General features: G+C 40.7%; 1 protein-coding gene across 1 annotated transcript in view; it reads left to right on the top strand.

The window, feature by feature from the left end:
- Window positions 1-835, top strand: part of LOC149536162 (protein SRC2-like) — a 1,033-nt gene extending 198 nt beyond the window's left edge. The window contains exon 1 of the mRNA XM_089805251.1: window positions 1-835. This exon is cut by the window's left edge and continues 198 nt beyond it. Within this exon, the coding sequence (XP_089661377.1) occupies window positions 88-633 (546 nt within the window). The 5' untranslated portion in view covers window positions 1-87 and the 3' untranslated portion in view covers window positions 634-835.
- Window positions 836-72,089: the final 71,254 nt, after the last annotated feature.

Here is a 72,089-nt window from a genome sequence, read left to right as displayed (position 1 = left end):
AACGATTCTGGTTACTAAATAAATCCAGAACACAATCGACTTAAATTTTTAAAACCCTCGACCTCCGTTGCAGAAATCTCATCTTCAATGGAGAAGAAGCGATTGGAGGTGAATATAATCTCAGCGCAGGACTTAAAAAAACCCTTTCTGCGGCGTTATGGAAGAATGAAAACCTATGCCGTGGCATGGATCGGTCGAAACGAAAAAATGTCTACGCGGATCGACAGAAAGGGCGGTACATTTCCTAACTGGAACGATAAACTCATTTTGAGCTTGGAAGATCGGTTCTTGCAAAGCCAGACCTGTGCCCTAACAGTCGATATTTATCGCCAGGGTTTCTTCAGGGATTCGCTCGTCGGAAGCGTGAGGATTCTCATGTCCGCTCTGGTTAAGGACGGCGTGAATTTTTCTGTGGCTCAGGTGCGCCGGCCTTCAGGGCGTCCTCACGGGATCCTCAATCTGGCTTCTGTGATTTTGCATGGGAAAAGTAAGGGTTTCGAAGATAAATTTGAGGGGGATTTTGAAAAGATTTCCAAGCAAGAAATTGAGGTTGAACGGAAAGTCGATACAACGAATTGTGGTGATTTTTCTGAAAGATTAGGCGTTCGATCCAACGAATCACGGGAACGGTGATATGAACTTGTTTGTATTGATTCTCTGGTGTCTGTGATGTGATTTCTTCGTTTGAAGAAATTCTCTGTTCGCCTGTTTATTTATTTTTTGGGCAGTGTTTGCTCGTTCTTCTTCGCTTTGAAGATTTGGGGGTTTCTGGTGAAATGTTGATCAATCTGATTCGAATATAAGGGCGAGTATAAAAAGAGCAAGTTTAATTTTATCAGCCTTTGATTCGAAAATAGTCCGTGGTTGTTGATATTTATTTTGGGACCGTTTTTCATATCACTCTATTCAACTTTTATTTTTTTCTATATATTTAATTTAATTAGATATTAATTACATTGTTAACTCTTGTTCTTTCTTATTTATTCAACTTCAAACTTTTATTTGTAAAATAATAATTATAAGATATTTCATATATTTTTAAAATATTTTTATTTATTTAGTTTAATTAGCTATTATCTCTATTTTTGTTTTTCAATTTATTTATTTAACTTAATTAGTTATTATTGATTGTTTATTTAAAATATTTTAAAATACATTATTTTATTTAAATTATCTATAATTTAATTTATTCACATAAGATTTTATTTACTTTATAGACTTTAATTTATTTTCGTATTAACTCATACTTTTTTCTTACTTATTTAAAAAATTAACTAGTTGCTCCACTTTTAAATTATTTAAATTAAGTTTTTTTAATTGTTTAGTTTCTAAAGTTTTTTTTTTTTTTTTTTTGAAGAAAATTGATTTAAACAAATACAAATAAATGATTACAATTAAGAATATACAAAGCAAATTGATAGTGATGAACAAACAAAACTGTAACCAGCCAAAAGACTTTGAAATAGCCGACCTGTTGAGATAAATAATCAGCGGAAAGGCCTAAGAACTAGATGCTGACAAGCTGTCACATAAAGCAAGTAGCAACAATTACAAAAATTCAATTAGACTTTCATACTAAGAAGTTGTTGAAGCTGCCTGGAGCATTTTATTTCACCTCCCTACAACTGCAAAAACTGATACTTGATCTCGTCCAACTGTCTCTAATATCTTGCTCCATCTTTACGCTTAATCTTCAACTGCAAACATAGATATTTAAATTGGGAATCCAAAGCGGAGGCTCAGTTTAAATATTGATTTTTTGTTTAGTCAATAAGATAATATTGGACATTTTTTTAAGTACTATTTTTTTCATGTTGTTAGACTTTAAATTAGTTTAGTTTTTTTAGTTTTTATAATTATATTAATTTAGTTTTTGCTCCACTTTATACTTGTTATTTTTTAATGTTATTTTTTATAATACTTGTTTTAATTGAAATATTTTTTTAAAGATAATTTATTAGTATATGATAATTTAAATAAATAAATAATATTTAATCATTAAACCATTACAAACCACTTTACAATGTTCATGTTTAACCATTGTAGTAGAAATTCTTGGAAGCACCGAGTGGACCTAACAAGTTTGTAAAATATTATATGGTAATATTGATTAGTGATGTTTGCAAGTCTTTTAAATCAAGCCATTCTTTTTTGTCAAGGACAGGGAGTGATAAGGTCTAGCTGATCTTATGGTGAAATCCTCTAACAAGGTCACTTTAACAAGTGTTTGTAACCTCAAACAATGTTTTCTCTTAGTAGAGCTCACTTTAGAAGAGTATTCTTGGGTTGCCGGTCCCATGTGGTTTTTCCCTTAACAGGGTTTCCAAGTTAAAAATCTTGGTGTCAAATTGTGTGAATGTTATGTGTTGCAAGTATTTTATATGTTTTACATCCTACTAGAACTCGGTAATAACTAAATCATAACTAGGTTATAATTGGAACAATTTAGTGATATTCAGTAATGCAAGAACAATAAGTTATAAGTTTGTGATAAATTGGTTGAAGGAAGTAATTATTGATCCTACCAAATGGTTAAATTTGAAGTTTATGAATATTATTTGGTATTAAAATTGTTTGAACATATTGTATGACAACTTCAAACATAATTGATTCATGCCCCTCACCCTAATTATCTAACAAGTTTTTTAAAAATAATAGTAAACACCTATCGGCTCATCGTTGCAAGCACAAAAACTTGCGACTACTAGTTTTTAAAATAGTTTTTAATTAGATTGTGCAATTAAGAAGGTTATTTATCAATTAATATAAGTTGAAATTCTAGAGCCAAAAGCCATTTTTCTCAAAGGCAATTTGAAGTACAATCTAAGAGGGGTTCTTGCATTTTACAAGATTTCATTTTATTCTAAGCAGGTTCATGTCAGAACAAAGACACATTAGCAAAAAATTTTTTTAACCAAGTTGTTGTGTAAGGTAGACTAAAGACACATTGGGGTATGTGCAAGATCATGGTGTGCCAAAAAGTGGCGATGTGAAAAAAAGAGAGTTTGAAGACGTTTAAAAGCGCTTCAAAATTTGCTCTGACTTTTTTCCACCTATCCAGGTACCAAACCTGGAAGGTAAGGTCGAGTCTTATCGAATATCCGATTTAATATCAAATATTCGAATGCATATCGAATATCCGATAGCTGACGTAATAGACAAATATAATATTATTATTATATCATAATAATATAAAAATATTATATTATAATAGTATAATATAATACATTATAATCTAATATTGTTATAATATAATATTATAATAATAATATAATAATAATATATATTTATTATACTATAATATAATATAATATAATATATAATAATATTATTATATTATTATTATATTATTATTATAATATTATATTATAACAATATTATATTATAATAATATAATATAATATTTAATATTATAATATATAGTAATGTAATATTATATATATATATATAATATAATATAATAATAAAAAAGTAATATATTATAATATAATATTTTATATTATAATATATATTAATGTAATATAATATATATATAATATATTTAAAAAAATATAAAATATAATATGATATAAAATATAATAATAATAAAGTAATATATTATTATATAATATATAATAAAAAAAGTAATATATAATATAATATATAAATTATAATAATATAATATAATACATTATAATAATATAATATAATAATATTATTATTATATAATAATAATAATATTATTATATTATAATAATATAATATTATTATATTATAATAATATAATATAATATTTTATATTATAATATATATTAATGTAATATAATATATATAAATATTAAAAAATATATAAAATATAATATAATATAAAATATAATAATAATAAAGTAATATATTATAAAATAATATATAATAATATAATATAATATAATATAATGTAATATGTTATATATAATATGTCGCTACGTATTGGATATTCGATATAATATCAGATATCCGATATTGAATCAGATATCCAATATCTGTTGCATACATTAAAAAAAAACACAGACCCGCGGGCGTTATTTTTTGGTATTTCGAGGGGCCACTTTGCAAGGGCAACTAGATATTAGATACAATATCGAATATCGGATATCCAAGTAGGTTTTTTTTTTTTCCACTCATTTTTAATCTAAATTCAATAGATTTTTGCATAATTTTGTTTGTTTTAGTTGAATCTAGGTTTTTTTGGAAAAAAATGGTTAAAATTTAAGGTTTTTTTTAATATATATTACATTTTGCAATTCAATAGGAATGGCTGATCAGAATGATGACACTGAGGTAGGAAATAATATTTCTCGTAACCCCCCACCAAATGATCCAGTACCCCCACAAAACTGTCCACCAAATGATCCTCTACCCCCTCAAAACCCTCCTCAAATTGAGGATTTGATAAATGAAAACCTCACCGAGTTGAGAGGTTTGCATAAGACATATAATAATGTACCCGCATTGGCTCCAATGTTATCCACATTAAACACCATAGTGGATAACATTGAAACCCTTACAAACCAACAAAATGCCACTCTTCGTTGGCGTGATGAAATGCACACAATGTTTGATGATGGTTTGGACTATGATGAGGTTGCGGCCCTCAACATAACCAAAGAAGATTTGGCTAGCTTTTTTGCGAACCTGAAAAACGGGTTTAGGAGTCAACCCAAAAAAATCCAAACTATCCATTAAATGGTGCACAAATGATGCCATATGTGCAAACTTTTGGGATAGTTGGTGGATGGTCTTTGATATCCCTCTACATGGCAATTTAGACATACCATTTTATTTCCTTAGAAAATTATATGCAGAATTTGTGTTGAAACTTAAAGTGAACTATTGGAGCATGAAGCCCAACATGGGCTTAGGACTAGGAGCTCCTCAGGATAGACCCTCTTCCCAGTGGAAGAAAGCTAGCACTTTTGTCCCCCCCACTGATATCTCCCCTCCTCCTCGAGTGCACCATCCAGATATTATGACAAAGGCTAGCTCTTAGACCATCAGAGCCATTCATAGGCTGAGTAGCCTCATGATATCTCAGGCTAGGTTAGTCATGCCTCCTCATGTTGATGATGTTGGTGCTAGTTCATCATCAGCTAGCTCATCACATGTTTGTGTGCCTCGCACTTGCATTACATGCAAGAATATTTGCTTGGGTCCCATAGGTGATCTTCCTGAGTATCATTTTGTATTAGACGAGGATACACCAGATGCACGTGCAGAGGCTACAGACCCTGATGCAAGAGAGGAGGGGAATGCAAAGCCATGGACTCCTTCGGTGTCGTACGTGTATACATTTTTTTGTTATGACATATGTGATTTAAAGTTAATTTTTATAATAGAGTAATTTTAATTTTTAAGCCATATTGACTTTTATATGTATGTGATCTTCATTCATGTTTAGTTGATGAATGAGGAGGAGCTCAAACAGATTGATGATGCCACGCTCTCAGCCATTTCATTTGGCCTTGAGACATCTACGGTACATTATGTTGTGTTCGCTTTTTTTTTTCTATTTGATATTGTAGCATATATGGTTGCTAAACTTTCTTTTATCTTGCAGGTAGCAACTGTCCCGGGGGGACAAAGTGCGGAGGGTGAGCCAGCGCACATTGACAAATGAAAGGTAATTAGGTGCTTTCTATTTGATTAAATATCAATGCATTCTTGTAACATGTTTGTGGTAATCCCATTTAATTATGGGTATGTGCAGGATCATGGTGTGCCAAAAAGTGGCGATGTGAAAAAAAAAGAGTTTGAAGACGCCTAAAAGCGCTTGAAAATCCGCTCTGACTTTTTTTCACCTATCTAGGAACCAAACCTGGAAGGTAAGGCCGAGCCTTATCGGATATCTGATATAATATCGGATATCCGATTTGACATCGAATATCCAATAATATCGGATATCCAATTTTAAATCAAATAACCGACATGTGAAACTATTATTATGCCACTATTATTATTATTATTATTTAATATTATTATTATTTAATATAATATTATTATTAAATAATAATAAGATATAATAATAATATTATATTAAATAATAATAATATCATATTAAATATTATTATTAAATAATATATCATATTAAATAATAATAATAATAATAATATTATTAAATAATATATCATACTATTATATTATAATAATAATATTATTATTATAATAATTATTATACTATAATATAATAATAATATTATTATTATATTATAATCGTATAATATTATACTATAATAATAATATTAAAATGTATTATATTATAATAATATAATATAATATTTAATATATTATAATATATAGTAATGTAATATTATATATATATAAGATATAATATAATAATAAAAAGTAATAGCTTATAATATAATATATAATAAAAAAGCATAATATATTATAAATTATAATAATATAATATTATAATAATATTATTATATAATATAATATTTTATATTATAATATATAGTAAATTAATATAATATATAAAAAATATAATAAAAAATATATAAAATGTAACATAATGTAATATATATCATATGTTATATGTTTGGGCCATATCAGATATCCGATGTTATATCGGATATCCGATACAATATCGGATATTTGATACCTGCGCATTGGATAAATAAAATCGCAAACCTGCGAGCCCTCATTTTACGCAAATTTGGGGCCAGTATTACCACTGTGGATCAGATATCGGATATGAGATCAGATATCAGATATTTGGGTATGTTTTTTTTTCCCTCAACTCATTTTTAACCTAAATTTAATAGATTTTAGGATGATTTTATTTGTTTTAGTTGAATGTAGGGTTTTTTTGACAAAAATGGTTAATTTTTTTTTTTTTTAATATATATTACGTTTTGCAATTCAATAGGAATGGCTGATCAAAATGATGACACTGAGGCAGGGAATAATATTTCTCGTAACCCACCACCAAACGATCCAGTATCCCCACAAAACCATCCACCAAATGATCCTCTACCTCCTCAAAACCCTCCTTGAATCGAGGATTTGATAAATGAAAATCTCATCGAGTTGAGAGGTTTGCATAGAACATATAATAATGTACCTGCACTGGCTCCTATGTTATCCATGTTAAACACCATAGTGGATAACATTGAAACCCTTATGAACCAACAAAATGTCGCTCTTCGTTGGCATGATGAAATGCACTAGATGTTTGATGATGGTTTGGATTATGATGAGGTCGCGGCCCTCAACATAACCAAAGATGCTTTGGCTAGCCTTTTTGCTAACCCAAAAATGAGTATACCAGTTGACCCAAAAAAAAAATTAAACTATCAATTAAATGGTGCACAAATGACGCCATACGTAAAAATTTTTGGGATCGTTGGTGGATGGTCTTTGATATCCCTCCACATGGCAATTTAGACATACCATTTTATTTCCTTAGAAAATTATATGCAGAATTTGTGTTGAAACTTAAAGTGAACTATTGGAGCATGACGCCCAACATGGGCTTAGGACTAGGAGCTCCTCAGGATAGACCCTCTTCCCAGCGGAAGAAACTTGGCACTTTTGTCCCCCCCGATATCTCCTCCCCTCCTCGAGTGCAGCTTCTAGATATTATGGCAGAGGCTAGCTCTCAGACCATTAGAGCCATTCATAGGCTGAGTAGCCTAATGATATCTCAGGCTAGGTCAGTCCTGCCTCCTCATGTTGGTGATGTTGGTGCCAATTCATCATCGACTAGCTCATCACACGTTTGTGTGCCTCACACTTGCATTACATGCAAGAATATTTGCTTGGGTCCCATAGGTGATCTTCTTGAGTATCATTTTGTATTAGACGAGGATACACCAGATGCACGTGCAGAGGCTACAGACCCTGATGCGAGAGAGGAGGGGAATGCAAAGGCATGGACTCCTTCGGTGTCAATACGTGTATACTTTTTTTTGTTATGACATATGCGATTTAAAGTTATTTTTTATAATAGAGTAATTTTAATTTTTAAGCCATACTGACTTTTACATGTATGTGATCTTCATTCATGTTTAGTTGATGACCGAAGAGGAGCTCAGACAGATAGACGATGCTACACTCTCGACCATTTCATTTGGCCTTGAGACATCTACAGTACATTATGTTGTGTTCGCATTTTTTTTTCTATTTGATATTGTAGCATATATGGTTGCTAATCTTTCTTTTATCTTGCAGATACCACCTGCCCCGGGGGGACAAAGTGCAGGGGTTGTGCTAGCATGCACTGACAAAGGAAAGGTAATTAGATGTTTTCTAATTGATTAAATATCGATGCATTCTTGTAAAATGTTTGTGGTAATCTCATTTAATTACATTCTTTATTGTATATAGTGTGTGGCTACTGGTGATGACCCTGTACAGATTCGGCGTCCTAGATCATCAAGGATTTGCATTCGCACAGAGAGCCCCATTGTATGTATAAGTATCATTTATTTTTTATTTTTCTTATTGATGCAGAGGAAAGTATGATTGTTGTTCCGTACAATTTTTTTGATTTTTTCTGTACCAATAATGATTCATGTCTTGCATATGTTCATTACAACTTAAATAGACTTATATGCACATGTCCAACCGACCAAGTTGGTTACAAAGGTTTATTTAATCAAACAAATACCAAATTACTACTTTCCCTCCAAAACTAATATGATCGTTTGAATTTGAAATTCAAATTTCAAACTATAGTTTTTATGCATTCCCTAACTTTCTAAACTATTCCATTGACTCAAAATTGGTCATATGGATTTATTAAATGCAACTAAGTATGAAACTATCCTAAGACTACCCCATATGGCTTTTGGCCATTTTACATCATGTTGCCCTTAGGTCCTTACTAGGACTTTTATGACTTTTGTCTTTCAAAGTACATTGTTTATTACATAATTCCATTATTGGTTTTAATACATCCCAATTAACAATCAATGATGTCTTTGATCCTCTATCTTCATCTGGTACCAAGGCTCTCTTAGATGATTTAATAGGTGCCCCTGCACCAAACACCCCACCTTCAAAGCAACTCTTGTCCCAAGAGTTAAGGGGTACTATCTTCTTTCCTCCCATCCTTCTAGAGGGATGTTTGCAACTTTGCACCTGTAATGTATTACCCTGCACACCTGCATACAAATCATTAGAAACAAAAAGCATTGGATCCTTGTTACCAGTCATGGTAACCTTACTGCCTGCTGATTGTGAACAGTCATGTTTTATCCTTGACAAAGGCTGAATAACTTGTTGTCTGAGGTCATGCTGACCCTGTCTCTTATCCTCCATGGATATGTTCACTTCTTTGTTCACTCTCATCACCAAAGGACACCATACTATTCCTATCATCACTCCTTTTGTTGTCATTGTCTGCTTGTAAGTAGAATTCTGAGTTTTGTCTTGAACAATCTCATCCTTCATAACCAAAAGAGATGGCTTCAGCGGCAGATCTGTCATATCTTGTTTACTCTCCCTCTGCTCCTACAAGTCCACAAACTCTTTCTTGCAAAACAAATAACTCTTTCCTCATCATGACTAGTGAAAGGATTTAGCTTAAACTTCACACCATCTTTGTGTACTATATAAACATTTGATGAGCCAAAATGAATAATGTTCCTTGAGGCTTGCCAAGGCCTTCCAAGGATTACATGGCAGCATGTCATTAGAATGACATCACATATAACTTGATCTTTATATTCTCCTATAGAGAAATCCAGTATTGCTTGTTCCCTTACAACAATATTTTGTGCATTACTGACCGAAGATGCCCTATATGGTCTATCAATAGGATACTTCTTCAATCCTAGTTTAGTTACCATTTCATAAGACACTAACTCATCAAAGGAACCAGAGTCTATTATCATCTTACAAATCTTACCACGGCTCATGCAATTTTTCCTGAAAATGGATGGTATGGTCTCCTTTTGCTGCTGCATTTGTGGTCCTCTTCTCACCATCAAAGATTCTCCTTCAAGTTCAGGGTCTGCATTATTGTACTTCTTTTCTTCCTCTTCTCCTTGGGTCAAGGTGACTCTCTTCTCCTCCTTCCTAAAATCCACACCTTTCTCAGGGCACTTGTAGGATTGATTGCCTACTCCTCCACATGTGAAGCATTTACCTGTGAAAACACTATTACCTCTTCCACTTCCAAATCTTCCTCCCCTGAAACTTCCTCTTGTCTCAGATGTAATCTATTTTCCTTTATCTTTGTCTTGATTGTTTTAAGTGTCAAACTAACTTCTCACACCTCTTCCTCTCATTGTTCCACCTCCTCTCTGATTTGCTTGCCTCTCATTCTTTCTTTTCAACTTCTCATTTGCTCAAATTGCCAACTAAAAACATTCTCCAAGTGTCCTTGGTACATTCAATCCTATTTCATCTTGAATATTGTACTTGAGGCCATTAATGTATCTAGCCACCTTATCATCTTCATCTTCCAGTCCTCCCCTAATACTCAGGGTATGGAATTGTTCAGTATAGGACATGCCATCCATATCCCTCAGTTTCAAATTGTTCCTTCTTATCTTTATTTGGATTGCTAAATCAGATGGCAAGAATTGATTTCTCACCATGGTATTCATTCTCTCCCAATCTGAAATCTTATTCAATCCCCTTTTGATGCAGAGTCTGTAGCAACTACCTTCCACAAGCTAATAAATGGCTATCACAATCCAACTTAGGATTCTAGGACTTCTAACAAGTCCTCTTACCCACTCCGGGTATACTCAACCTCCAAGAAAAACAAGGAAATCCCACTTCAAAAGCCTCACCAACTGTCACCAGAAATGGAGACAATCATGGACATATTGTTCCAACCCAAAATCATCAATTTGTTTGGTTCCACCAAACTCTCAACACACCTTTGCACTTCTAGGCCTACAAACCTTGTAGCCTTCCAATTAGCTTCTTTGCACTTTTCTCCCAGTATCCCTTAATAGCATAGGGACTTCTCTATAGGTCCAAACACCCTTCTTGGCACCTACTAAGAATCCAAAAGCTTTTGGGCTGATCTTGCTCTAGCACCCTCCAAACTGCTTCTTGGTACCTAGGCCTAGTTGATCAAGTTAGGCTAGGGCTTCAAGGAAGAATGGGCAAGGTGGGTTCCCAAGACCCAAAACACTTAAGGAAATCTCCAACATAGTCAATGCATCCAAATCTAGCACTCAAACTAATCAGAAGTGCCTGCAACCATGACTGTCACCAATTACCTTGCAAAAACCGATCAAGCACATGGGCTTGCTTGACCTAGGGCTGACTTGGAAAAATAGTTGCCTTCTCTCCAGGCCTCCAACCTCTAGCATTATGTTGCCTAGTCTCCTATCTTGCATATCTCTCAGTTTTAGAGGGTGCCACCGGTGGGAATGCAAGTTAGGGATGCATTTGTGGAAGGGTCTAGGAAACAAGGCTTTTTAGACCACCTTCTACTAAAATGCAGATAACTTTTAAACCCCAACTCCTTTTTGAGTTAAACCAAAACCAAAAGTTTCCTAACTCACGCCTGCAACTATTTCATACACTTAGCAATCATAAAAGTTTTGTACAGTGTAACAACCGAGTGATTACCAGTAAATTGCCAGAAAATTGAAGTTTTTATTGTTTTTTCTCCAAACCACCATACACTCTGATCTCCCCCTTTCAACTGAGATCACATATGACATATATAAAGGTCTACATGACCGTTGGAACAACCATATATGCGTTCCCAACCATAAAACAAACAAACAACCACTTTTTGCTAATACTGTTTAGACTCTAAATACCCTATTCTAAGGCCTTTTGGTCACATGGAGTCACTTGGTTTATAACCACACCAAAATTCTTGTGGGCCTTACATGTGCCTTTATTATAAAACATAGAAAAACTTGTAAAATATGGACCAAACCTTTATTCCAACCTCCTAATCTACTTGAATCCTCACTTTCATGGAGTGGCAAGGTGTCTAGCAACATAGATACTTGTTCCCCCCTGCCACATAGGTTAGGTGCCCTGCACCACCTTTCCTCTCTCTCATTCTGAACACTAGTCCACCAAGTGAGTGTTGTTCCTCTCAGTCTTGCTTTTGCTACTTTTACCTTCTTATCTGCCTCTATGTCTTCAAGATCAAAGTAGTTCTCAAGGGCCTCTATCCACCCTAGAACTTCTTCACTATCCATTTTACCCTGGTATATTGGAAAATCAATATGGTTCTTCCCACCATTACCTTGTACTGCCTTAATGATTCTCATAAATCTCCTTTCTTTAGGATCATATGTTGTCTCATGCTCTTGCCTTGCATTACCAACCTCTTCTTCTTCATGGTTCTCTCCATGATTTCTTCCTCTAACCTCTTCTCCTCTAGGTTCTTGCCTTTCCTTTTCTAAGGATTCTATCCTTGCAATAAGATTCAGCCTCTCTCTTCTCATCTATCTTTCTTCCCTCACTCTAGATGCTTCAAGTTCTCTCCTCTCTCTTTTCTCTCTTGCCAACTCTTCTCTCAATTCTTCAAGTTCTCTAGCCATTTGATTTTTAGGAAGCATTTTCACAACAAGTTTTCTTCCTTCCCAAGGGCCAACTCACTGATTCTCTTTCTTTCCTCACCAAGAAATCTCTAGACACCACTTATGTACCTTTCAAATCTAGGACACACAAAGAGGAATTAGACACACCAAGGCTTCAACAAAGGGACCAGAACACTAAGGATGACAAAGACTCCTATGATGATGAAACCTACAACTTATCCACTCCCAAAAGACCTTGTTGATGCTCTGATACCATTTGATGTAAAGGATGGAGGATCTAACTAGAAACTTGCAAATTCAAGCACAATATGGACCCAACCCCTATGTTTCAATGGTGTTCCCAAATGCACACAATGCCACCAAAGACTCCAAACTTGGATTTACATTCACCAAGTGTTCCCTCCACCTCTACACACCTTAAAAAACTTCAACCAAAATTTTTGTAAGGTTTCCAAACCCACAAATCTTTAGTAGATACAAAAGAGACCAGTTTTGCCCTTTACTAGGCTATTCTCTTCTTTGGATCAGCAGACCCTATTTTCTTAATTTTTCTCCCAAACTTTCAAAAACACCAAGAAAATAAACTAGCTTTTCAGATACCCTTTTTTGAGTTTTATAACATATCCAAAAATCAGATATCACTCCTTTGAAAAGATTGTACAGAACAGGGCAATTTGTCTCAGAATTAGGCCTAATTAGACCACTTTTACAAAGCAAGTACCCTTCAAACTTGCAATCTGACTTAATCCTTTTTCATAGTCTCTATTAATGATCTAAATAAAAGGATTTTCAAAATTATAGGTCTTGGTCACACTCCTAAACACCCAAACTTCAAAACCCTCCTTAAAATGGCTTAAAAACCAGGGCCTGCTTGTTCAAACCCCAAAACTCAATTCTAGAACTTCTCCTTCAGAATTCACCATGAATTTACATATATAAGATGATATTACCACTCATTCCAATATCATAAATCACTTACAAAACAAAGGATTCTTCAAGTTGCTCTTGAAAACCAAGCACTTTCATTCAATTTTCTGAGACAATCCATACAAATTTGACCCTCCAGGCCGTACAATCACAATTTATAAGTTTAAAAGGATGGTTAGTAACCCCCTCAACCACCTCCAATCGGTTTCATTTGTTAACTCTTCATAAAATTTAAATTATGGAGTTTCCCTCCAAAAAACACATAATCGTTACTATTCAAATTTCTAACTATTAAACTATGCTTTTAATGGGCTTATTGAACGTTTTGACTTGTCTAATGACAAGATATGATCATGAAAACCTAAATGAACCTATCAAATGACTCATCTACCATATGAAATCCTAAAATCCTATCTCATGCCCAATTACAACTTTTTTCCACATATGAGTCCAACATTATAACTTTGCATGCTTCCATGAGCCATAATTGGTGCAAGGATTTCCCAATTGACATCAAGAGATGCTCCATGACCTCTGTAATGCCTTAGATCTTCAATGTTCCCCTGATGAGCATGGGATGCTCCTGCATCACTTATCTTCATAAATAAATTCAAAACTAATTTCCGTGATATTAACAACTACTATTTTGTATCTCATAGGAGAATCCTAGTGCACATGAGGTCTGACGGGAAAGTTATGTAGATTTGATGACGTGGCCACTCACTCCTGAGGAGGAGCCTACAATAGTAAGTTGTAGTTTGAATTCATGATTAAATATGTTATGAATTTAGCATGCTATGAATTATAATGTTATAGTTTAAATTGTAGATTAATCTGACAAAGGTATTTGAACATATACAGCCCACAATCAGAGAGGTACCAGCATTACCGAGGGCATACGAGAGGACTCTTGACCGGTGCAGGAGGTCGACGAGAGAGGTATTTATTAAGAAATTTTGATAGTATTAATGTCCATTATGGAAAAGATCATTATGCATTTGAGTAATTCAATGTTAGATACGTAGAATCATATAAATTTAGTAGTCTAACTTTGGGTTTTCCTTTTTTGTTTATGTAGGAGACATCTGATCCACCTAGTGCAGCGAAGAGGCTGCATTTTGATCATCCACCAGCACCCTAGGATAGTATAGTTTTTGTAGGATGCATCATGAGACATTTTGAGGTGGCATATGCCACATTGTATATAGAAACATTGATATTATACACATTCTGATGGCATGATCAGCCACATTTTGTATATGGATCTATGTATTTTGATATATATTTGAGTACTTTGTCTATGGATACATGATCTTTGATATATATTTGTGTAAATTTTTTTTCTATGGATACATATATTTTGATATATATTTGTCATTTATGTGCACAATGATATACATATTAATTTAGTATCTAGTATTGTTCAATTTATCATGGATCATGTGTCATGCCCTAAATTTTACTAGTAAAAACACAACAATTTTTTATTTTTTTTGTAGCTTATGAAGTCGCATAAGAAATTACATATTGTAAAACAAGGTTATCATTGAATAGGAGTTCAAGACTCATGTGGATAGTGTCATCCGATTGTAACATTTTAGTCACGAGTGGTTTTCAAATAGATTGGATGACAGTCTAGTTCAAGTTAGCGTCACGAATCAAATGAGCAAGTTCAAGATACAACACTCATAAATTAGTGAGGTAATTCATATCCTAACAAGCCTCTGATACTAATATTCTATTAGGGTCTGTCGGTTGTATCATATGGACTAGGTCGTGATTCTAGCATGTAAGGGAAGGGGATCAGAATTACTTATTATCCTCATTACCAATGTACACACATTCATTAATCATTACAATATATATTAATGTGAAAATTACTATATGGTGTGGAAGTGTAGTATATCTTAATCAATTAAACACACGTATCTAGAGAATTTAGATTTAGTACTCATCACATGAGCACCCTTAGTCAAATAAGAAAATGTGCACTTATCTACCACACTATATCGGATCTAACCATTGGAAATTAGAAAAGATATGCCCCAAAGGTAGCTTCGAAGTCTGCATGATGGAGAAGGGGCCACTTGCATTGATAGTATCCATCATTCAACACATTAGTTACACAACTTATGGAATAAATAATTTGTTTTATGTGCCAAACATGTATCATGTGTTTGCATCCATATCTTACTGGTTACAGGTCCTCTCGAAGATTGGACTAATACTGAGTCATTTTCTCCCTCTTTACTCTATTTAGTCATCCTTGTGCATTCTATCAACATTGCTTCCTCACCAAACTAGCACTCACTACAGTTTCCTAAACACAAAAATTACTATTTCAATACATAAATTAAACTCACTCTAACAAAAGACAATTACTAACTATCTAGCTCATCAACTACTAACTAATCTAGCTGCATTGCCATGCTTTTACATTTACTATTTTAATTACTATAATTACTATACTATTACATTTACTTTTTACAATATTACATCTAATTATTCACCATAAGCTCACTTTCTCACTATCAATATTATTATTATCAAAGCATGTTAAGATTCAAAGTAGTTTCATAGTACGAATTAGTAAGCACATAAAATGAGGAACTCTTAGTAAGTCTAAGGGCCAATTCAAAGTACTTAACTCAATAATAATTCGTGATCTATATTTAAACACATCCTACTACACCATCGTATTGAGTGTGTCAATTTAAATTTGTTAGATGAATTTTTTATGCAAGGATTAGGTGCAAGCGTATGAATAAGGTTTGTATATAACATAGCTTGTCATTCTGACATATATGTATTCATCATTTCATGCAACTAACGTAGTAAAATGTGGTGTACATGAATCATATTATCATTAATTATACATAGGATACATGAGCTAACGAGCTACCTCTAATGACATGCCTATTGACCCTTATTACATACTAGCTAACTAATGCTTTATTCCTACACTACATTTTCAAATTGGTATTTATATTCTATCGACTTTGATATCCTACTAATATCTTCAATCGAATCCACAACATTCATTATCTAACTAACATTCCCTCAAGCCAAATATAAAATTCACTTGACATTAAATCCAACATCTACACAGGTTTGTCATGCATTCAATTCTATCTAGTAACTCTTATCTATCAATGTGCTTTATTGACTAGATAAAACTAGATTTGAGTTATTATTTTAATCCATCATCCATCCTTATCCTTGATTCTCCAATCCCATCATTCTGACAACTTACTTCATATTAACCCTATTATATGTACATCCAACTATCCTAATTTACAATCTTAACACTAATTTAATTAAACCCTCCATACTTAACATCATGTTCAATTATATATGCATTCTTGTAAACTTATTTATTTCATTTAATTTATTTTCCTATATTGAGCTTTTCCATTACCATATGGTTTAATTGTTACATGTTTCTAAATGAGCCCCTTGATATAAACATTACCCTTAAACTAAGCTCAAATACACTAAGTGTCATTATCCTCTATTCAAGACTTGAAATGATTAAATAATTATCTGATAAAAATAAAAACAAATCTAAAGGGTGAATCTCCTATCTATCTTAAATCATCATTATTCCCTAACCCTTTCTCCTATGCACCCAAGTATATTAATGGGGATGAAACCCCTTTTCAAGGAGGCAAGCTCAAGGATAAAATTTTTGACATGACATGTCAGAATGAATGTCAGATTTAACAATACGCCTTGGGGAGTGGAGAAAATTTTTTGCATTATGATGGCTTAGGAAATGTTGGGGGCTACTCTAGAAGGGTGGTCAAGATCAATCTTGGCTTTTTTTTTTTTTTTTGTTTTGAGTTAAATATTTAAATTTTTCATATTCTCTAACATGCACACTAATATGCCTTTATTTATTTAATTACTAATTCATTGTTTGAGTGTTGGATGTGACTTAGAGGTCACAAGATTGTAATGTGTACCATTCTATCACTTAGGAAATATATTAGTCTAGGACACTCATTAGTCTCTATATGCTATTATTATTTTTATTTTTATTGGATAGCACTCTAGAATCTGGGAATATTCTTTAATATTTTATTGCTCTGTATTAAGGAAGGGATTTATTTGCCTTTACCATACATTTTCCAAAGAGGAAAATGCATGCCTACAGCAATGTATCTCATAGATTTTATTATGTCTTCTCTTACAACAAACTTCATTTTTTTATATCATGAAATTAATTTGATGATTTCCTTGCTTAGAATTGCATTAAGCTTGGTAATTAAAATCAATGTTATCCATGCATGTGATATGAACATAAAATTTTCCTTCCAAATTATTGAGTGCACAACAAGATTGTAAGCAATCTACTAAGTTTTAAATTTATACAATCAATGGTATCACATAACATCTATGGATTGTTATTATCAACTAGTCATTTACAATACCACAAGGAGAAAACTTTCTTTCATGTTTTCAAATGATAGCAATGATGTCAAAACAAATCTTTGACTCATACCAATGCTTTCATAACAATATAAACTCCAAATGAAACATGCATATACAACCTTATCAATTATTTCCTCTACACGTACATTAGGTAACAATGATACAATCTCCTTCCATCACAATGAGGCAACATAAGGGACTTTTCAAAATCATAAGGAACATGAACATTGAAAGATATGGACAATGAGTCAACAAAAAGAAATGGAAAAGAAGCAAGTTTGAGATACCAACCTTGGTCCAAGCTAGGGTAAGGATAGTTATAGTAGAGCTCCCCTAATCTCCCTCCAGAACCTAATTGTCTCTAAAATTAGAGAGTGGGCAAACACCCCACTAGTTTGGCCAAGACCCTCTAATAAAGCCTTCCCACTAACTTATTTTAGCAAAAACACTAATCCACTCCATCCTTACAAACTTGTATCCTCTAACAGTTCATTGATAGCCCTCATGAGCTCTAAGTTATGACCCTCAAAGGATCAACCTCAAAATGCACTTAGAGCACCTTGGAGACTCCTCGGTACGAGGTGGCCGCAAATGATGGATGGTCTTCGTGGCTAGAACAAGGGTGTGACTAGGGTTCACCTGCCCATCTGGAGCTAATGGAACTGACAATTTGATGCCAAGATCAACGGTTTCAAAGTTATGTTGTGGTGCACCTATGAACTGAGGCACACTGTGAGTTTTTGCATCGAGCGAGATCAATGTGCTGAATCCAAACGGAATGTGATCTTTTGAAAATGAGATAGGTTATTTTAGGCCTCAATATCACCATCCTGTAGCATTTGATAGTTCATCGATAGCCCTCACGAGCTCTAAGTTATGACCCTTGAAAGATTGACCTCAAAATGCACTTAGAGAACCTTGGGGACTCCTCGGTACGGGGTGGCCGCAAATGATGGATGGTCTTCGTGGCCAGAACAAGGGTGTGACTAGGGTTCAGCCGCCCATCCAGAGCTAATGGCACTGACAATTCGATGCCAAGATCAGTGGTTTCAAAGTTATGCTATGGTGCACCCATGAACTGAGGCACACTGCAAGTTTTGGCATCGAGCGAGATCGATGTACCGAATCCAAACAGAATGTGATCTCTCAAAAATGAGATAGGTTATTTTAGGCCTCAACATTAGCGTCCTGTAGTATTTGATAGTTTATCGATAGCCCTCACGAGCTTTGAGTTATGACCCTCAGAAGATCGACCTCAAAATGCACTTAGAGAACCTTGGGGACTCCTCGGTACGAGGTGGCCACAGATGATAGAGGGTCTCCATGGTTGGAAAAAGGGTGTCACTACGGTTCACCCACCCACTCAGAGCTAATGACATTGACTTGTAGCCGTTAGGAGTTAGATTTTGAAAAGTTTTCAAGAAAGGTTGACCCCTTTGACTTGTATCATGAAAGGTTGCTTTGTGCCTTGCTTGATTGTTTGAAGACTACTCCATGTGTCAGTATCTTTCTTGGAAAAAAAATTGCTTTTGAACATCAAGCTTGCAATATTATCAATTATTGTCAAACTTTTTCAACCAAGTCAAAACGTCAAGTGCAAATATTTGTTTGCATTTTTTGCTAAGGGGAGTTTCATAAATTGACTTTGATTTTCTATGTCTCTAGTTCTTGAACATGCTTAAAATGGCTCTTTGATCTTAGAGCTATTGGTATTTTCTAACTTCATGGTCTATGATATGCATACTAAGAATTTATTTCACTAAATGGTTTCCTTGATCCATTGACTACACTTAAATTTGTTCACTTGTCATCTGTCTTTCTTTATCTACATTGCTATTTGGGATTTTTTTGTAGCTCTTGACTTGAGTCACTAGTGTTGTAACCTGCTTGGACAATTTGTTTGACAAGTCACTCATTCATTTCTACCTCTCTTTGACATGTGAACACTCTACCTCTCTAGTTTGGACATCAAGTTATCTTGTGTCACCTTATTAGCTTCCTCTAGTCTCCTTCATGCTTTATTATCTATCTACCACTATGGTATTCAAACCTTGTGCTACCAAACCTCAACCAAATCTAGATGATCATGATATCCTCCATGCCACTAAAGAGTTTCAAGATCTATATGTTCAATACAAAGAGCTAGAAGAGACAAATAATCTTTCTTACCTTCATCTCTCTAAGCACATGATAGAAATCAATTCTAAACTTGAGAAAAGGTTAGAGGAGAATATTGCATTCTTAAATTAATCTCCCTTAAGACCTTTATATACACACAGGTCATCTTCTTCAAGGTCTACATATTCTATGCCAAGACATCAAATATCTTCATCTTCTAGATCTAAAGACCTCTTTAGAGAACAAGCAAGTGATGTGATACCTCCTTTGAGCCTATGCCAAACTTTCATTATGGACCTATCTTTGACCAAGATAGTGATGAAGACATGGATGCATTCTATTCACTTAAGAAACAACAAAATTATCATGGAGAAATTTTTGAGAGAACTTTTACTCCATTGGAAGATTCTCATGATAACATCTTGTAAACACTTCTTGATAATGAATCCATCACATTACTAGACAACTCTAGACCTTATGAACCCGAAATCAAACCTCCATGGTGGAGAAATTATCATTATTTCCACTTCCATAGAAAAAAATTTCATAAAACTAAAGATTCCATAGTGTTGAAACATAAAATCGAAGATCTCATTTATGATGGGATTGTTGATACCTCTAATGACTCATGTGTCACAAGATCATGTTGATGAACCTATGTCAAGTGATGATTTCCTTGACACCTTCACTTCTTATAACACTAATGAACCTCCTAACGTGCCAAAGCTTTCGAAAATGCCTCCACCAAACAAAGAACCTAATTCTTTCCATATAGACCATGCGTACCCTCAAGGGCTACAACTAAAAGAAAATCAAGCTAACCTTCACTTGTTTGCAAACCTTTTCCATGCTACTAAGACTAAAGATCCTCAACATTCATGCAATACTATGATTACTATGCCCACTTTAGCTAATCCTGCATTATTGCTTTAAGATTCTATCATGCACACCTCACATTTTCCCTTGTCCTTAGAAGGTGCTCCATATCAAGATGACTCTCAAAAGGAAAAATATATAAATAAAGATCAAGATCAAACACCTTTTCATCTCATCCAAAATTTCACCTTTCTATATCCTATGTGTTACCCACCTCCTACATATGATGAGGATACCATTTCCACTACTTCCATTAAGCTTACTGAAACTTATGGGAAAAGTGATCTTTCTATGCTATATAAAGAAAGATGTCAAGATCAAAGTGTCCCCTCATGTTCTACTTCTCCATATCCACTTCAAAACTATGCTCAAGATTCAAACACTCCTATCAAAGGTCTTTCTCCTATAAAAGGTACTCATGAGTCTATTGATGACTTTGGTCATGCTACTCACTCTAAAGATGTTGAAATCCCTAGTCACTATCCCTTTGCATTTCTTAATTCTATCCTTGGTCCTTATCCATCTAATCTAAAGTCTTCAAACCTTCTCCTACACTTTCTACTTCTAGCTCTCCAAAGTCTCTCTTGAAAGACTTTAATATTGAACATAAATCTAAGTTGACATTCAATATTCCAAAGGCTTCTACTCCATTTTCTTCCAAACATCTTTCTCAAAAGCTTACAAATATTCCACTCAATCTTCTTGTAACATTGTCCTACCAGCTCATACATCTAAACCTTGATCCATTTCCTCCATGATTCTTCCATCATTCAGAAACCCTCCAAGGTGTGTGTAAATGTTGATCTTCCCCACTTTTTCACCTACCCTTATGCAATGTTTTCAAAGCTACACTTACCTACTGTCCATACTCATACAATCCTTCCAAGGAATGAACTCTTATCCTACTATCATCTCACTTCCTTCACCCTATCAACATCATTGAGCATACTTATCTATGGTCTTGTCTTATCATAACTTATCTTTCCTTTAGGAACACTATCTAACTTGAAAATAGTTGACCTATTTCTAAAAAAATTTTAAAAAATAGAAAAGAAGATAAAAAATGTGCCTTGGTGAAAACCATTATCTTATCCATGAGATTCCTTAATTTACTTTCTCATTCACTCATAGCCTTCATATCCAACTTAATATCATGTCATTATGCATGTGCTATCTTACTTATTAGCTTTAATTGTGTATCCTACATGCTATCTTCTTTCATGGATTTCATGGCTTATCCCAAATGTGCTTCATACAAATTTTCAATATGAAAGTCTTTCAAAACATTATACAATATTATGACTCGTTATGCTTTCAAATGCTATGATTTGTTGCAAAATGGAAGAAATCAAGTATTCTAAGTGTTCATCCATACTTTCAAGATTTTTCTTATTTGATTAGTTTGATAAAAATAGTTTTAATAATCATAATGTCAGCTTTATGTCAAATAAGGAAAAAACCAAATTTGTAATAAGATATCCGCATGCAATTATCTTTCATATAGTTATAAATGCTCTTAAGATTTTCCTTATAGCCTTGTATCACATGCAAATATGATTTACAAGAACTTGTTCAATATCTTCCTCTTATAATCTCTTACAAGGAACCTACCAAAATACAAAAACCATATACAAAAAAAGTACACATTTAACATCATAATACATCATAAATTTTAGAAATTCTCCCCAATACCACCCCCCTCCAACTCTTCATGATGTACCTACATTCTAATATCATAAAAAAATTAGTAACTTATTGTATTAAACAAGATAATCATCAATTCATTAAATCATTATGAAGAAAATAACATAAGAAGTATATATACCTAGTAGAGTATTCCAATAGGGTCCTCTCTCTATTTTAGGGTCTCCAACAGGGCTTCATGATCAGCATTAGCAATAGTAAAAAGTTATTTTACTTTTGGTCTTCTTTGATGCTTCAATAACTTTACATTTGTTGCTATAATAAGATGCGAATATATGAGAATTACTTTGTGCTTCTAATAGTCTTTGAATGTAGGAATTTCGTTCCTTCTAAGCATGTATGTCCGCAGCCATGTTCCAGCAACAACCACTGAACCAATAGGATATGTGAATCCATCATCATCTGTGATCAGTTGTGCAAGTTTTTGTTTGCCTCTTACACAACGTGCTAACCAATAATCAAATTTCTCATCATTCCCCTGTGGTGCAACCAATGCAAAGACATGTCCTGACTGAAGTAGATCTGATATATGGTTATGCTCAAGTGAACTTTCCATGTCATCATTTTTGATAGAGGGTATGATAGACAATGGAGTAAGATAATGTGGAGCCCATGTGTCCACCCACTCACTTTACTCACAGTGATCCCAATCACACTGAAAAAAAGTACGAGAAAAACAAGCTAGTTGTCGTGTCCAAATGGTCCATGTACTAGAATCAAAGCTCCGAAATGAATGCATTTTTGATGAGTCTCTCATTGTAGCACAATCTGATCTATCGCCTATGGACCCTTCCTCAACCAACCAAAAGAACCTACATACCACTGAATCAAGAGTCCCCCCCATGATAATGCTAAACTACACCAATCAACAATGCTATGAGCATCAAGAAGCTCTGTTGTTGAAATCTTCAGTTGCTCCTTAACTAGAGCTCTCTTCACACATGCCCCTGCTCCATCATGTTCCCCTTTTCCATGGCCGAACTCAAAAAAACTCCAAACATGAGGCACCCCTCTCTCTATGTGCATCCTACACAACCAATAAAACATGCGAGCATTTTTGAATTGACCTATACAGTTATCTGACCAAATGATATGTCTATCCATAGCAATTGCATGCTCATGTAAGAAATCAAAAAAATTCTCAAAACAATGTTGCACAAACTCGTGAGAGTGAGATCTATCATCACTCATAAAAAAATGATACTCTCTAATAATCTTTCGATTATCTTCCGCACTATCAAGGGCATGTCTATATGTTATGCGAACAAAAATTGCAATCTGAATGGAGTTGTAATACTGAGATTGTGTCTCATTTTGAGGTTGCAATGTGTAGTTCTCATCAAAATCAACAACTGATATAATAGTGCCAATGAGAAAAGTCTCCTTACACGTTCTCAATTGTTGATCCAACCACTGAGACCTATGACTATGTCTTGCATACTTGTAAAAAATATTTTCCTTGAAATTTGAAATAAAATTAGCCACATTGATATCTTTTCCAACCAATTCAAATCTAGAGCTCTCACTCCCACTCTTCAATGTGTATTTCACCGTTTCATATACCCTTTTTTCAGTATTGTCTTTCCAAGATCTTGTTCGCACCCCTCATGGAAACATGTGTCAAACTTGGATAAGCCACCACATTCTGAACACTTCTCATTTAAGCAAGCATTTCTATAAAAGGAACAACCATCAACTCTACGACATAAGAGTTGATCTAGCAAGTCTCTTGATTATTTTGGAAGCCCACTAGCCCCACAATCCTCCAACATTTCTTTACTATGCAAAGTATAATGGATGGACTGTAATAGTTCATGGTGCATAGAAAACTTAACATGATATTTGCAACAACATGTATTTTGAATTTTGAGTGGCACACAATAAAATGGCTTCAAAGATTCAAAAGCCCTTTGTGATATATGAAGACTTGGATGACTCTCTCTAAATTGTTTGAACAACATAGTTTGACTTAACTCTAAATGGTGTTTAGGATGTGGTGTGCGGTCTCTGATGCCAATGCTCAACTTTAAGACATCTTTAGCATTGGGTGATACTCGTGAGTTAGAGTGCCAAAATTGTGTAATTTCTTCATTCACATCGTCGGATAGCTTCTTATCAAAACATGGAAGTCTCCCACCAAATGCCCATGTTTCATTTTGAAGAGGATCATCAATTTTCTCTCATCGACTAAGTGCTCTTCTCAAAGTAGTATGATTTAGATTCAAATCAATACAAGTTTGTCTCATATATCTACCCTTTCTCAAATGATGACTTACCAAAGAGGTTGTAATGACCATTCGAGCGGCTCTATTATCCTTCTCTCTGCTATTTTTTCCAATGCTATTGAGAGCACTGAAAAGATTCTTCACGATAATGGCATTTCTTTCCAACTTTTTATTGACACGAATCTTCAATTTGAAAAGCATAGGTCTCATCTTTTTCATCTTTAATAAGTGCATGAAAAGCTAACATTGCTCTACCACTATCTTGTTGCCGAAAAAATCTGATATAGTCTTGAAGCCCATAACCGAATGGTTCTTTCTAACTTTTTTCCTTCCAAGCTAGTAATAATCATTTCATCTATTTCAGTTATCCATTTTGGTGTTTCAGAACCTCATGTCGATTATAATTAGGAGATATGTAAGGTTCTTGTACATTAGGTTCCTGTGCATGGTCATCTTCGACATGGTCAATTATGCAATTTGGATTATGACTTGGTGGCATTTCTTCTTCAAAATTTTCATTCTCCAAATCTTCAATTTCGACATTATCATTTTCAATAGGTACATTTTTATTCCCCAACTGTACATATTCATTATCTGAGTCTATGATTTCACCTTCGATTAATTCATAATCAACTTGACTGATATTTAGCATACCTTGTCTTTTTCTTTGGTGTTCAATTTTGTCCCTTTCCCTATATGCCGCAATGTCTTCATTAGATATCTTCCTTTTGCATTTATCCTTTCGACGACTGTTGCTCCCCATTCAAATGACAAATTTGAACACCTAAGGTTATATTTTTGAAATTTTTTTGATTAGTTGGGCCCCAAAACGCGAATTTTTCCAAAACTCGTGAAAATAGAAGTGAAAAAGTGATGTTGTTAGGTCCGCAGGAATAGGGAATTATTGGGAATTGGTATCAGTAAAATCGGATATCTGATTTCTAATCAGATATACGATCCAGGATCGGATATCCGATTATGTAAAATGAATTTTTGGGGAGAAACTTGCTACAATTTCCCTCCTTTGCCACAATTATATTAATATTATGAAAATCATTGGAGGAAAACCGACTTTGGTTTATTACTAAGCCAATAGTATAGTAATATTAATATATAATAGTATCGATAGTATAATAGTATTAATATATAATAGTATTAATATATAGAAATACTAATATATAGTATTAATATATAGAAATATTAATATATAGTATTAATATAGCTATAGTATCAATATTATTATTATACACATAATAGTATTAATATTATTACTATAGATATAATAGTGTAAATATTTAGTGTTTATTTATATTATTATTATTATGCTACAACATAGTATTAATATATATATTATTATTATAGCTATAATAGTATTATTATTATTACTATAGATATAATAATATTAATATTTAATATTTATTTATATTATTATTATTATTATTATTATCATAAAATAGTATAAATAGTATATATACATCCTTTCATTTTTTAACACATATACATACGAACGATTCAAATATGTCCCTAAGGGTCCTGGGACCCTTAGGGACATATGTTGTCGTTTAATGGGTCAAAGGAGGTCATAGGTCACCCTATGACCCCCTTTAACCCATATGAACGATTCAAACATGTCCCTAAGGGTTCTAGGACCCCTAGGGGCATATGTAATCGTTTAATGGGTCAAAGGGGGTCATAGGTCACCCTATGACCCCCTTTGACCCATAGGAATGATTCGAATATGTCCCTAGGGGTCCTAAGATCCCTAGGGACATATGTTAACGTTTAATGGGTCAAAGGCCATTTGACCCATAGCAACGATTCGAATACATCCATATGGGTCCTAGGATCCCTACGGACATATGTCATCGTTTAATGGGTCAATGGGCGTCATAAGTCACCCTATGACCCCCTTTGACCCATATGGCCCATTCGAATATGTCCCTAGGGGTCCTAGGACCCCTAGGGACATATGTCATCGACTAATAGGTCAAAGACCTATGACCCCTTTTGACCCATATGAACGAATCAAATATGTCCCTAGGGGTCCTAGGACCCCTAAGGACATAAGTCATCATTTAATGGGTCAAAGGAGGTCATAGGTCACCATATGACCCCCTTTGACCCATAGGAATGATTCGAATATGACCCTAGGGGTCCTAGGACCCCTAGGGACATATGTCATCATTTAATGGGTCAAAGAGGGTCATAGGTCACCCTATCACCCCCTTTGACCCATAAAAAAAATTTGAATATGTTCCTATGGGTCCTATGACCCCTGGGGACATATGTCATCGTTTAATGAGTCAAAGGGGGTCATAGGTCACACTATGACCCCCTTTGATCCATATGATCGATTCGAATATGTACCTAAGGTTCCTAGGACCCCTGGGGAAATATGTCGTCATTTAATGGGTCAAAAGGGGACAAAGGTCAACCTATGACCCCCTTTGACCCATATGAACGATTCAAATATGTCCCTAGGGGTCCTAAGACCCCTAGGGACATATGTCATCATTTAATGTGTCAAAGGGGCTCATAGGTCACCCTATGACCCCATTTGACCCATATGAACGATCTGAATATGTCCCTATGGGTCTTAGGACCTCCAGGGACATATGTCATTGTTTAATGGGTCAAAGGTGGTCATAGGTCACCCTATGACCCCCTTTGACCCATATGAACGATTCAAATATGTCCTTATGGGTCCTAGGACCCCTAAGGACATATGTCATCGTTTAATGGGTCAAAGGGGGTCATAGGTCACCCTATGACCCCCTTTGACCCATATGAACGATTCGAATATGTCCCTATGGGTCCTAGGACCCCCAGGGACATATGTCGTGGTTTAATGGGTCAAAGGGGGTTATAGGTCACCCTATGACCCCATTTGACCCATATGAACGATTTGAATATGTCCCTATGGGTCTTAGGACCCATAGGGACATACGTCGTGGTTTAATGGGTCAAAGGGGGTCATAGGTCACCCTATGACCCCCTTTGACCCATATGAATGATTCGAATATGTCCCTATGGGTCCTAGGACCCCTAGGGACATATGTCGTGGTTTAATGGGTCAAAGGGGCTCATAAGTCACCCTATGACCCCCTTTCACCCATATGAACGATTCGAATATGTCCCTAGGGGTCCTAGGAACCCTAGAGACATATGTCGTCGTTCAATTGGTCAAAAGGAGTCAAAGGTTAGCCTATGACCCCCTTTGACCCATATGAACGATTCAATTATGTCTCTACGGGCGTTTAATGGGTCAAAGGGGTTCATAGGTCACCCTATGACCCCAATTGACCCATAGCAAAGATTCGAATATGTCCCTATGGGTCTTAGGACCCCTAGGGACATATGTCATTGTTCAATGGGTCAAAGAGGGTCATAGGTCACCTTATGACCCCCTTTGACCGATATGAACAATTTGAACATGTCCTTATGGGTCCTAGGACCCTTAGGGATATATGTTGTCGTTTAATGGGTCAAAGGGGGTGATAGGTCACCCTATGACCCCCTTTGAACCACAGGAACAATTCAAATATGTCTCTAGGGGTCCTACGACCCCTAGGGACATATGTCATCATTTAATGGGTCAAAGGGTGTGATAGGTCACCCTATGACCCCCTTTGACCCATATCAACGATTTAAATATGTCATTATGGGTCCTAGGAGCCCTAGGGACATATGTCATCGTTTAATGGGTCAAAGGGGGTCATAGGTCACCCTATGACGCCTTTTGACCCATATGAACGATTCGAATATGTCCCTAGGGGTTCTAGGACCCCTAGGGACATATGTCATAGTTTAATGGGTCCTTATGACCCCCTTTGACCAACTTGAACAATTTGAATATGTCCTTAGGTGTCCTATGACCCCTAGGGACATATGTCATCATTTAATGGGTCAAAGGGGGTCATAGGTCACCCTATGACCCCCTTTGACACATATGAACGATTCGAATATGTCCCTAGGGGTCCTAAGACCCCCAGGGACATATGTCCTCATTCAATGGGTCAAAGGGGGTCATAGGTCACCCTATGACCCCCTTTGACCCATATGAACAATTTGAATATGTCCCTATGGTTCCTACGACCCCTAGGAACATATGTTATCGTTTAATGGGTCAACGGGGGTGATAGGTAACCCTATGACCCCTTTTGACCCATAGGAACATTACGAATATGTCCCTAGGGTTCCTAGGACCCCTAGGGACATATGTCATCATTTAGTGGGTCGAAGGGGGTGATAGGTCACCCTATGACCCCCTTTGATCCATATGAACGATTCAAAATATGTCCCTATGGGTCCTAGGATCCCTAGGGACATATGTCGTTGTTTAATAGGTCAAAGGAGGTCATAGGTCACCCTATGACCCCCTTTGACACATATGAACGATTTGAATATGTCCCTAGGGGTCCTAGGACACCTAGGAACATATGTCGTCGTTTAATGGGTCAAAGGGGGTCGTAAGTCACCCTATGACCCCGTTTGACCAATTTGAATAATTCGAATATGTCCTTAGGGGTCCTATGACCCCTAGGGACATATGTCATCGTTTAATGGGTCAAAGGGGGTCATAGGTCACCCTATGACCCCCTTTGACCCATATGAACGATTCCAATATGTCCCTAGAGATCATAGGACCCCCAAAGACATATGTCAACGTTTAATGGGTCAAAGGAGGTCATAGGTCACCCTATGACCCACTTTAAACCATAGGAACGATTCAAATATGTCCTTACGCATCCTAGGACCCCTAGGGACATATGTCATCGTTTAATGGGTGAAAGGGGGTCATAGGTCACCCTATGACCCCCTTTGACCCATCGGAACGATTCAATTATGTCCCTATGTGTCCTAGGACCCCTAGGGACATATGTCATCATTTAATGAGTCAAAGGGGGTCATAGGTCACCTTATGAACCCCTTTCACCTATATGAATGATTCGAATATGTCCTTAAAGGTTCTAGGACCCCCAGGGACATATGTCATCATTTAATGGGTCAAAGGGGGTCATAGGTCACCCTATGGGTCCCCCTTTGACGCATAGGAACGATTCAAATATTTCCCTATGGGTCCTAGGACCCCCAGGGATATATGTCGTCGTTTAGTGGGACTTTGATCCATATGAACGATTCGAATATGTCCCTATGGGTCCTAGGACCCCCACAAACATATGTCATCATTTAATGGGCCAAAGGGGGTCATAGGTCACCGTATGACCCCCTTGACCCATATGAAGGATTCGAATATGTTCCTATGAGTCCTAAGACCCCTAGGGACATATGTCTTTGTTTAATGGGTCAAAGGGGGTCATATTTCACCCTATGACCCCCTTTGACCCATATGAACGATTCAAATATGTCCCTATGGGTCCTAGGACCCCCAGAGACATATGTCGTCGTTTAATGGGTCAAAAGGCGTCATAGGTCACCCTATGACCCCCTTAGACCCATATGAATGATTTGAATATGTCCCTATGGGTTCTAGGACCCCAAAGGACATATGTCGTCATTTAATAAGTCAAACGGGGTCATAGGTCACCCTATGAACCCCTTTGACCCATATGAATGATTCGAGTATGTCCCTATGGGTCCTAGGAACCCCAAGGACATATTTCATTGTTTAATGGGTCAAAGGGGGTCGTAGGTCACCCTATGACCCCATTTGACCCATATGAACGATTTGAATATGTCCCTAGGGGTCCAAGGACCCCTAGGGACATATCTCGTCGTTTAAAGGGTCAAAGAGGGACATAGGTCACCCTATGACCCCCTTTGACCCATATGAACGATTCAAATATGTCCCTAGGGGTCATAGGACCCCTAGATACATATGTTATTGTTTAATGGGTCAAAGGGGGTCATAGGTCACCCTATGACCCGCTTTGACCCATATGAACGATTTGAATATGTCCCTAGGAGTCCTAGGACCCCTAGGGACATATGTCATCGTTTAAAGGGTCAAAGGGGGACATAGGTCACCCTATGACCCCCTTTGACCAATATAAATGATTCGAATATGTCCTTATGGGTCCTAGGACCCCTAGGGACATATCTCATCGTTTAATGGGTCAAAGGGGGACATAGGTCACCCGATGACCCCCTTTGACCCATATTAACGATTTGAATATGTCCTTAGGCGTCCAAGGACCCCTAGGGACATACGTCGTCATTTAATGGGTCAAAGAGGGTCATAGGTCACCTTATGACCCCCTTTGACTCATAAGAATGATTCGAATATGTCCCTAGGGATCCTAGGACCCCTAAGGACATATGTCATCATTTAATTGGTCAAAGGTGGTCATAAGTCACCCTATGATCGCCTTTGACACATAAGAACGATTTGAATATGTCCCTGAGGGTCCTAGGACCCCTAAGGACATATGTCATCGTTTAATGGGTCAAAGGGGGTGATAGGTCACCTTATGACTCCCTTTTCACCCATAGAAACGATTCGAATATGTCGCTATGGGTCCTAGGACCCCTAGGGACATATATCGTCATTTAATGGGTCAAAGGGGTTGATAGGTCACCCTATGACCCCTTTTGACTGATGTGAATGACTCAAATATGTCCCTACGAGTCCTAGGACACATAGGGACATATGTCATCGTTTAATGGGTCAAAAATGGTCATAGGTCACCTTATGACACCCCTTGACCCATATGAACAATTCGAATATGTCCCTAGGGGTCCTAGGACCCCTAAAGACATATGTCATCATTTAATTGGTCAAAAGGGGTCGTAAGTCACCCTATGAACCCCTTTGCCAAATTTGAACAATTCAAATATGTCCTTAGGGGTCCTATGACCCCTATGAACATATGTCATCATTTAATGGGTCAAAGGGGTTCATAGGTCAGCCTATGACCTCCTTTCACCCATATGAACGATTCGAATATGTCCCTAGGGGTCTTAGGACCCCCAGGGACATATGTCATCGTTTAATGAGTCAAAAGGGGTCAGAGGTCACCCTATGACCCCCTTTGACCCATATGAACTATTCGAATATGTCCCTAAGGGTCCTAAGACCCTTAGGGACATATGTCATCGTTTAATGGGTCAAAGGGGGTCATACGTCACCCTATGACGCCCTTTGACCCATATGAACGATTCGAATATGTCCCTATGGGTCCGAGGACCCCCAGGGACATATGTTGTGGTTTAATAGGTCAAAGGGGGTCATAGGTCACCCTATGACCCATTTGACCTATATGAATGATTCGAATATATACCTAGGTGTAATAGGACCCCCAGGGACATATGTCATTGTTTAATTGATCAAAAGGGGTCATAAGTCAGCCTATGAACCCCTTTGACCCATATGAACGATTCGAATATGTCCCAAGGGGCGTTTAATAGGTCAAATGGAGTCATAGGTCACCCTATGACCCCCTTTGACCCATAAGAATGATTCGAATATGTCCCTATGGGTCTTAGGACCCCTAGGGACATATGTCGTCATTTAATGGGTCAAAGAGGGTCATAGGTCACCTTATGAACCCCTCTGACCCATATGAACGATTTGAATATGTCCCTATGCATTCGAGGACCCCTAAGGACATATGTCATCATTTAATGGGTTAAAGGGGGTGATAGGTCACCCTATGACCTCCTTTGAACCATACGAATGATCCAAATATATCCCTAGGGGTCCGAGGACCCCTAGGGACATATGTCGCCATTTAATGGGTCAAAGGGGGTGATATGTCACCCTATGACCTCGTTTGACCTATATGAATGATTTAAATATGTCCCTATAGGTCTTAGGACCCTTAGGGACATATGTCGTCATTTAATGGGTCACTTATGACCCCCTTTGACCCATATGAACGATTCGAATATGTCCTTAGGGGTCCTAGAACCACTAGGGACATATGTCATCGTTTAATGGGTCAAAGAGGGTCATAAGTCACCCTATGACCCCCTTTGACCAATTTGAACAATTTGAATATGTCCTTAGGCGTCCTATGATCCCTAGAGAGATATGTCATCGTTTAATGGGTCAAAGGGGGTGATAAGTCACCCTATGACCCCATTTGACCCATATGAACGATTCAAATATGTCCCTATAGGTCCTAGGACCCATAGGGACATATGTCGTCGTTTAATGGGTCAAAGAAGGTCATAGGTCACCCTATGACCCCCTTTGACCCATATGAATGATTCAAATATGTCCTTAACATATGTCATCGTTTAATTGGTCAAAGCGGGTCATAAGTCACCCTATGACCCCCTTTGACCAATTTGAACAATTTGAAAATGTCCTTAGGCGTCCTCTGACCCCTAAGGACATATGTCATCGTTTAATGGGTCAAAAGAGGTCATAGCTCACCCTATGACCCACTTTGACCCATATGAACGATTCCAATATGTCCCTCGGGATCATAGGACCCCCAAGGACATATGTCAATGTTTAATGGGTCAAAGGGGGTCATAGGGTGACCTATGACCCCTTTTAAACCATAGTAACGATTCGAATATATCCCATAGGGTGACTTATGACCCATTTGACCCATCAGAACGATTCAAATATGTCCCTATGGGTCCTAGGACCCCTAGGGACATATGTCATCGTTTAATGAGTCAAATGGGCTCATGGGTCACCTTATGAACCCCTTTCACCAATATGAACGATTTAAATATGTCCTTATAGGTCCTAGGACCCCTAGGGACATATGTCGTCGTTTAATGGGTCAAAGAGAACCTATGACCCCCTTTGACCCATATGAACGATTCAAATATGTCCCTAACAAATGTCATCGTTTAATGGGTCAAAGAGGGTCATAAGTCACCCTATGACCCCCTTTGACCAATTTGAACAATTTGAAAATGTCCTTAGGCGTCCTCTGACCCCTAAGGACATATGTCGTCGTTTAATGGGTCAAAGGGGGTCATAGGTCACCCTATAACCCCCTTTTACTTATATGAACGATTCGAATATGTCCTTGGAGGTCCTAAGATGCCTAGGGGCATATGTCGTCGTTCAATGGGTCAAATGGGGTCATAGGTCACCCTATGACCCCTTTTGACCGATATGAACGATTGAAATATGTCCCTATGGGTCTTAAGACCCATAGGGACATATGTTGTCATTTAATGGGTCAACAGTGGTGATAGGTAAACCCTATGGCCCCCTTTGACCCACAGGAACGATTCGAATATGTCCTTAGGGGTCGTAGGACCCCTAGGGACATATGTCATCGTTTAAAGGGTTAAAGGGAGTGATAGGTCACCCTATGACCCCCTTTGACCCATATGAACAATTCAAATATGTCCCTATGGGACCTAGGATCTCTAAGGACATATGTCGTCATTTAATGGGTCAAAGGTGGTCATAGGTCACCCTATGACCCCCTTTGAGACATATGAACGATTTGAATATGTCCCTAAGGGTCCTGGACCCCTAGGGACATATATCATCGATAAATGGGTCAAAGGGGGTCATAAGTCACCCTATGACCCCCTTTGACCAATTTGAACAATTTGAATACGTCCTTAGGGGTCCTATGACCCCTAGGGACATATGTCATTGTTTAATTGGTAAAAGGGGGTCGTAGGTCACCCTATGACCCCCTTTCACCCTTATGTACGATTCCAATATGTCCGTCGGGATCCTAGGACCCCCAGGGACATATGTCAACGTTTAGTGGGTCGAAAGGGGTCATAGGTCACCCTATGACTCCCTTTAAACCATAGGAACGATTCGAATATATCCCTAGGGGTCCTAGTACCCCTAGGGACATATGTCATCGTTTAATGGGTCAAAGAGGGTCATAAGTCACCCTATGACCCCCTTTGACCAATTTAAATAATTTAAAAATGTCCTTAGGCATCCAATGACCCCTAGGGATATATGTCGTCGTTTAATGGGTCAAAGGGGGTCATAGGTCACCCTATGACCTCCTTTGACCCATATGAACGATTCAAATACGTCTCTAGGGGTCCTAAGATCCCAAGGGGCATATGTCATCGTCCAATGGGTCAAAGGGGGTCATCGGTCACCCTATGACCCCCTTTGACCCATATGAACTATTCAAATATGTCCCTATGGGTCCTAGGACCCATAGGGACATATGTTGTCGTTTAATGGGTCAACGGTGGTGATAGGTAACCCTATGGCCCCCTTTGACCAATATGAACGATTCAAATATGTCCTTATGGGTCCCAGGACCCTCATGGTCATATGTCATCGTTTAATGGGTCAAAGGGGGTCATAAGTCATCCTATGGATTCCCCTTTGACCCATAGAAATGATTCAAATATGTCCCTATGGGTCCTAGGACCCCAAGGGACATATGTCGTCGTTTAATGGGACAAAGGGGGTCATAGGTCACCCTATGACCCCTTTTGACCCATATGAACGATTCGAATATTTCTCTATCGGTCCTAGGACTCCCAGAGACATATGTCATCGTTTAATGGGTCAAAGGGGGTCATAGGTTACCCTATGACCCCCTTTGACCCATATGAAGGATTTGAATATGTCCCTATGGGTCCTAGGACCGCTAGGGACATATGTCATCGTTTAATGGGTCAAAGGGGGTCATATTTCACCCTATGACCCCCTTTGACCCATATGAACGATTCGAATATGTCCTTATGGTTCCTAGGGCCGCTAGGGATTTATGTCATCGTTTAACGGGTCAAAGGGCATCATAGGTCACCCTATGACCCCCTTTGACCCATATGAACTATTCAAATATGTCCCTATGGGTCCTAGGACCCATAGGGACATATGTTGTCGTTTAATGGGTCAACGGTGGTGATACGTAACCCTATGGCCCCCTTTGACCAATATGAACGATTCGAATATGTCCTTATGGGTCCTAGGACCCTCATGGTCATATGTCATCATTTAATGGGTCAAAGGGGGTCATAAGTCACCCTATGGATTTCTTTTTGACCCATAGGAATGATTCAAATATGTCCCTATGGGTCGTAGGACCCTAAGGGACATATGTCGTCGTTTAATGGGACAAAAGGGGTCATAGGTCACCCTATGACCCCCTTTGACCCATATGAATGATTCGAATATTTCTCTATCGGTCCTAGGACCCCCAGAGACATATGTCATCGTTTAATGGGTCAAAGGGGATCATAGGTTACCCTATGACCCCCTTTGACCCATATGAAGGATTCGAATATGTCCCTATGGGTCCTAGGACCACCAAGGACATATGTCATCGTTTAATGGGTCAAAGGGGGTCATATTTCACCCTATGACCCCCTTTGACCCATATGAACGATTCAAATATTTCCTTATGGTTCCTAGGGCCGTTAGAGATATATGTCATCGTTTAACGGGTCAAAGAGCATCATAGGTCACCCTATGACCCCCTTTGACCCATATGAACGATTCAAATATGTCCCTATGGGTTCTAGGACCTCCAAGGACATATGTCGTCGATCAATAGGTCAAAGGGGGTCATAGGTCACCCTATTACCCCCTTTGACCCATATGAATGATTCGAATATGTCCCTATCGGTCCTAGGACCCCTAAGGACATATGTCGTTGTTTAATGAGTCAAAGGGGGTCATAGGTCACCCTATGACCCCCTTTGACCCATATGAATTATTTGATTATGTCCCTATGGGTCCTAGGACCCCTAGGGACATATGTTGTCAATTAAAGAGTCAAAGGGGGACATAGGTCACCCTATGGCCCCCTTTGACCCATATGAACGATTCGAATATGTCCCTAGGGGTCATAGGACCTGTAAGGACATATGTCGTTGTTTAATGGGTCAAAGGGGGTCATAGGTCAACCTATGACCTGCTTTGACCCATATGAATGATTTGAATATGTCCCTAAGAGTCCTAGGACCCCTAGGGACATATGTCCTCGTTTAATGGGTCAAAGGGATTAATAGGTCACCCTATGACCCCCTTTGACCCATATGAACAATTCGAATATGTCCCTACGAGTACTAGGACCCATAAGGACATATGTCACTGTTTAATGGGCCAAAGGGTGTCATAGGGCACCCTATAACCACCTTTGACCTATATGAACGATTCGAATATGTCCCTATGGGTTCTAGGACTCCTAGGGACATGTCATTGTTTAATTGGTCAAAGGGGGACATAGGTTACCCTATGAGCCCCTTTGACCCGTATTAACGATTTGAATATGTTGTTGAGGGTCTGAGAACCCCTAGGGACATATGTCATCGTTTAATCGGTCAAAGGGTGTCATAGGTCACCCTATGACCCCCTTTGATCCATTGGAACGATTCAAATATGTTCTTAGGGATCCTAGGACCCCTAGGGACATATATCATCGTTTAATGGGTCAAAGGTGGTCATAGGTCCCCCCATGACCCCCTTTGACCCATAGGAACGATTCGAATATGTCCCTAAGTGTCCTAGGATACCTAGGGACATACGTCGTCGTTTAATGGGCCAAAGGGGGGTCATAACTCACCCTATGACCGCCTTCGACCCATATGGCCCATTCGAATATGTCCCTAAGGGTCCTAGGACCCCTAGGGACATGTGTAGTCGATTAATGGGTCAAAGGGGGTCATAGGTCACCCTATGACTCCCTTTGACCCATAGGAACGATTCGAATATGTCTGTAGGGGTCTTAGGACCCCTAGGGACATATCATCATTTAATAGGTCAAAAGGGGTCATAGGTCACTCTGTGACCCCCTTTGACCCATATGAACAATTCGAATATGTCCCTATCAGTCTTAGGACCCCTAGGGACATATGTCATCGTTTAATGGGTCAACAGGGGTGATAAGTTACCTTATGAGCCCCTTTGACCATTAGGAACATTTTGATTATGTTCCCAGGGGTATTAGGACCCCTAGGGACATATGTTGTCATTTAGTGTGTCAAAGGGGGTGATAGGTCATCCTACGACCCCCTTTGACCCATATGAACGATTCAAATATGTCCCTATGGGTCCTAGGACCCCTAAGAATATATGTCATTGTTTAATGGGTCAAAGGGGGTCATAGGTCACCCTATGACCCCCTTTGACCCATATGAATGATTCGAATATGTCCCTAGGGGTCCTAAAACCCCTAGGAACATATGTAACTGTTTAATGGGTCAAAGGGGGTCATAAGTCATCCTATGACCCCGGTTGACCCCCTTTGACCCATATGAACAATTCGAATATGTCTCTATGGGTTTTAGGACCCCTAGGGACATATGTCATCGTTTATTGAGTAAAAGTGGTGATAGGTCACCCTATGACCCCCTTTTCACCCATAGAAACAATTCGAATATGTCCCTAGGGGTCCTAGTACCCCTAAGGACATATGTCATCATTTAATGTGTAAAAGGAGTTTATAGGTCACCCTATGACCCCTTTTGACTCATATGAACGATTCAAATATGTCCCTATGGGTCCTAGTACCCCTTAGGACATATGTCATTGTTTAATGGGTGAAAGGGGGTCAAATTGTGACCTATGACCCCCTTTGACTCATAGGAACGATTCAAATATGTCCCTAGGGGTCCCAGGACCCCTAAGGACATATGTCATCGTTTAATGGGTGAAAGGGGGTCATAGGGCACCCTGTGGCCTGCTTTGACCCATATGAACGATTCGAATATGTCCCTAGGGGTCCTAGGATCTTTAGGGACATATGCCATCATTTAATAGGTCAAAGGGAGTCATAGGTCACCCTATGACCCCCTTTGACCCATATGAATGATTGGAATATGTCCCTAGGGGTCCTAGGACCCCTAAGGACATATGTCATCGTTTAATGGGTCAAAGAGGGTCATAGGTCACCCTATGACCCCGTTTGACCCATAAAAATGATTCGGATGTCCCTAGGGGTCCTACGACCCCTAGGGACATATGTCATCGTTTAATAGATCAAAGGGCCCTATGACCCCCTTTGATCCATATGAACGATTCAAATATGTCCTTAGGGGTCCTAGGACCCCTAGGGACATATGTCATCGTTTAATTGGTCAAAGGGGGTCATAGGGCACCCTATGACTCCCTTTAACGCATATGAACGATTCGAATATGTCCCTAGGGGTCCTAGGATCTGTAGGGACATATATCATCTTTTAATGGGTCAAAGGGGGTCATCGATCACCTTATGACCCGGTTTGATGCATATGAACGATTCGAATATGTCCCTATGAGTCCTAAGACCCCTAGGAATATATCTCATCGTTTTATGGGTCAAACAGGGTCATAGGTCACCTTATGAACCCCTTTGACCCATATGAACGATTCAAATATGTCCCTATACATCCTAGGACCCCTAGGGACATATGTCATCATTTAATTGGTCAAAGGGGGTGATAAGTCACCCTATGACCCCCTTTGACCTATATGAATGATTTGAATGTCCCTATGGGTCCTAGGACCCCTAGGGACATATGTCAGCATTTAATGGGTGAAAAGGGGACATAGGTCACCCTATGACCCCTTTTGACTCATATGAACGATTCGAATATGTCCTTGGGGGTCCGAGGACCCTTAGGGACATACGTCATCGTTTAATGGGTCAAAGGAGCTCATAGGTCACCCTATGACCCCGTTTGACCCATAGGAACGACTCGAATATGTCCCTAGGGATCCTAGGACCCTTAGGGACATATGTCATCGTTTAATGGATCGAAGGTGGTCATAGGGACCCATAAGAATGATTCGAATATGTCCCCCTTTGACCCATATGGCCCATTCAAATATGTCCTCAGGTGTCCTAGGACCCCCAGGGACATATGTAGTCGATTAATGGGTCAAAGGGGGTGATATGTCACCCTATGACCCCCTTTGACCCATAACAACGATTCGAATATGTTCGTAGGGGTCTTAGGACCCCTAGGGACATATGTCGTCATTTAATAGGTCAAAAGAGGTCATAGGTCACCCTATGACCCCCTTTGACTCATATGAACGATTCGAATATGTCCTTATGGGTCTTATGACCCCTAAGGATATATATGGTCATTTAATGGATCAAAGGGGGTCATTGGTCACCCTATGACCCCCTTTGACCCATATGAACGATTCGAATATGTCGCTAGGAATATATGTCATTGTTTAATGGGTCAAAGGGGGTCATAAGTCACCCTATGACCCCCTTTGACCAATTTGAGCAATTCGAATATGTTTTTAAGGGTCCTATGACCCTTATGGACATATGTCATCGTTTAATGGGTCAAAAGGGGTCATAGGTCACGCTATGACTCCCTTTGACCCATATGAATTATTCGAATATGTCCTTCAGAGTTCTAGGACCCCCAGGGACATATATCGTTGTTTCAGGGGTCCAAGGAGGACCCCTTTTGACCTATATGAACGATTCGAATATGTCTCTATGAGTCTTAGGACCCCTAGGGACATATGTCATCATTTAATTGGTCAAAGGGGGTGATACCTATCACCCCCTTTTCACCACTAGAAATGATTTGAATATGTCCCTAGGGGTCCTAGGACCCCTAGGGACATATGTCGTTGTTTAATGGCTCAAAGAGGTTGATAGGTCACCCTATGACCCCCTTTGACTCATATGAACGACTCAAATATGTCCCTATGGGTCCTAAGACCCCTAGAGACATATGGCATCGTTTAAAGGGTCAAAAGGGGTCATAGGTCACCCTATGACACTTTTTGACCCATATGAATAATTCGAATATGTCCCTAAGGGTTCTAGGACCGCTAAGGACATATGTCATCATTTAATGGGTCAAAAGGTGTCATAAGTCACCCTCTGACCCTCTTTGCCCAATTTGAACAATTCAAATATGTCTTTAGGGGTCCTATGACCCCTAGGGACATATGTCGTCATTTAATGGGTCAAAGGGGGTCATAGGCCACCCTATGACCCCCTTTTACCCATATGAAGGATTCGAATATGTCCCTAAGGGTCTTAGGACCCCCAAGGACATATGTCATCGTCTAATGGGTCTGTCCTATGACCCCCTTTGACCCATAAGAATGATTTGAATATGTCCCTAGGGGTCCTAGCACCCACAGGGACATATGTCATCATTTAATGGGTCAAAGGGGGTCATAGGTCAGCCTATGACCCCCTTTGACCCATATGAATAATTCAAATATGTCAATAGGGGTCCTCAGACCCCTAGAGACATATGTCGTCGTTTAATGAGTCAAAAGGTGTCATAGGTCACACTATAACCCCCTTTGACCCATAGTAACGATTTGAATATGTCCCTAGGGGTCCTAGGAACATATTTCATCATTTAATGAGTCAAAGGGGGTAATAACTCACCCTATGACCCCTTTTCACTCATATAGCCCATTCGAATGTCCTTATGGGTCTTAGGACCCCTACGGACATATGTTGTCGATTAATGGGTCAAAGGGGGTAATAACTCACCCTATGAACACCTTTGACGCATATGAACGACTCGAATATGTCCCTAGGGGTCCTAGGATCTGTAGAGACATATATCATCTTTTAATGGGCCAGAGGGGGTCATAGGTCACCTTTGACCCCCTTTGACCCATATGAACGATTCGAATATGTCCCTAAGGGTCTTAGAACCCCTGGGGACATATGTCGTCATTTAATAGGTCAAAGGGGGTGATAGGTTACCATAGGACCCCCTTTGACCCATAAGAACGATTCGAATATGTCCCTAGGGATTCTAAGACCCCTAGTGCCATATGTCATCGTTTAATGGGTCAAAGGGGGTCATACGTCACCCTATGACCCCCTTTCACCCATAGGAATGATTTGAATATGTCCCTAGCGGTCCTATGACCCCTAGGGACATATGTCATCATTTATTGGGTCAAATTGGATCATAGGTCACCCTATGACCCCATTTGACCCATAAGAACGATTCGAATATATCCCTAGGGGTCCTAGGACCCCTAAGGACATATGTCGTCATTTAATGGGTCATAGGTGGTCATAGGTCACCCTATGACCCCGTTTGACCCATAGGAACGATTCGAATATGTCCTTAGGGGTCTTAGAACCCTTAGAAATGTATGTCATCGTTTAATAGGTCAAAAGGGGTCATAAGACAACCTATGACCCCCTTTGACCCATATGGCCCATTCGAATATGTCTCTATGGGTCTTAGGACCCCTAAGGACATATGTCATCATTTAATGGGTTAAATGGGGTCATAGATCACCCTATGACCCTGTTTGACCCATAAGAACGATTCGAATATGTTCTTAGGGGTCCTGGGACTCCTAGAGACATATGTCTTCGTCTAATAGGTCAAAGGGGGTCATAAGTCACCCTATGACCCCCTTTGACCCATATGGCCCATTCAAATATGTCCCTAGGGGTCTTAAGACTCCTAGGGACATATGTCATCATTTAATTGGTCAAAAGGGGTCATAGGTCAGCCTATGACCCCCTTCGACCCATATGAACGATTCGAATATGTCCGTGCGGGCGTTTAATGGGTCAAAGGAGGTCATAGGTCACCCTATGACCCCCTTTAACCCATAGGAATGATTCGAATATGTCCTTATGGATCTTAGGACCCCTAAGGATATATGTCGTCATTTAATACGTCAAAGAGGGTCAATGGTCACCTTATGACCCCCTTTGATCCATATGAACGATTTGGATATGTCCCTATGGGTGCTAGGACCCCTAGGGACATATGTCGTTGTTTAATGGGTCAAAGGGGGTGATAAGTCACCTTATCACCCCCTTTCATCGTTTAATGGGTCAAAGGGGGTGATAGGTCACCCTATCACCCCCTTTGACCCACAAGAACGATTCAAATATGTCCCTAGGGGTCTTAGGACCCCTAGGGACATATGTCGTCCTTTAATGGGTTAAAGGGGGTGATAGGTCACCCTATGACCCCTTTTGACCCATATGAACGATTTAAATATGTCCCTATGGGTCCTAGGACCCCTAGGGACATATGTCATCGTTTAATGGGTCAAAGGACGTCATAGGTCACCCTATGACCCCCTTTGACCCGTATGAACGATTCGAATATGTTCTTATGGGTCTTGGGACCCCTAGAGACATATGTCATCGTTTAATGGGTCAAAGAGGGTCATAAGTCACCTGATGACCCCCTTTGACCAATTTGAACAATTTGAATATGTCCTTAGGCGTCCTATGACCCCTAGGGACATATGTCATCATTTAAATGGTCAAAGGGGGTCATAGGTCATCCTATGACCCCCTTTGACCCATATGAATGATTCAAATATGTCCCTGGGAGTCCTAAGACCCCCAGGGACATATATCGTCGTTCAATGGGTAAAAGGGGGTCATAGGTCACCCTATCACCCCCTTTGACCCATATGAACGATTTGAATATGTTCCTAGGGGTACTAGGACCCCTAGGGACATATGTCGTCGTTTAATTGGTCAAAGGGTGTCATATGTCACCCTATGACCCCCTTTGACCAATTTGAACAATTCGAATATGTCCTTAGGGGTCTTATGACCCCTAGGGACATATGTCGTTGTTTAATGGGTCAAAGGGGGTCATAGGTCACCCTATGACCCCCTTTCACCCATATGAACGATTCCAATATATCCTTCGAGATCATAGGACCTTTAGGGACATATGTCGACGTTTAATGGGTTAAAGGGGGTCATAGGTCACCCTATAACCCCCTTTAAACCATAGGAACGATTCGAATATGTCCCTCGTTTAATGGGTCAAAGGAGGTCATAGGTCACCCTATGACCTCCTTTGACCCATAGGAACGATTCGAATATGTCCCTAGGGATCCTAAGACCCCTAAAGCCATATGTCATCATTTAATGGGTCAAAGGGGGTCATACGTCACCCTATCACCCCCTTTGACCCATAAGAACGATTTGAATATGTCCCTATGTGTCTTAGGACCCCTGGGGACATATGTCGTCATTTAATGGGTAAAAGGGGGTCATAGGTCACCCTATGACCCCCTTTGACCCATAGGAACGATTCGAATATGTCCTTAGGACCCCTAGGGACATATGTCATCATTTAAAGAGTCCAAGGTGGTCATAGGTCACCCTATGACGCATATGAACGATTCGAATATGTTCTTAGGGTTCTTAGAATCCCTAGGAGCGTATGTCAGCGTTTAATAGGTCAAGAGGGGTCATAAGTCACCCTATGACTCGCTTTGACCCATATGGCCTATTCGAATATGTCTCTATGGGTCTTAGGACCCCTAGGGACATATGTCATTGTTTAATGGGTCAAACGGGGTCATAGATCACCTTGTGACCCCGTTTAACACATAGGAACGATTCGAATATGTCCCTAGGGTTCCTAGGACTCCTAGAGACATATGTCGTCGTCTAATGGGTGAAAGAAGGTCATAAGTCACCCTATGACCCCCTTTGACCCATATGGCCCATTCCAATATGTCCCTAGGGGTCCTAAGACCCCTAGGGACATATGTCGTCGATTAATGGGTCAAAGGGGGTCATAGGTCATCCTATGATCCCCTTTGACTCATAGGAACGATTCAAATATGTCCCTAGGGGTCATAGGACCCTTAGGGACATGTGTCATCATTTAATGGATTAAAAGGGGTCATAGGTCATCCTATGAACCCCTTTGACCCATAGGAACGATTCGAATATGTCCCTAGGGGTCCTAGGACCCCTAGGAACATATGTCATCGTTTAATGGGTCAAAGGAGGTCAAAGGTCAACTTATGACCCCCTTTGACCCATAGGAACGATTCGAATATGTCCCTAGGGGTCCTAGGACCCCTAGGGACAAATGTCGTCGTTTAATGGATCAAAAGGTGTCATAGGGCACCCTATGACCCACTTTGACCCATATGAACGATTCAAATATTTCCCTAGGGGTCCTAGGACCCTTAGGGACATATGTCATCATTGGATGGGTCAAAGGAGAACATAGGGCACCCTACAACCCCCTTTGAACCATAGCAACGATTTGAATATGTCCCTAGGGGTCCTAGAACCCCTAGGGACATATGTCATCATTTAATGGGTCAAAGGGTGATATAGGGCACCCTAGACCCCCTTTTACCCGCAGGAATGATTCGAATGTGTTCTTGGGGGTCCTAGGACCCCTAGGTACATATTTCGTCATTTAATGGGTCAAAGGGGGACATAGGGCACCCTATGACCCCCTTTGACCCATAAGAATAATTCGAATATGTCCCTAGGCATCCTAGGACCCCTAGGGACATATGTCGTCGTTTAATGGGTCAAAGGGTTTCATAGATTACCTTATGACCCCCTTTGACCCATATGAACGATTCAAATATGTCCCTAGGGGTCTTAGGACCCGTAGGGACATATGTTGTCTTTTAATGGGTCAAAGGGGGTCATGAGACACTCTTTACCCCTTTTAACTCATATGAACGATTCGAATACGTCCCTATGGGTCGTAGGACCCCTACTGACATATGTCGTCGTTTAATGGGTCAAAGGGGGTGATATGTCACCCTATGACCTCCTTTGACCCATAAGAACGATTTGAATATGTCCTGAGGGGTCCTCGGACCCCTGATCACATATGTCATCATTTAATGGGTCAAAGGGGGTCATAGGTCACCCTATGACCCCCTTTGACCTATAGGAATGATTCAAATATGTCCCTAGGGGTCCTATGACTCCCAAGGACATATGTCGTGGTTTAATGGGTCAAAGGGGGTCATAGGTCACCCTATGAACCCCTTTGACCCATATGAACGATTCAAATATGTTCTCAGGGGTCATTGGACCCTTGGAGACATATGTCGTCGTTTAATTGGTCAAAGGGGGTCATAGGTCACCTTATGACACCGTTTGACCCATAGGAAAGATTCAAATATGTCCTTAGGGGACCTAGGACCTTTAGGGACATATATCTTCATTGAATGGGTCAAAGGGGGTCATAAGTCACCCTATGACCCCCTTTGACCCATATGGCCCATTCGAATATGTCCCTAGGGGTCCTAGGACCCGTAGAGACATATGTCGACGATTAATGGGTCAAAGGAGGTCATAGGTCACCCTATGACCCCCTTTCACCCATAGGAACTATTCAAATATGTCCCTAAGGGTCGTAGGACCCTTAGGGACATATTTCGTCGTTTAATGAGTCAAAGGGGGTCATAGGTCACCGTATGACCCCCTTTCACCCATAGGAACGATTCGAATATGTCCCTAGGGGTTCTATGACCCCTAGGGACATATGTCATCGTTTAATGGGTGAAAAGGGGTGATAGGTCACCGTATGAGCCAATTTGACCCATAGAAATGATTCGATTATGTTCCTAGGGGTCTTAGGACCCATAGGGACATATGTCATCGTTTAATGGGTCAAAAGGGGTGATAGGTAACCCTATGACGTCCTTTGACCCATATGAACGATTCAAATATGTCCCTATGGGTCCTACGACCCTTAGGGATATATGTCATCGTTTAATGGGTCAAAGGGAGTCATAGGTCACCCTATGACCCCCTTTGACCTATATGAACGATTTGAATATGTCCCTAAGGGTCTTAGGACCCCTAGGAACATATGTCATTGTTTAATGGGTCAAAGGGCATCATAGGTCACCCTATGACCCCCTTTGACCAATTTGAACATTTTGAATATGTCCTTAGGGGTCCTATGACCCCTATGGACATATGTCGTCATTTAATGGGTCAAAGGGGATCATAGGTCATGCTATGACCCTCTTTGACCCATAAGAACGATTCGAATATCTCCCTCAGGGTCTTAGGACCCCAAGGGACATATATCATTGTTTAAGGGGTCCAAGGGGGTCATAGGTCACTCTATGACCCCCTTTGACCCATATGAACGATTCAAATATGTCCTTATGCGTCTTAGGACCCCTAGGGACATATGTCGTCATTTAATGGGTCAAGACCTATGACCCCCTTTGATCCATAAGAACGATTCAAATATGTCCCTAGGGGTCCTAGGACCCCTAAGGACATATGTCATGGTTTAATGGGTCAAAGGGGGTCATAGGTCAACCTATGAACCCCTTTGACCTATATGAATGATTCGAACATGTTTCTATGGGTCCTTGGACCTCTAGAGACATATGTCATCGTTTAATGGGTCAAAGGGGGTCATAAGTAACCCTATGACCCTGTTTGACCCAAAAGAACGATTCGAATATGTCCCTAAGGGTCGTAGGACCCTTAGGGACATATGTCGTCATTTAATGGGTCAAAGGGGGTCATAAGTCACCCTATGACTTGCTTTGACCCATAAGAACGATTCGAATATGTCCCTAGGGGTCCTAGGAGCCCTAGGTACATATGTCATCGTTTAATGGGTCAAAAAGGGTCATAGGTCAGCCTATGACCCCCTTTGACCCATAGGAACAATTCGAATATGTTAATAGGGGTCCTACGACCCCTACGGGCATATGTCATCATTTAATGGGTCAAAAGGGGTCATAGGTCACCTTACGACCCCTTTTGACCCATAGAAACAATTCAAATATGTCCCTAATGGTCCTAGGACCCCTAGGGACATATGCCGTCATTTAAATAGTCAAAAAGGGTAATAAATCACCCTGACCCCCTTTGACCCATAGGGCCCATTCAAATATGTCCCTAGGGGTCCTAAAGACCCCTAGGGACATATGTCGTCGTTTAATTGGTCAAATGGGCTCATAGGTCACCCTATGACCCCCTTTGACCCATATGAACGATTCGAAATTGTCCCTAGGGATCTTAGGACCCCCAGGGACATATGTTGTCGCTTAATGAGTGAAAGGGGGTCATAGGTCACCCTGTGACCCCCTTTAAGCCATAGGAACGATTCGAATATGTCCCTAGGGGTCTCAAAACTCCTAAGGACATATGTCATCGTTTAATGGGCCAAAGGGGGTCATAGGTGACCCTATGACCCCATTTGACCCGTAAGAACGATTCGAATATTTCTCTAGGTGTCTAAGGACCTCTAGGGACATATGTCGTTGTTTAATGGGCCAAAGGGCGTCATAGGTCACCCTATGACCCCCTTTGACCCATAGGAATGATTCAAATATTTCCCTAGGGGTCCTAGGACCCTTAAGGACATGCCGTCGTTTAATGGGTCAAAGGGGGTCATAAGTCACCCTATGACTCGCTTTGACCTATATGAACGATTCGAATATGTCCGTAGTGTTCTTGCGACCCCTAGGGACATACGTCGTCATTTAATGGGTCAAAGGGTGTCATAGGGCACCCTATGACCCGCTTTGACCCATATGAATGATTCAAATGTTCATATGGGTCCGAGGACCCCTAGGGACATATGTCGTCATTGAATCGATCAAAAGACCTATGACCCCCTTTGACCCATATAAATGATTTGAATATGTCCCTATCAGTCCTAGGACCCCTTGAGACATATGTCGTCATTTAATGGGTCATAGGGGGTCATAGGTCACCCTATGACGCCCTTTGATCCATAGGAACGATTTGAATATGTCCTTATGGGTCCTCGGACCCCTGAGGACATATGTCGTCGTTTAATGGTTCAAAGCGGCTAATAGGTCACCTTATGACCCCCTTTGACCCATAGGAACGATTCAAATATGTCTGTAGGGGTCCTAGGACCCCTAGGGACATATGTCATCGTTTAATGGGTCAAAAGGTGTGATAGGGCACCCAATGACCCGCTTTCACCCATAGGAACACTTCGAATGTCCCTAGGGGTCCTAGGAGCCCTAAGGACATATGTCATCGTTTAATGGGTCAAAGGGGGTCATAGGTCACCCTATGACTCCCTTTGACCTATATGAATCATTCGAATATGTCCCTAGGGGTCCTAGGACCCCTAGAGACATATGTCGTCATTTAATGTGTTAAAGGGTGTCATAGGTCACCCTATGACCCCTTTTGACCCATATGAACGATTCGAATATGTCCCTAGGGGTCCTAGGACCCATAGGGACATATGTCTTCGTTTAATGGGTCAAAGGGGGACATAGGTCACCCTCTGATCCCCTTTGACCCACATGAACGGTTTGAATATGTCCCTAGGGGTCCTGGGACCCCTAGGGACATATGTTGTCGTTTAATGGCTCAAAGGGGGTCATAGATTCAAATATGTCCCTAGGTGTCCTAGCACCCCTAGAGACATATGTCATCGTTTAATAGGTCAAAGGTGGTCATAAGTCACCATATGAAGCCCTTTGACCCATATGGTCCATTTGAATATGTCCCTAGGGGTCCTAAGGACCCCTAGGAACATATGTCACCGTTTAATGGATCAAAGGGGGTCATAGGGCACCCTATGACCCCCTTTGATGCATATGAACGATTTGAATATGTCCCTAGGTGTCCTAGGATCTGTAGGGACATATGTCATCTTTTAATGGGTCAAACGGGGTCATAGGTCACCTTATGACCCCCTTTGACCCATATGAACGATTTGAATATGTTCCTATGGGTCTTAGGACCCCTAGGGACATATGTCATCATTTAATGGGTCAAAGGGGGTCATAGGTCTCCCTATGACCACCTTTGACCCATATGAAAGATTCGAATATGTCCTTAGGGGTCCTAGGACCCCTAGGGACATACGTCGTCGTTTAATGGGTCAAAAGGGGACATAGGTCACCCTATGACCCCCTTTGACCCATATGAACAATTCAAATATGTCCCTATGGATCCTCGGACCCCTAAAGACATATGTCATCGTTTAATAGGTCAAAGGGTGTCATAGGTCACCCTATGACCCCCTTTGACCCATATGAACGATTCAAATATGTCCTTAGAGTTCCTATGACCCCTAAGCACATATGTTGTAATTTAATGTCTCAAAGGGGGATATAGGTCACCCTATGACTCCCTTTGACCCATATGAATGATTCAAATATGTAGGACCCCTAAGGACATATGTCGTCATTTAATGGGTCAAAGGGGGTCATAGGTCACCCTACAACCCCCTTTGACACATATGAACGATTCGAATATGTCCCTAGGGTTCCTCGGTCCCCTAGGGACATATGTCCTCGTTTAATAGGTCAAAGAGGGACATAGGTCACCCTATAAACCCCTTTGACCCATATGAAAAATTCAAATACGTCCCTAGGGGTCCTAGGACCCCTAGGGACATATGTCGTCGTTTATTCGGTCAAAAGACCTATGACCCCCTTTGACTCATATGAACGATTCGAATATGTCCATATGGGTCCTAGGACCCCTAGAGACATATGTCGTCGTTTAATGGGTCAAAGGGGATCATAGCTCACCCTATGACCCCCTCTGACCCGTAGGAACGATTCAGATATGTCCTTATGGGTCCTAGGACCTCGAAGGACATATGTCGTCGTTCAATGGGTCAAAGGGGCTGATAGGTCATCCTATGACCCCCTTTGACCCATAGGAACGATTCAAATATGTTCGTAGGGGTCCTAAGACACCTAGGGACATATGTCGTCGTTTAATGGGTCAAAAGGTGTCCTAGGGCACCCTATGAACCGCTTTCAACCATCAGAACAATTCGAATATGTCCCTAGGGGTCCTAGTACCCCTAAGGACATATGTCATCATTTAATGGGTCAAAGGGGGTCATAGGTCACCCTATGACCACCTTTGACCCATATGAACGATTCGAATATGTCCTTAGGGGTCCTAGGACCCCTATTGACATATGTCATCGTTTAATGGGTGAAAAAAGGACATAGGTCACCCTATCACCCCCTTTGACCCATATGAACAATTCAAATATGTCTCTATGGGTCCTCGGACCCCTACGAACATATGTAATCGTTTAATAGGTCAAAGGGTGTCATAGGTCACCCTATGACCCCCTTTGACCTATATGAATTATTCGAATATGTCCCTAGGGGTCTGAGGACCCCTACGAACATATGTTGTCGTTTAATAGGTCAAAGGGTGTCATAGGTCACCTTATGACCCCCTTTGACCCATGTGAACGATTCAAATATGTCCCTAGGGGTCTTAGGACCCCTAGGGACATATGTCATCATTTAATGAGTTAAAGGGGGACATAGGTCACCCTCTGACCCCCTTTGACACATATGAACAGTTTGAATATGTCCCTAGGGGTCTTGGGACCCTTAGGGACATATGTCGTCATTTAATGGGTTAAAGGGGGTCATTGGTCACCCTATGACCCCCTTTGACCCATAGGAACGGTTCGAATATGTCCCTGGGGTGCTACGACCCCTAGGGACATATGTCGTGGTTTAATGGCTCAAAGGGGGTCATAGATTCGAATATGTCCCTAGGGGTCCTAGGATCCCTAGGGACATATGTTGTCGTTTAATGGGTCAAAGGTTGTCATAGGTCACCCTATGACCCGCTTTGAACCATAGAAACGATTCGAATATGTCCCTAGGTTATTTAGGATCCTTAGGGACATATGTCGTCGTTTAATGGGTCAAAGGTGGTCATAAGTCACCCTATGACCCCCTTTGACCCATATGCCCCATTCGAATATGTCTCTAGGGGTCCTAGGACCCCTAGGGACATATGTCATCGTTTAGTGGGTCAAAGGCCCTATGACCCCCTTTGATGCATATGAACGATTTGAATATGTTCCTAGAGGTCCTAGGATCTGTAGGGACATATGTCGTCTTTTAATGGGTTAAAGAGGGTCATAGGTCACCTTATGACCCCCTTTGACCCATATGAACGATTTTAATATGTTCCTATGGGTGTTAGGACCTTTAGGGACATATGTCATCATTTAATGGGTCAAATGGGGTCATAGGTCACCTGATGACCACCTTTGACCCATATGAATGATTCGAATATGTCCTTAGGGCTCTTAGGACCCCTAGGGACATATGTCATCATTTAATGGGTCAAAGGGGGACATAGGTCACCCTATGACCCCCTTTGACCCATATCAACAAATCGAATATGTCCCGATTTGTCCTAGTACCCCTAAGAACATATGTCGTCGTTTAATGGGTCAAAGGGTGTCATAGGTCACCCTATGAACTCATTTTACCCATATGAATGATTCGAATATGTCCCTAGAGTTCCTATGACCCTAAGCACATATGTTATCGTTTAATGGGTCAAAGGGGTATATAGGTCACTCTATGACTCCTTTTGACCCATATGAACGATTCAAATATGTAGGACCCCTAAGGACATATGTCGTCGTTTAATGGGTCAAAGGGGGTCATAGGTCACCCTATGATTCCCTTTGACACATATAAACGATTTGAATATGTTCCTAGGGTTCATAGGACCCTTAGGGACATATGTCATCGTTTAAAGGGTCAAAGAGGGTCATAGGTCACCCTATGACCCCGTTTGACCCATAAGAACGATTCGAATATGTTCCTAGGGTTTCTAGGACCCTTAAAGACATATGTCATCGTTTAAAGGGTCAAAGAGGGTCAAAGGTCACCCTATGACCCCGTTTGACCCATAAGAACGATTCGAATATGTCCCTAGGGGTTTTAGGACCCCTAGGGACATATGTCATCGTTTAATGGGTCAAAGGGGGTCATAGGTCACCTTATGACCCCCTTTGACCCATATGAACGATTCAAATATGTTCTTATGGGTCTTATGACCCCCAAGGACATATGTCATCGTTTAATGGGTCAAAGGGGGTCATAGGGCACCCTATGACCCCCTTTGACCCATAAGAAAGATTAGAATATGTCCCTAGGGGTCCTAGGACCCCTAGGGACATATATCGTCGTTTAATGGGTCAAAGGGGGTCATAGGTCACCCTATGACCCCCTTTGACCCATAAGAACGATTCGAATATGTCCTTAGGGGTCTTAGGACCCCTAGGGATATATGTCGTCATTTAATGGGTCAAAGGTGGTCACAGGGAACCCCTTTGACCCATATGAAAGATTCGAATATGTCCCTATGGGTCCTAGGATCCCTAGGGACATATGTCGTCGTTTAATAGGTCAAAGTGGGACATAGGTCACCCTATGACCCCCTTTGACCTATATCAACGATTCGAATATGTCCCTAGGGGTCCTAGGACCCCTAGGGACATATGTCATCGTTTAATGGGTCAGAGGGGGACATAGGTCACCATATGAACCCGGTCAGAGGGGGACATAGGTCACCATATGAACCCTTTTGACCAATATGAACGATTCGAATATGTCCCTAGGGGTCCTAGGACCCCTTGGAACATATGTCATGGTTTAATGGGTCAAAGACGGTCATAGGTCACCCTATGACCCCCTTTGACTCATAGGAACAATTCGAATATGGCCTTAGTGGTCCTAGGACACCTAAGGACATATGTCGTTGTTTAATGGGTCAAAGGGGGTCATAGGTCACCCTATGACCCCCTTTGACCAATATGAACGATTCGAATATGTCCCTATGGGTCCTAGGACCCCAAGGGACATTTTTCGTCGTTCAATGGGTCAAAGGGGGACATAGGTCACCCTATGACCCCCTTTGACCCATATGAACGATTCGAATATGTCCCTATGGGTCCTAAGACTCCTAGGGACATATGTCATTGTTTAATGGGTCAAAGGGGGACATAGGTGACTTTATGACCCCGTTTGATCCATATGAACGATTTGAATATGTCTCTAGGGTTCTTAAGACTTTTAGAGACATATTTCATCGTTTAACGAGTCAAAGAGGGTATAGGTCACCCTATGACCCCCTTTGACCCATAGAATCGATTCAAATATGTCCCTAGGGGTCCTAGGACCCCTAGGGACATATGTCATTATCTAATGGGTCAAAGGGGGTCATAGATAACCCTATGACCCCCTTTGACCCATATGAACGATTCAAATATGTCCCTATGGGTCTTTGGACCCCTAGGGACATATGTCATCGTTTAATGGGTCAAAGGGGGTCATAGGTCACCCTATAACTCCTTTTCACACATATGAACGATTCGAATATGTCCCTAGGGGTCCTAGGACCCCTAGGAACATATGGGGGTCATAAGTCACCCTATGACCCCCTTTGACCAATTTGAACAATTCGAATGTGTCCTTAGGGGTCCTATGACACTTAGGGACAAATATCATCGTTTAATGTGTCAAAAGGACCTATGACCCCCTTTGACCCATATGAACGATTCGAATATTTTCCAATGGGTCTTAAGACCCCCAGGGACATATGTCGTTGTTTAATTGGTCAAAGGAGATCATAGGTCACCCTATGACCCCCTTTGACCCATATGAACGATCTGAATATGTACATAGGGGTCCTTGGACCCGTAAGGACATATGTCATCGTTTAATAGGTCAAATAGGGTCATAGGTCACCCTATGACCCCCTTTGACCCATATGAATGATTCAAATATGTCGCTATGGGTCCTAGGACCCCTAGGGACATATGTCATCGTTTAATGAGTCAAAAGGGGTGATAGGTCACCCTATGACCCCCTTTGACCCATAAGAATGATTCAAATATGTCCCTAGGGGTCCTAGGACCCGTAGGGATATATGTTGTCGTTTAATGGTTCAAAGGGAGTAATAAGTCACCCTATGACCCGCTTTGTCCCATATGAATGATTTGAATATGTCCCTAGCGGTCCTAGGACCCCTAGGGACATATGTTTGCGTTTAATGGGTCAAAGGGGGTCATAGGGCACACTATGACCCCCTTTGACTCATATGAACAATTCAAATATGTCCCTTTGGGTCGTAGGACCCCTAGGGACATATGTCATTGTTTAATGGGTCAAAACGGGACATAGGTCATCCTATGACCCCTTTGACCCATATGAACGATTCGAATATGTCCCTAGGGGTCCTAGGACCCCTACGGACATATGTCATCGTTTAATGTGTCAAAGGGGTTCATAGGCCATGCTATGACCCCCTTTGACCCATATGAATGATTCGAATATGTCCCTAAAGGTCCTAAGACCCCTAGGGACATATGTCATCATTTAATGGGTGAAAGGGGGTCATAAGTCACCCTATGACCCCCTTTGACCCATATAGCCCATTCGAATTGTCACTTGGGGTTCTCGGACCCCTAGGGACATATGTCATCGATTAATGGGTCAAAAGGGGTCATAGGTCACCCTATGACCCCCTTTGACCCATATCAATGATTCAAATATGTTCTTATGGGTCCTAGGACCCCTAGGGACATATGTCGTCATTTAATGTGTCAAAGGAGGTCATAGGTCACCCTATGACCCCCTTTGACCCATATGAACAATTCAAATATGTCCCTATGGGTCCTAGGACGCCTAGAGACATATGTCATCATTTAATTGATCAAAGGGTCTCATATGTCAGCCTATGACCCGCTTTGACCCATATGAACGATTCGAATATGTCCCTAGGGGTCCTAGGACCCCTATGGACATATGTCATCGTTTAATGGGTCAAAGGGGGACATAGGTCAGGCTATGACCTCCTTTGACCCATATGAACAATTTGAATATGTACCTAGGAGTCCTAGGACCCCTATGGACATATGTCATCATTTAATGGGTGAAAGGGGGACATAGGTCACTCTATGACCCCCTTTGACCCATATGAACGATTCGAATATGTCCCTTAGAGTCCTAGGACCCCTAAGGACATATGTCATCGTTTAATGGGTCAAAGGGTGTCATAGGTCACCCTATGACCCCCTTTGACCCAAATGAACGATTCAAATATGTCCCTAGGTGTCCTAGGACCCCTAGGGACATATGTTGTCGTTTAATGGGTCAAAGGGGGACATAGGTCACCCTATGACCCCCTTTGACCCATAGGAATGGTTTGAATATGTTCCTATGGGTCCTAGTGAAATTTTTCTTTACTGGGTTTGTATGATATTTGAAGCCTCAAATCATATCTTTAAAATCAAACAACCAATATTACAAAGATCCACCTATTTCTCAATTAAACCTAGATCGGGTATGACCGAAATAGTGCCAAGAGCTTCACAACTTCACAAATTATTAATAAATCTAAAGATGGACATTTTTACAAAAATTTTAGCAGCATAACAGCCTACAAAATGATATTTCTAGATCTGTATAGCCTTTACACAACAGTTCACAAATGTAGAACAAAAACTATGCTCATCGGGCTCTCGAAATTAACACAAAAATGCTCGAAAACACCACAAAACACTAATAATCTATCTCATAAGTGTAATAACGTCCCAATACATATATTCAGCTCTATTTTAACATCTTAAAGTTTGAAATACAACAGCAACTCAAAGTGATATGAAACTCTCAACTAAAAACACCAAACTCATACAAAAAACACACCCGAAAACCCACAAATCTGCACTGTTTAGCACAAAGGCAAACTCTGTATGAGCATGCACATGGAATGGCTTCAAAATCTCATCCTTAGCCTTCCTAGAAACTTGCAATATCCCATTCTTGGGTCTCCCTGAAAACCTGCAAACTCCCGTTCTTGGGTCTCCTTCTCCATAGGTTTGACAGCCTCTGAAGAATAACAAAGAATGAGCAAAAATCAAGTCCTGGAATGAGCCAAAAATGCCTCCAAACTTCTTAAAAGAGGGCATAACCCTAACTCACTTCCAAGAGGGGTTAATAAAACATATTTTAATAATAATTTATATTTATTAGTCCATTAGCTTCCAAAGATCATCCCCTTTTTTTGAAACTTTACCTTTTTGGGCCTGCCTGCCTTAGAAAAAGATTATTATTTTTAATTATTTGAAAAGGAGACATGACAAGTCCTCCCCTCCCAAATATTGCTTGTCCTCAAGAAATGGCTGAACAATAAACCAATCAATCCACCTGGATTCCAAATGTAGTCATGAACTATACTACTGCCAATTAACACTGGCTCCTGCAATATCCTCTGCAATATGACCAAGAGGAATCCATAATCAAACTAACAATTATAGCTCAACCCAACTCCAAGATCACCACTGCCGTAGTCAAAAACCCATGAGACACAAACTCTTAGAACATCAAAACCCAAGTAAAGTGGACAAATCAAACTACCAACACAGTAAATACCATCAACGCATCTCACTGGCCTATACAGAATGTACAATCCAACTCTCCAACAATGGTGAACACTCTCGAATGAAACTGTACCAAGTATGGAGAATCCACACACTGTACAACTCCTGCAGTCAATACAACTCTGCAAATCACCGGCCACTATCTCATAACCATAACTCCCATGCATTGCTGATGGTGAAAAGACATTACAAGATAAAGAGTAAGAAATGGAACCCAAACCAAATTTGCCATGAACAAGTGATATAGCCCACTGTAACTGACTACCAGCTAAGCTAGGAGATGTCATAGCCAAAGGAGTAGAATCAGTAACAACAACTGCTGAAGCATCACTCCCAAACTCCTGCTCTAAGTCATGTATTATCAAGCTATCAACTGTAGAACCTATCACCATGTCATGCCCATCACAACTCTCATCCTGAGACGTCAAACTGTCCCATAACTGATGACAAGCACTAGGAACCAAAGTACATCTTTGTATCATCATCTCATCAACATGGTCATCAAAGGTAAATTGATGAGCATACCTTAAAGTGTAATGCTGATAGAATGCACCAATCTCAGTCAGTGGCTCAGATTGTAATCCATATGAAACTAACTGCAATTGATCATTAACCATGTTGGAACTGACTACTACCTCCAAAGATATCACCAAGGGAGTAGTATTACTAGCGGGAACCATGCCAACTGCCGACTCACCAACATCACACATGATCTTTGATACATCTCTAGGCTCCGTGCCATCAGTACTAGAGGCCACCACCATGCCAGGCATACAACAATCTGCTACAACACCCAACTCAACTGAACCTGACTCTAGTGGGAATGAACCTGATATGCCAATGTCAGTATCAAGGATGGATGCATCCCCATCTCCACTGTCTCTGAAAATCTCGGCCATGGACATCCTTGAATCACCAAACACCACAGCTTGTGACTATATAGAATCAGGTAAAGACTGTAGCTGCTCTAACTCCATGGTCACCTTAGCCAAATGAAACTGTGACTCCTTGAAAGCCAACTATGTACTCTCAATAATCTCAGAAGTCACCTCAAGCTTCTCAGTAAGCTCACTCACCTCATCTTCCTTGGCCAATAATGTATCATATGCTGTACTGCCCCACTCCATAAGATAATCTCTGTCGGCTACCAACTGCATATAATTCTGTCTCAAAATCCGAATAGCCTCCCATTAAGAGTTGATCTCTGTCAAGGAAAGATAACTGCCTTTCTGCTCATCACTAGTAGGAGAACCCAATCCATAAACTGCTAACAACTGACGAGCAGCATCAAAATGCTGGCAAGTGACAACAATGTCTCGGTCACTAACTCTCAACTGATTAGACACATGATGACACTGGCTTGACTGTCTCCTACAAACCTCCTCTGATGCACTATCTAAAGGAGTATCCTCAAAGTTACTACTCTCTAGAGTATTACCATCCATATGCTATGAATCAAATCTAAAGCTCATATCAACATACAGAGTATCAAAAACATTAGCACTGCTTTCCAACTCCTCTGTACCCAAGGAAACTAAGTCTTCAAAACTGCCCACTACATCCTCCTGGATGTCATCAATGCCAATATGATCTTGGAACTCATCTGTACACACTACCAAATATGAAATATCATCAACACATTCCAGCAAGTATGGTCGACTGGATATATGAAAAAAGCCCAACACTGGTGTATAAAAACTAATACCAACATCAGATAAGCTCTTGGCACAAGAAAAGACAACACTGTGCAGTCTGCTAATCAAATCCATGATAGCACCCAAACAATCACTGCTACCAAAAAGTGTTAAATATTTCCAGTCAATTGAATCCCAAATGCCAATATAACAATCTTGAGTCCATATCCATAAACTATAATCAGCTTGTAACTCAAGCAAAATCCTCACCTGAGTAATATGACCAATACCAACTAATTCCACATGCCTGTCTGACATTATCCCTATATCCTGAATGTGAATGCAAGATGAACTCACAATATTATCAATGTCCACATATGATCTACCATTCGTAGAAAGCTGAGTATTAGGAGTGCAAGATGAAACTAAACTCAATTCCATGCCATGCTTATCCCCATGTCTCTCCCAATCTTGTAATGCCAATGGAGTATTCACCAAAGAAGCTCGAGTGTCCTCAAGCTCGTGAGAAAGCCTGTCAACTTCCTCCTCCTTCCTCCTCAAGGCATCTGAATAGTCTCCTACAAGGCTAAGAAGATGGTCACGATTTGATAGAAGATGTAAATAACTCAACTTCATCGTTCCCATTCCTTCCCTAATTGCTTGTAAGTCAACACAAGGAGACTTTTCCTGAACTCCCTTATGTCTACCATGTAACTGAGTTATCTGAATGTGATCCTCTATCATATCCCACATACTATCATGATGAGATAATGAAGTCACAATACTATCTTTGTTCACCTTCAGCTGGCTGGACAAATCATGTGGAGTACTACCTACCTCAACCTCATGTGATGAAGCATCTAACTGTGCCTGGTACTCTTTCTCAGCAAAGTCATGAATGCTCAATGTCTACTCATCTCTACCAAGTATCTCACCATCATGCACAACAACATCCTCATAATCATCATCTAAATCCACTACCTCTTGTGGCAGAGTAGAATCTGAGACCTTTGCCTGGCTATAAGCTAGTTTCTCAAAATCCTCATGCAAGTTCTTGGTAATTGTGTCATCTGCCCTATGAGAAAATTTGCCAAATAGAAATTCAGTCAACTTATCCACCTTAGTTGGGTTGGACAACATGTCATTCATTATACAGTGGTGCTCAACCAACTGTTCAGACATGTCATGGCTTATTTTCTTAAGTTTATCTCGAATGTCTAAATAACCATCCTTTCTGCTGTTCTGACTCTGGATATCAATTGTCCAAGATCGTGTCCTCTAAGACTCTGTACTATACCTTCCCATTCTAGATAAAGTAGAGTTTAACCCCAATAGGTTATAACTTCTTCAAACACCAAGAACTAACATGCAATTGATTAGAAGTAGCATGCAACCATAGATTTCGACATGCAGCTGATTAGAAGCAACATGCAACCACCAAATTCACCAAGAACTGACATGAAAATGATTAGAAGTAGCATGCAACCATAGATTTTGACATGCAACTGATTAGAAGCAACATGCAACCATAAATTATGACATGCAAGATCTGGGTAGTTGTCAAAATTGACATGCAAGATCTGGGTAGTTGTCAAAACTGACATGCAAACTTCTACAAACCCTCAGGCTGGCAAGATCATGACTCTGATACCACTGAAATGTCCCTTTACTAATTTTGTATGATATTTCAAGCCTCAAATCATATCTTTAAAATCAAACAAAAAATATTACAAAGATCCACCAATTTCTCAATTAAACCCAAATCGGGTATGACCGAAATAGTGCCAAGAGCTTCACAACTTCACAAATTATTAATAAATCTGAAGATGGAAATTTTTATAGAAATTTCAGCAGCATAACAGCCTAAAAAATGAAATTTTCAGATCTGTATAGCCTTTACACAACAGTTCACAAATGTAGGACAAAAACTATGCTCATCGGGCTCCCGAAATTAACACAAAAATGCTCGGAAACACCACAAAACACTAATAATCTATCTCAGAAGTGTAATCACGTCCCAATACATATATTCAGCTCTATTTTAACATCTTAAAGTCTAAAATATAGCAGCAACTCAAAATGATATGAAATACTCAACTGAAAACACCAAACTCATAAAAAAAACACACCCGAAAACCCACAAAACTGCACTGTTTAGCACAAAGGCAAACTCTGTATGAGCATGCACATGGAATGGCTTCAAACTCCCATCCTTAGCCTTCTTGGAAACCTGAAAACTCCCATTCTTGGGTCTCCTTGGAAACCTGCAAGCTCCTGTTCTTAGGTCTCCTTCTCCACAGGTTTGGCAGCCTCTGAACAATAACAAAGAATGAGCAAAAATCAAGTTTTTGAATGAGCCCAAAATGCCTCCAAACTCCTTAAAAGAGGGCATAACCCTGACTCACATCCAAGAGGGGTTAATAAAACATATTTTAATTATAATTTTTATTTATTAGTCCATTAGCTTCCAAACATCATCCTCTTTTTCCGAAACTTCACCTTTTTGGGCCTGCCTGCCTTAGAAAAAGATTATTATTTTTAATTATTCGAAAAGGGGACATGAAACCTAGGACCCCTAGGGACATATGTCATTGTTTAATGGGTCAAAGGGGGACATAAGTCACCCTATGACCCACTTTGACCCATATGAACAGTTCGAATATGTCCCTAGGGGTCCTAGGACCCCTAGGGACATATGTTGTCGTTTAATGAGTTAAAGGGGGTCATAGGTCACCCTATGACCCCTTTTGACCCATATGAATGATTCGAATATGTCCCTAGGGGTCCTAGGACCCTTAGGGACATATGTTGTCATTTAATGGCTCAAAGGGGGTCATAGATTCGAATATGTCCCTAGGTGTCCTAGGACCCCTAGGGAAATATGTTGTCGTTTAATGGGTCAAAGGGGGTCATAGGTCACCCTATGACCCCCTTTGACCCATAGGAATGATTCGAATATGTCCCTAGGTGTCCTAGGATCCTTACGGACATATGTCATCATTTAATGCGTCAAAGGGTGTCATAGTTCACCCTATGACCCCCTTTGACCCATACGAACGATTTGAATATGTCCCTAGAGTTTCTAGGACCCCTAAGCACATATGTTGTCGTTTAACGGGTCAAAGGGGGATATAGGTCACCTTATGACTCCCTTTGATCCATATGAACGATTCAAATATGTAGGACCCCTAAGGACATATGTCATCGTTTAATGGGTGAAAGGGGGTCATAGGTCACCCTATGACCCCCTTTGACACATATGAATGATTCGAATATGTCCCTAGGGTTCCTAGGACCCCTAGGGACATATGTCATCATTTAAAGGATCAAAGAGGGTCATAAGTCACCCTATGACCTTTTTTGACCCATAGGAACAATTTGAATATGTCCCTATGGGTCCGAGGACCCCTAGGGACATATGTCATCATTTAATGGGTCAAAAGGGGTCATAGGTCAACCTATGACCCCCCCCTTTGACCTATAGTAACGATTCGAATATGTCCCTATGGGTCCTAGGACCCCTAGGGACATATGTCATCATTTAATGGGTCAAAGGGGGTAATAAGTCACCCTACAACCCCCTTTGACTCATATGGCCCATTCGAATATGTCCCTAGGGGTCTTAGGACCCCTAGGGATAAATGTTGTCGATTAATGGGTCAAAGGGGGTCATATGGTGACCTATGACCCCTTTTGACTCATAGGAACGATTCAAATATGTCCCTAGGGATCCCAGGACCCCTAAGGACATATGTCGTAGTTTAATGGGTGAAAGGGGGTCATAGGTCACCCTATGGCCCCCTTTGACCTATATAAACGATTCGAATATGTCCCTAGGGGTCCTAGGACCCCTAGGGACATATGTCGTCATTTAATGGGTCAAAGGGGGTCATAGGTCACCCTATGACCCCCTTTGACCCATATGAACGATTCGAATATGTCCCTAGGGGTCCTAGGACCCCTAGGGACATATGTTGTCGTTTAATGGGTCAAAGAGGGTCATAGGTCACCCTATGACCCCGTTTGACCCATAGGAATGATTCGAGTATGTCCTTAGGGGTCCTAAAAACCCTAGGGACATATGGCGTCATTTAATAGGTCAAAGGGGGTCATAAGTAACCCTATGACCCCCTTCGACCCATATGGCCCATATGAATATGTCCCTAAAGGTCCTAAGACCCCTAGGCACATATGTGATTGTTTAATGGGTCAAAGGGGGTCATAGAGCACCCTATGACCCCCTTTAACGCATTTGAACGACTCAAATATGTCCCTAGGGGTCCTAGGATCTGTAGGGACATATGTCATCTTTTAATGGGTCAAAGGGGGTCATAGGTCACCTTATGACCCCCTTTGACCAATATGAACGATTCAAATATGTCCCTATGAGTCCTAGGACCCCCAGGGACATCTGTCATCGTTTAATGGGTCAAAGAGGGTCATAGGTCACCTTATGACCCCCTTTGACCCATATGAACGATTCGAATATGTCCCTATGGGTCCTAGGACCCCTAGGGACAGATGTCATCGTTTAATGGGTCAAAGGGGGCGATAGGTCAGCCTATGACTCCTTTTGACCTATATGAACAATTCGAATATGTCCCTATGGGTCCTAGGACTCCTAGGGACATATGCCATCATTTAATGGGTCAAAAGGGGACATAGGTCACCCTATGACCCCCTTTCACCCATATGAACGATTCAAATATGTCCCTGGGGGTCCGAGGACCCTTAGAGACATACGTCGTCGTTTAATGGGTCAAAGAGGGTCATAGGTCACCCTATGACCCCCTTTGACCCATAAGAATGATTCAAATATGTCCCTAGGGATCCTACGACCCCTAAGGACATATGTTATCGTTTAATGGGTCAAAGGTGGTCATAGGTTACCCTAAGACCCACTTTGACCCATAGGAATTATTCGAATATGTCCCTAAGTGTCCTAGGACCCCTAGGAACATATGTCATCTTTTAATTGGTCAAAGGGGGTCATAAGTCACCCTATGACCCCCTTTGACCCATATGGCCAGTTCGAATATGTTCTTAGGTGTCCTATGACCCCTAGGGACATATGTAGTTGATTAATGGGTCAAAGGGGGTCATAGGTCACCCTATGACCCCTTTCGACCCATAGGAACGATTCGAATATGTCCGTAGGGGTCCTAGGACCCCTAGGAACATATGTCATCATTTAATAGGTCAAAAGGGGTCATAGGTCACCTTATGACCCCCTTTGACCGATATGAACGATTCAAATATGTCCTTATGGGTCCTAAGACCCCTAGGGACATATGTCATCGTTTAATGGGTCAAAGGGGGTCATAGGTCACCCTGTGACCCCCTTTGACCCATATGAATGATTCGAACATATTTCATTGTTTAATGGGTCAAATGGGGTCATAAGTCACCTTATGGCCCCCTTTGACCAATTTGAACAATTTGAATATGTCCTTAAGGGTCCTATGACGCCTAGGAACATATGTCATCATTTAATGGGTCAAAAGGGGTCATAAATCACGCTATGACCCCCTTTGACCCATATGAACGATTTGAATATGTCCTTCGGGGTCCTAGGACCCCCAGGCACATATATCATTGTTTAAGGGGTCCAAAGGGGTCATAGGTCACTCTATGAACCCCTTTGACCCATATGAACAATTCGAATATGTCTCTATGAGTTTTAGGACCCCTAGGGACATATGTCATCATTTAATGGGTCAAAGGGGGTGATAGGTCACCCTATGACCCGCTTTTCACCACTAGAAACGATTCGAATATGTCTCTAAGGGTCCTAGGACCCCTAGGGACATATGTTGTTGTTTAATGGGTCAAAGGGGTTGATATGTCACCCTATGACCCCTTTTGACTCATATGAACGATTCAAATATGTCCCTATGGGTCCTAGGACCCCTAGGGACATATGTCATCGTTTAATGGGTCAAAAGGGGTCATACGTCACCCTGTGACACCCTTTGACCCATATGAACGATTTGAATATGTCCCTAGGGGTCCTAGGATCGCTAAGAACATATATCATCATTTAATGTGTCAAAGGAGGATATAGGGCACCCTACGACCCCCTTTGACCCATAGGAACGATTTGAATATGTCCTTAGGGGTCCTAGGACCCCGAGGGACATATGTCATCTTTTAATGGGTCAAAGGGGGATATAGAGCACCCTATGACCCCCTTTGAACCATAAGAACAATTTGAATATGTTGTTAAGCGTCCTAGGACCCTTAGGGACATGTGTTATCGTTTAATGGGTCAAAGGGTGTCATAGGGTACCCTATGACCCCCTTTGACCCATATGAACGATTTGAATATGTCCCTAAGGGTCCTAGGACCCATAGCGACACATGTCATCTTTTAATAGGTCAAAGGGGGTCATAAGTCACCCTTTACCCCCTTTAACCCATATGAACGATTCAAATATGTCCCTATGGGTCCTAGAACCCCTACTGACATATGTCGTCGTTTAATGGGTCAAAGGGGGTGATATGTCACCCTATGACCTCCTTTGACCCATAGGAATGATTCGAATATGTCCCTAGGGGTCTTGGGAACCCTAGGGACATATGTCATCATTTAATGGATCAAAGCCAGTCATAGGTCACCCTATGACCCCCTTTGAGCTATAAGAACGATTCAAATATGTCCTTAGGGGTCGTAGGACCCCTAGGGACATATGTCATGGTTTAATGGGTCAAAGGGGGTCATAGGTCACCCTATGAACCCCTTTGACCCATATGAACGATTTAAATATGTTCCTAAGGGTCCTTGGACCCCTAGAGACATATGTCATCGTTTAATGGGTCAAAGGGGGTCATAGGTCACCCTATGACCCCGTTTGACCCATAGGAACGATTCGAATATGTCCCTAGGGGTCCTAGGACTTCTAGGGACATATGTCATCATTTAATGGTTCAAAGGGGGTCATAAGTCACCTTATGACTCCCTTTGACCCATATGGCCCATTCGAATATGTCCCTAAGGGTCGTATATGTCATTAATTAATGGGTCAAAGGGGGTCATAGGTCACCCTATGACCCCCTTTGACCCATAGAAAGGATTCGAATATGTCCCTAAGGGTCGTAGGACCCTTAGGGACATATGTCATCGTTTAATGGGTGAAAGGGGGTCATAGGTCACCATATGACCCCTTTTGACCCATAGGAACGATTCGAATATGTCCCTAGGGGTCCTAGGACTCCTAGGGACATATGTTGTCGTTTAATGGGTCAAAGGGGGTGATAGGTCACCGTATGAGCCCCTTTTACCCATAGGAATGATTCGATTATGTTCCTAGGGGTCGTAAGACCACTAAGAACATATGTCATCATTTAGTGGGTCAAAGGGGGTGATAGGTCACCCTATAACCCCCTTTGTCCCATATGAACGATTCAAATATGTCCCTATGGGTCCTAGGACCCCTAGGGATATATGTCATCATTTAATGTCTCAAAGGGATTCAAAGGTCACCTTATGACCCCCTTTGACCCATATGAACGATTCGAATATTTCCCTATGGGTCCTAGGACCCTTAGGAACATATGTCATTGTTTAATGGGTCAAAAGGGCTCATAAGTCACCCTATGACCCCCTTTGACCAATTCGAACAATTAAAATATGTCCTTAGGGGTCCTATGACCCTTATGGACATATGTCGTCATTTAATGTGTCAAAGGGGGTCATAGGTCACGCTATGATCCCCTTTTACCCATACGAATGATTCGAATATGTCCCTCGGGGTCCTAGGACCCCCAGGGACATATATCGTTATTTAAGGTTTCAAAAGGGGTCATAGGTTACCCTATGAACCCCTTTGACCCATATGAACAATTCGAATATGTCCTTACGGGTCTTAGGACCCCTAGGGACATATGTCGTCGTTTAATGGGTCAAAGGGGGTGATAGGTCACCCTATGACCCCCTTTCCACCCATAGAAACGATTCAAATATGTCCCTAGGGGTCTTAGGACCCCTAGGGACATATGTCGTCATTTACTAAGTCAAAGGATTTGATAGGTCACCCTATGACACCCTTTGACCCATATGAACGATTCGAATATGTCCTTAGGGTTCCTAGGACACCTATGGACATATGTCATCATTTAATGGGTCAAAGGGGGTCATAAGTCACCCTATGACCCCCTTTGCTCAATTTGAACAGTTCAAATATGTCCTTAGGGGTCCTATGATCCCTAGGGACATATGTCGTCATTTAATGAGTCAAAGGGGGTCATAGGTCACCCTATGACCCCCTTTCACCCATATGAACGATTCAAATATGTCCCTAGGGGTCCTAGGACCCCCAAGGACATATGTGATAGTTTAATGGGTCAAAGGAGGTCATAGGTCACTCTATGACCCCCTTTGACCCATAAGAACGATTCGAATATGTCCCTCGGGTTCATAGGACCCCCATGGACATATGTCATCATTTAATGAGTCAAAGGGGGTCATAGGTCACCCTATGACCCCTTTTGATCCATATGAACTATTCGAATATGTCCCTAGGGGTCCTAGGACCCCTAGGGACAAATGTCATTTTTTAATGGGTCAAAGCGGGTCATAGGTCACCTTATGACCCCCTTTGACCCATAGAAATGATTTGAATATGTCCTGAAGGGTCCTAGTACCCCTAGCGACATATGTCGTTGTTTAATGGGTCAAAGGGGGTCATAGGTCACCCTATGACCCCCTTTGACTCATAAAAATAATTTGAATATGTCCATAGGGGTCCTAGGACCGCTAGGGACATATGTCATTGTTTAATGGGTCAAAAGGGGTCATAGGTCACCCTATGACCCCTTTTGACCCATAGGAATGATTCAAATATGTCCCTAAGGGTCCTAAGACCCCTAAGGACATATGTCATCATTTAATTAGTCAAAAGGGGTAATAAATCACCCTATGACCCCCTTTGACCCATATGGGCCATTCAAATATGTCCTTAGGACCCCTAGGGACATATGTCGTCGATTAATGGGTCAAAGGGGGTCATAGGGTGAACTATGACCCCCTATGATTGATAAGAATGATCTAAATATGTTCCTAAGGGTCCCAGGACGTCTAGGGAAATATGTCATCATTTAATGGATCAAAGGGGGTCATATGGTACCCCCTTTGACCCATATCAATGATTCGAATATGTCCCTATGGGTCCTAAAACTCCTAGGGACATATGTCATCGTTTAATGGGTCAAAGGGGGTGATAGGTGACCCTATGACCCCCTTTGACCCATATGAACGATTCAAATATGTCCCTATGGGTCCCAGGACCCCAAGGGACATTTGTCATCGTTCAGTGGGTCAAAAGGGGTCATAGGTCAACCTATGACCCTTTTTGACCCATATGAACGATTCGAATATGTCCCTAGGGGTCCTAGGACCCCTAGGGACATATGTCGTTGTTTAATGGGTCAAAGAGGGTCATAGGTCACCCTATGACCCCCTTTGACCCATATGAATGATTCGAATATATCCCTATGGGTCCTAGGACCCTTAGAGAGATGTCGTCATTTAATCGGTCAAAGGGGGTCATAGGGTGCCCATATCAACGATTCGAATATGTCCCTTGGGGTCCTAGGACCCCTAGGGACATATGTCATTATTTAATGGGTCAAAGGGGGTCATAAGTCACGCTATGACCGTATTTGACCAATTTGAACAATTTGAATATGTCTTAAGGAGTCTTATGATCCCTAGGGATATATGTCGTTGTTTAATTGGTCAAATGGGGTCATAGGTCACGCTATGACTCCCTTTGACCCATATGAACGATTCGAATATGTCCCTAGGGGTCTTAGGACCCCTAGGGACATATGTCATCGTTTAATGAGTCAAAGGAGGTAATAGGTCACAGTATGACCCCCTTTGAGCCATAGGAACGATTCGAATATGTCCCTAGGGGTCTTAGGACCCCAAGGGACATATGTCGTCGTTTAATGGACCAAAGGGGGTCTTAGGTGACCTTATGACCCCCTTTGACCCATGAGAACGATTCGAATATGTCCTAGGGGTCCTAGGACCCTTAGGGACATATGTCGTCGTTTAATGGGCCAAATAGCATCATAGGTCACCATATGACCCCCTTTGACCCATAGGATAGATTCAAATATGTCCCTAGGGGTCCTAGGACCCCTAGGGACATATGTCGGCGTTTAATGGGTCAAAGGGGGTCATAAGTCACCCTATGACCCACTTTGACCCATATGAACGATTCAAATATGTCCCTAGTGGTCCTAAGACCCCTAGGGGCATATGTCATCATTTAATGGGCCAAAGGGTGTCATAGGGCACCCTATGACCCACTTTGACCCATATGTATGATTCAAATATGTCCTATGGGACCGAGGAGCCCTACGAACATATTTCATTGTTTAATGGGTCAGCGAGGGACATAGGTCACCCTATGACCCCCTTTGACCCATATGAACGATTCGAATATGTCCTTAGGGATCTTAGGACCCCTAAGGACATATGTCATCATTTAATGGGTCAAAGGGGGTCATAGGTCACCCTACGACTCGTTTTCACTCATTGGAACGATTCAAATATGTCGCTAGGGGTCCTGGGACCCCTTGGGACATATGTCACCGTTTAATGTGTCAAAGGGGGTCATAAGACACCCTATGACCCCCTTTGACCCATATGGCCCATTCGAATATGTCCCTACGGGTCCTAGGACCCCTTGGGACATATGTCATCTATTAATGGGTCAAAGGGGGTCATAGGTCACCCTATGACCCCCTTTGACCCATAGGAACGATTCGAATACGTCCCTAGGGGTTTGAGGACCCCTAGGGATATATGTTGTCGTCTAATCGGTCAAAAGACCATTGACACCCTTTGACCCATATGAACGATTCGAATATGTCCCTATGGGTCCTAGGACCCCTAGAGACATATGTCATCGTTTAATGGGTCAAAGGGGGTCATAGGTCACCCTATGACCCCCTTTGACCCATAAGAATGATTCGAATATGTCCCTATGGGTCATAGGACCCCTAAGGACATATGTTATCGTTTAATGGGTCAAAGGGGCTGATAGGTCACCCTATGACCCCCTTTGACCCATAGGAACGATTCAAATATGTCCATAGGGGTCCTAGGACCACTAGCGACATATGTCATCGTTTAATGGGTCAAAAGGTGTCATAGGGCACCCTATGACTCGCTTTCATCCATAGGAACATTTCGAATATGTCTCTAGGGGCCCTAGGACCCCTAAGGACATATGTCATCGTTTAATGGGTCAAAGGGGGACATAGGTCACCCTATGACCCCTTTTGACCTATATGAATGATTCGAATATGTCCATAGGGGTCCTAAGACCCCTACGGACATATGTTGTCGTTTAATGGGTCAAAGGGTGTCATTGGTCACCCTATGACCCCCTTTGACCCATATGAATGATTCGAATATGTCGCTATATGTCATCGCTTAATCGGTCAAAGGGGGACATAGGGCACCTTATGACCCCCTTAGACCCATATGAATGGTTCAAATATGTCCCTAGGAGTCCTGGGACCCCTAAGGACATATGTCGTCGTTTAATGGGTTAAAGGGGGTCATAGGTCACCCTATGACCCCCTTTGACCCATAGGAAAGGTTCGAATATGTCCCTAGGGGTCCTAAGACCCCTAGGGACATATGTCATCGTTTAATGGCTCAAAGGAGGTCATAGATTCGAATATGTCCCTAGGGGTCCTATGACTCCTAGAGACATATGTTGTCGTTTAACGGTTGAAATGGGGTCATAGGTCACCCTATGACCCCCTTTGACTCACAGAAATGATTCGAATATTTCCTTAGGGGTCCTAGGACCCCTAGGGACATATATCGTTGTTTAATGAGTCAAAGGGGGTCATAGATCACCCTATGATCCACTTTGACCCATATGAACGATTCAAATATGTCCCTATGGGTCCTTGGACCCCTAGGGACATATGTCATCGTTTAATGGGTCAAAGGGAGTCATAGCTCACCTTATAACTCCTTTTGACCCATATGAACTATTCGAATATGTCCTTAGGGGTCCTAGGACCCCTAGGGACATATGGGGGTCATAAGTCACCCTATGACCCCCTTTAACCAATTTGAACAATTCGAATGTGTCCTTAGGGGTCCTATGGCCCTTAGGGACAAATATCATTGTTTAATGGGTCAAATGGACCTATGACCCCCTTTGACCCATAGGAACGATTCCAATATGTCCATAGGGGTCCTAGGACCGCTAGCGACATATGTCATCGTTTAATGGGTCAAAAGGTGTCATAGGGCACCCTATGACTCGCTTTCATCCATAGGAACATTTCGAATATGTCTCTAGGGGCCCTAGGACCCCTAAGGACATATGTCATTGTTTAATGGGTCAAAGGGGGACATAGGTCACCCTATGACCCCTTTTGACCTATATGAATGATTCGAATATGTCCCTAGGGGTCCTAAGACCCCTACGGACATATGTCATCGTTTAATGGGTCAAAGGGTGTCATAGGTCACCCTATGACCCCCTTTGACCCATATGAATGATTCGAATATGTCGCTATATGTCATCGTTTAATCGGTCAAAGGGGGACATAGGGCACCCTATGACCCCCTTAGACCCATATGAATGGTTCAAATATGTCCCTAGGGGTCTTGGGACCCCTAAGGACATAGGTCATCGTTTAATGGGTTAAAGGGGGTCATAGGTCACCCTATGACCCCCTTTGACCCATAGGAAAGGTTCGAATATGTCCCTAGGGGTCCTAAGACCCCTAGGGACATATGTCATCGTTTAATAGCTCAAAGGAGGTCATAGATTCGAATATGTCCCTAGGGGTCCTATGACTCTTAGAGACATATGTCGTCATTTAACGGTTGAAACGGGGTCATAGGTCACCCTATGACCCCCTTTGACTCACAGAAATGATTCAAATATGTCCTTAGGGGTCCTAGGACCCCTAGGGACTTATGTCGTTGTTTAATGGGTCAAAGGGGGTCATAGATCACCCTATGACCCACTTTGACCCATATGAACGATTCAAATATGTCCCTATGGGTCCTTGGACCCCTAGGGACATATGTCATCGTTTAGTGGGTCAAAGGGGGTCATAGCTCACCCTATAACTCCTTTTGACCCATATGAACTATTCGAATATGTCCTTAGGGTTCCTAGGACCCCTAGGGACATATGGGGGTCATAAGTCACCCTATGACCCCCTTTGACCAATTTGAACAATTCGAATGTGTCCTTAGGGGTCCTATGACCCTTAGGGACAAACATCATCGTTTAATGGGTCAAATGGACCTATGACCCCCTTTGACCTATAAGAATGATTCGAATATGTCCCTAGGGGTCTTAGGACCCCTAGGGACATATGTCATCGTTTAATAGGTGAAAGGGGGTCATAAGTCACCCTATGACCCCCTTTGACACATATGGCCCATTCGAATATGTCACTAGGGGTTCTAGGACCCCTAGGGACATATGTCATCGATTAATGGGTCAAGACCTATGATCCCCTTTGACCCATATGAACGATTCAAATATGTCCTTATGGGTCCTAGGACCCCTAACGACATATGTTGTCGTTTAATGGGTCAAAGGAGGTCATAGGTCACGCTATGACCCCCTTTGATCCATATGAACGATTCGAATATGTCCCTATGGGTGCTAGGACCCTTAGGGACATATGTTGTCGTTTAATCGATCAAAGGGTGTCATAAGTCAGCCTCTGACCCTCTTTGACCCATATGAACGATTCAAATATGTTCGTAGTGGTCCTAGGACCCTTATGGCAATATCTCATCGTTTAATTGGTCAAAGGGGGTCATAGGGCACCCTATGACCTCCTTTTACCCATATGAACGATTCAAA

This window comes from Cupressus sempervirens, chromosome 10 (genome assembly GCF_028749045.1).
Source record: "Cupressus sempervirens isolate cs-2001-9-10 chromosome 10, ASM2874904v1, whole genome shotgun sequence".
NCBI classification, from domain to species: domain Eukaryota; kingdom Viridiplantae; phylum Streptophyta; class Pinopsida; order Cupressales; family Cupressaceae; genus Cupressus; species Cupressus sempervirens.
The sequence above is the reverse complement of the archived record's forward strand: the minus strand, read 5'-3'. Positions and strand labels throughout refer to the sequence as shown.